Source organism: Miscanthus floridulus, chromosome 3 (genome assembly GCF_019320115.1).
Source record: "Miscanthus floridulus cultivar M001 chromosome 3, ASM1932011v1, whole genome shotgun sequence".
Taxonomy (NCBI): domain Eukaryota; kingdom Viridiplantae; phylum Streptophyta; class Magnoliopsida; order Poales; family Poaceae; genus Miscanthus; species Miscanthus floridulus.
Window position 1 is genome coordinate 53,806,138 of NC_089582.1, and position 72,089 is coordinate 53,878,226.

The 72,089-nt window shown below is 41.7% G+C and overlaps 3 protein-coding genes across 9 annotated transcripts; 1 reads left to right on the top strand and 2 right to left on the bottom strand.

Moving 5' to 3' along the window:
• Window positions 1-8,128: 8,128 nt before the first annotated feature.
• Window positions 8,129-31,072, bottom strand: LOC136541668 (uncharacterized). The gene is made up of 5 exons (XM_066533676.1): window positions 30,979-31,072; window positions 9,287-10,041; window positions 9,048-9,162; window positions 8,598-8,924; window positions 8,129-8,512 (listed from the first exon to the last, which is right to left on the bottom strand). Exons 2-3 carry the CDS (start codon window positions 9,998-10,000, stop codon window positions 9,076-9,078), a joined length of 801 nt encoding a protein of 266 aa, XP_066389773.1. The 5' UTR covers window positions 10,001-10,041; window positions 30,979-31,072; the 3' UTR covers window positions 8,129-8,512; window positions 8,598-8,924; window positions 9,048-9,075.
• LOC136541665 (uncharacterized) lies at window positions 11,144-19,655 on the top strand. Of its 6 annotated transcripts, none has more exons than XR_010780429.1 (22): window positions 11,144-11,569; window positions 12,235-12,287; window positions 12,388-12,587; window positions 12,946-12,988; window positions 13,152-13,223; window positions 13,320-13,366; window positions 14,032-14,098; window positions 14,300-14,377; window positions 14,486-14,669; window positions 15,057-15,731; window positions 15,842-15,997; window positions 16,093-16,504; window positions 16,601-16,693; window positions 16,801-16,941; window positions 17,054-17,089; window positions 17,178-17,297; window positions 17,376-17,467; window positions 17,621-17,671; window positions 18,171-18,493; window positions 18,569-18,752; window positions 18,855-18,958; window positions 19,054-19,192. XR_010780429.1 is itself a non-coding variant. In XM_066533669.1 (22 exons), the coding sequence occupies exons 3-22, from the start codon at window positions 12,566-12,568 to the stop codon at window positions 19,300-19,302; spliced, it is 3,165 nt and encodes a 1,054-aa protein (XP_066389766.1). In that variant the 5' UTR covers window positions 11,145-11,569; window positions 12,235-12,287; window positions 12,382-12,565; the 3' UTR covers window positions 19,303-19,655. The 6 variants fall into 6 exon arrangements, 5 of the variants coding, with proteins under 5 accessions (XP_066389766.1, XP_066389765.1, XP_066389767.1 ...); XM_066533669.1 differs by having other exon boundaries at window positions 11,145-11,569; window positions 12,382-12,587; window positions 18,839-18,958; window positions 19,054-19,655; XM_066533668.1 differs by having other exon boundaries at window positions 11,145-11,569; window positions 18,839-18,958; window positions 19,054-19,655.
• On the bottom strand, window positions 19,963-30,554 carry LOC136541667 (protein FAR1-RELATED SEQUENCE 4-like). 2 transcript variants are annotated; one of them, XM_066533675.1, is made up of 12 exons: window positions 29,936-30,554; window positions 27,470-27,727; window positions 26,135-26,229; window positions 25,495-26,006; window positions 25,039-25,421; window positions 24,436-24,899; window positions 24,082-24,349; window positions 23,650-23,987; window positions 23,489-23,560; window positions 21,058-21,135; window positions 20,885-20,959; window positions 19,963-20,805 (listed from the first exon to the last, which is right to left on the bottom strand). In XM_066533675.1, the coding sequence occupies exons 2-12, from the start codon at window positions 27,693-27,695 to the stop codon at window positions 20,380-20,382; spliced, it is 2,937 nt and encodes a 978-aa protein (XP_066389772.1). In that variant the 5' UTR covers window positions 27,696-27,727; window positions 29,936-30,554; the 3' UTR covers window positions 19,963-20,379. The 2 variants fall into 2 exon arrangements, with proteins under 2 accessions (XP_066389772.1, XP_066389771.1); XM_066533674.1 differs by lacking the exon at window positions 29,936-30,554 and adding an exon at window positions 29,001-29,391.
• Window positions 31,073-72,089: the final 41,017 nt, after the last annotated feature.

Here is a 72,089-nt window from a genome sequence, read left to right on the forward strand (position 1 = left end):
TGCATGGAGTTCCTAAGAAGATTGTGTCAGATAGAGGTACTCAATTTACATCACACTTTTGGAAGAAATTGCATGAATCTATGGACACTAAGTTGAACTTCAGCTCAGCTTATCATCCACAAACTGATGGACAAACAGAGGGAACCAATCAGATCTTGGAGGATATGTTGAGAGCTTGTGCTTTGCAATATGGTAGAAGTTGGGATAAGAGTTTGTGTTACGCTGAGTTCTCTTACAACAATAGTTACTAGAAGAGTCTCAAGATGGCACCATTAGAGGTACTATATGGTAGAAAGTGCGGAACTCCATTGTTTTGGAAACAGATAGGATAAAGTCAAGTGTTTGGACCTGAGATCCTCAATGATGCTGAAAGGCAAGTATAGACTATCATGGAAAACTTAAAAGTGGCACAGTTAAGACAGAAGAGTTATGCCGACACTCGGAGAAGGTAATTGGTTTTTGAAATAGGGGATTATGTTTACCTAAAGGTGTCACCTATGAGAAGTGTAAGAAGGTTTAACATGAAAGGAAAGTTAGCTCCAAGGTATATTAGACTTTTCAAGATTTTAGAGAGACATGGAGAAGTAGCTTATCAGTTGGAATTGCTAGAGAGTTTGTCAGCTGTACATGACGTGTTCCATGTGTCTCAAATAAAGAAGTGCTTGTGTGTACCCGAGGAGCAGATACTGTTAGAAGAGCTTACAGTTAAGGAAGATCTTACCTATGAGGAATTTCTGGTAAAGATTTTGGAGACAACAGAAAGAGTTACAAGGAGCCGAGTTATAAGGATGTGTAAGGTTCAATGGAATCGGTATACTGAAGATGAGGCTACTTAGGAAAGAGAAGAGGATTTAAGGAAAACAAACCCACAGCTTTTTGAGTAAGCACTGTCCAAAATCTCGAGGACGAGATTCATTTTAAGGGGGGTAGAATTGTAACACCCTAAAATTTGAATTTTTAGAAATAGAGCTAAAATGCTTTAATTATGAATTTTTGGTGCTCATGAAACATAGGAAAATCATATTTTTCATTAAACTAAAATACATCATAAGGTAGCAACATGAGTGCATACATGTTGTGGCATATTATTTTTGTATTGAATAGTTTGATTCAAAATTCAAAACAGAAATTCAAAGCCCATTTGAAAATGGTTTGAAAAGAAAGGAAAAAGGAAAAGAAAAAAAAGAAAATCCTTCCTTCCCCCCCCCTTCTGGCTTGAACGGCCTAGTCCTCCCCTCTCTTTCTCGGCCAGAAGGCCTGGCCTGCTCTTCCCGTGCCCATGGCCTGTTCCCATCCCGCTAGCCTAGCTAGAAGCTGGAGCCCACTCAGCCATCCCCCGCAGCCCAGCAGCCGACCCATCTTGGCTTGGACAGCCCGCCCTGCGCTTTCCCTCTCTCGCTGTGACTGTCAGGTCAACCCCGCACCCTCAGTCGCTACCACCCCGGGGCCGCACGTCAGGGCTTTCCTCTACCTTGTAGTTTTGCAAAAGAGCCCTTATAAGTATTTAGTTTGTAACCCATAGTCCATAGCGTCTTTCCAGATTTCGTTTTCTTCTTTTGAAAGCGTACTTTGTTTTGGTTAGATCTAAAGTATGTATTAAGCTTTTTATAGTTTTGCCACTAGATTTGTTTAGGCCATAATTTTTTTGTTTTAACTCCGATTTGGTTTGTTCAAGTTGCGTTAGATTCATAATTCCATAATCTACATGTTCATACTACTTTTAAGTAGGTTTTCAACTTTTAAAATTCGAGGTTAGATTTAATCTATTATTTTACTAAAGGAAAACTTGTTTAATTCATAACTTCTTTGTTTTAGCTCAGAATTTTGTGATCTTCGCGTCTGTGTGATCGTAGCGAGACGTAGATTCATTTTATAAACTTTTCATCTTGATTTTATGTTGATTGGTGTACTGTTCTAATCTATAGCTTTTGTTTGCTATGCATGATTGTATGGATGCATGTGTGGTGCTGTTTGATCTTGAGTAGACAATGAGTTTTGTGTTGATGATCTGGAGCAACTCTTTGAAGATCAAGACCAGCATCGATACTTTGAATTAAGGCAAGTATAATATGAGGTTCCTTGTTACCTATTCACTTTAATGCAATCTCAATTCATATGCATATGTTAATGAACCGCTTGGAGTCTACTTACCTTGATATTGATTATCCTATCCTTGATTTACCTATGGGTTTTGCATATGGGTAGTATGCTCAGTTTGCTACAACTAATATTGATTAAAGAATACAATTAAAGATACATGCAATATGGTGTTAAAAGATGTTTTTTAGCAACATGGAACCAAGGGGCTAGAGCATTGGGCCTTTTCTTTTGGTGCTCAAGTTTCTCTCCATAAGAACTCATCTTTAAGTGACAACCCAGGACTTACAGTATAACCAAGAGAACCACATGGCTCTGGTCTTAGTTTGGTACCTTGCTCTTTCTAGTTTGTAGCAGTTTACCGAAAGGGCAAGAGGGGCATACCAGAATGGGTATGGTCCTCATCCCCAGTGTGTGTACTATGCTGCGTGTATTAGTGCCACTTTTGGAGATGACTCCATAACACTTGAGAGAAGGAATCCTTAGCGGCTGCTCCTTATTAGAATGACTAGGGAAAAGCTTTGTCGTGTACCCTGCCTACTCACCTTGGAAGTGTTTTGGGAGTAATTAACCCGGGCATATGGGCAACATGACTCGTGGTGAAAGTGTACAACCTCTGTAGAGTGTAAAATTGATATATTAGCCGTGCTCATGGACACGAGCGACCTGGATCCTTACTGAATAGTTGGTTACTTGGGTGGTTTGGGTTATGATTAAAATTGCTGATATCTCTAATTATTCATATTTGGGAGCCTAAGCATAACTTAGCAACTTATGATTAATAATAAAATATGACCAACTAAAAGTGCTTACCACAGTTCAGTCGTGTCAAGCCTTTTGAGCCTGCATCCCCTCATGTTTTGCTTGCTAAGTGGTAGTAGCTTACGCTTGTTTATTTCAATACTTTGGCAAAATCCTGGATGGGTACCAGATGGAGGTTCTTCAGTGGAATTTTCCAAGTGGTGTTAGGCTTGTGATCAACCAGTTAATGATTCCTATGGTGTTGGAGGCTTCACCAGAAGAATAGAGTTATAGTATATACTGTAAAGTGAGACTAAGTCTTTTGTGACAAATATTTATGCGCTATGTAATAAAGGCATTGTCATTGATATTACTCCTTCATTTGTAACTATATATGTGAATTGAATTCCTGGGCACACATATGGTTTGTATCTGATTTTGTCCTAAAAACCAGGTGCTACAGAAATAGGGGATTATGTTTACCTAAAGGTGTCACCTATGAGAAGTGTGAGAAGGTTTAACATAAAAGAAAAATTAGCACCAAGGTATATTGAGCCTTTCAAGATTTTAGAGAGACGTGGTGAAATGGCTTATCAGTCAGAATTGCCTGAGAGTTTGTCAGGTGTACATGATGTGTTCCATGTGTCTCAACTAAAGAAGTGTTTGCATGTACCTGAGGAGCAGATACCATTAGAGGAGCTTACAGTTAAGGAAGATCTTACCTATGAGGAATTTTCGGTAAAGATTTTGGAGACAGCAGAAAGAGTTACAAGGAGCCGAGTTATAAAGATGTGTAAGGTTCAGTGGAATCAGTATACAGAAAATGAGGCTACTTGGGAAAGAGAAGGGGACTTGAGCAAAAACATACCCACAGTTATTTGAGTAAGCATCATCCGAATCTCGAGGACGAGATTCATCTTAAGGGGGTAGAATTGTAACACCCTCAAATTTGCATAATTTTGAAATAGGAGAAAATGATTAATTATGTATTTTTGTGAGCATTTAAATTTAGAAAAAATATTAAATTTTATCAAATTAAAATCAAATATAGGTCTACATACATGTTTATGCATTCATGTTGCTGCATATTATTTTGTGTTGCCTGGTTTGAAGTCAAATTTCAAATTGATTTGAATTTGCATTGTGAAATTGCTTTGGAAAAATTGGAAAAGGAAAATGAATTTCCCTTCCTCTCCTTCCCTGCTTTCAGCCCAGGTTGGCCTGCTTCTACGTGGCCTGCCTCTCCTTTCCTCCCTGCTGGCCCATCTCCCTCGGCCCGCCCTGCTTCTCCCGCACGGCCAAGCAAGCAGGCAACCTGGTTGCACAGTCGCCCACGCCCCTCCTTTCCTTCCTCTCGCTGAAGGTCCAGGCCTGCTCGTCAGGGGTGTCTTCTTTCCCCCTCGTCATGTTCGAGCTGGACATCACCAGTCAGGAGTCCACGCCACCCACGTTGCCCTTCGTGCCTTGTGCCACAAGCCGCCTTGCCTCTTAAATAGCCGCCTAGGGTGCCGTGTCTCCTTCCCCGAACCCTAGTTGGAGCCACTGCACCCAAGAGTACCTTCACCGAGCCGCAGCTATAGCCCTAAGCACCGCCATCAACCATCCTGAGTTGGCCATCGTCGTCACACCTTCTCCATCCTTGAAAAGCTTTTTGGTGAGTTTGCGATCATCTCCTCTCGCTCCCCGTATTTCCCTTGAGTCTAACCGTGGCCTAAATCGTCGGATTTGTGAATAACGGTGAGCTCATCCATGGCGCCGCTATAGACACCTCTCCGCCGGCCCTGTTTCGGCCAGCCAGTCTTCTCTCTCTTCCCTCTGGTATGATCTCAGCCGCCCGCATCTAATCCAACGGCCCATATCAAAGGATACCCCTTTGCCTTGTGGTTTTGCAAAAGAGCCCTTATAAGTATTTAGTTTGTAACCCATGGTCCATTGCGTATTTGACAGATTACGCCTTCTTCTTTTAAAAGCATACTTTGTTCGGTTGACTTCAAAAATATGTTTTCACCTATTTACAGCTTTGCCACTAACTTTATTTTAGCCATAAAATCTTTGTTTTAACTCCGATTTGATCCGTTCAAGTTGCGTTAGGTTCAGAATTGAGTAATCTACATGTTCATACCACTGTTAAGCATGTTTTCAACTTTTGAAATTCGAGGTTAGATTTAATCTATTATTTTAATAAAGGAAATCTTGTTTAATTCATAACTTCTTCGTTTTAGCTTTGAATTTTGTGATCCTCGCGTCTGTGTGATCGTAGCGAGACATAGATTCGTTTTACAAACTTTTCATCTTGATTTTATGTTGATTGGTGTACTGTTCTAATCTATAGCTTTTGTTTGCTATGCATGATTGTTTGGATGCCTATGTGGTGTTGTTTGATCTCGAGTAGACAGTGAGTTTTGTGTTGGTGATCTGGAGCAACTCTTTGAAGATCAAGACTAGCAACGATACTTTAAATTAAGGCAAGTATAATATGAGGCTCCTTGTTACCTATTCACTTTAATGCAATCTCAATTCATATGCATATGTTAATGAACCGCTTGGAGTCTACTTTCCTTGATATTGATTTTCCTGTCCTTGATTTACCTATGTGTTTTGCATGTGGGTAGTATGCTTATTTGCTCCAACTAATATTGATTAAAGAATATAATTAAAGATATATGCAACATGGTATTAAAAGATACTTTGTAGCAACATGGAACCAAGGGGGCTAGAGCATTGGGCCTTTTCTTATGGTGCACTAGTTTCTCTCCATAAGGACTCATCTTTAAGTGACAACTCAGGACTTACAGTACAACCATGAGGACCACATGGATCTGGTCTTAGTCCAGTACCTTGTTCTTTCTAGTTTGTAGCAGTTTTTCGAAAGGGCAAGAGGGGCATACCAGGCTGGGTATGGGCCTCATCCCCAGGGTGTGTACTATGTTGCGTGTATTAGTGCCACTTTTAGAGATGACTCCATAACACTTGGGAGATGGAATGCTTAGCGGCTGCTCCTTAACGACTCGGGAAAAGCTTCGTATTGTACCCTGCCAGTTCACCTTGGAAGTGTTTTGGGAGTAATTAACCCGGGCATATGGGCAACATGACTCATGGTGAAAGTGTACAACCTCTGCAGAGTGTAAAACTGATATATCAGCTATGCTCACGGACACGAGCAGCCTAGATCCTTACTGAATAGTTGGTTACTCGGATGGTTTGGGTTATGATTAAAATTGTTGATATCTCTAATTATTCATATTCGGGAGCCTAAGCATAACTTAGCAACTTATGATTAATAATAAAATATGACCAACTAAAAGTGCTTACCGCAGTTCAGCCGTGTCAAGCATTCTGAGCCTACATCCCCCTCATGTTATGCTTGGTAAGCGGTAGTAGCTTACGCTTGTTTTATTTCAATACTTTGGCAAAATCCCGGATGGGTACCAGATGGAGGTTTTTCAGTGGAGTCTTCCAAGAGGTGTTAGGCTTGTGATCAACCAGTTGACGATTCCTGTGGTGTTGGAGACTTCGCTAGAAGAATAGATTTTAGTATATACTGTAAAGTAAGACTATGTCTTTTGTAACAAATATCTATTCGCTATGTAATAAAGGCATTGTCTTTGATATTACCCCTTCATTTGTAACTATATGTGTGAATTGAAATCCTGGGCACACATATGGGATGTACCTAATTTTTTTTTTAAAACTGGGTGCTACAAATTGTTATAAAACTGTTTCTAGAAATCAATTTCCATGATCAGTTGCGTTAGGTCCATCATCACTAGAAATTATTTTCAGAAGCCGTTGACTAAGTCAACCTGACCTACAAATAATTTTCAGTTTTTAAAAAAAATAGTTTAGAAGTTGTAAAAAAAGATTTTTTTACAAATAATTTTTAGATTTAAAAAATCGTTTAGAAGTTGTAAAAATAAGAATATTTTTTACATGGTCAGAGGCCTAGAGGACTGACAACAGGGACTCAAATTCATAACCTCTGATATCACGTGTACCACCACTTACGAACACACCACACGGTCACTTATGACTATGCATATGGTGTTGTCCATTTTTACTAATAATCAAATAGGTATGAATCTTGTAATCAATATTTTGTCTCGTAAACAAATGTGAATTAAGCGATATTGTTAGAAAATAGGGATTTGCTAAAGTTCAAGTGCCTGAATTTTATATTTCTTTCAGGCAATGGTTATTGTATATATTTTATACTAAAATTACAATTTTAATTCGTTGCGTTTTCTATAGACGCAATCTGTTTTTTTTTTGTTCTGAGAATAAAAAACCTATTAGATAAAATCTAAAACTTGACAAAATCTTATATATATTGGCACAAAGACAACTTAACAATTTACAACTATTTTTATAGTCAGACAAGGATAAAAATTTGATATGTTATGACACAAGACAAATAACAAATCACAAAAGTGACAATTTACTTGTACTAATTGGTAGTACAAGAGTGTTGCCTGAAATTATCTAAATTCAGACACCTAAAATATAGGAGAAGTGTAGAAAATAATATTTATTTGCATACATCTAAAACATGCTCCAAAACATTCTTGAATTAAGCGGTGTATCTGAAATTTAGTTTGGTCCCAAAGTGTCAAAAACACTACACTGTTACTACCGCGCCCACCTAAATGCACATCATTGGCTTGCGGAGAGACAAGTCCAGATGTGCAAAGGTTTTTGGGAAGAAACCACACCAAATGCAAACAATTTCGAAAGGGAAACTCAAAATTACTGCAAATGGTTTCCCAGTCTAAAACTAGAAAAAACTGATTTCGCCATGTCTTAGAAACAAGAAATAGTTTCTTCTAGATGGGCCTCAATGTACAATGGGTATGATGCAACTTATTTGATGGGCCCAGGCTCACCGTGCTTGTCGTGGGCCGCTTATGCATGGTGTGGGCCGCTTTCCTGTACATATTCTTTTTTTGTACATTTTGGTGGAAAATGATCCATAAATAAATGTTGTAAATCCTGCTCCAGTGTACCTACACCGAAACACAGTTCTAGCACCAAACAGGCCCACCATTGAGCTCCTAAAAACATGAAGAGCATTGCGCGCAGCATCAGATTGCAGTCGAGAGCAGATCAGTCTTCTGATCTGAACAGAGTTTACAGCTAGTACGCCCGCTAGGGAGTGGAGATATAAGAGCACGGGTTCCTGTACGAGCTTAAGCTGCCTCCAAATCTAAAAAAACACAGTGGTATTACGAATTACCGTCCCTGCAAAAGCTAAGGCTGCAGAGTGCAGAAATTGACTAAATTCAGTTCATCTGTTCATGTTCTACTATCTCTAAAATCGACCTCCATTTCTCCCAGATATTCAAAGATATTACATCCCTGATCATAATTCATACATCAAAATCAGGCAACCGTAGGTCTCAGCTACTTAAACATTGTAGGAATAGATAGAAAAGAAGATTAAGACTATCTAAGACAGAAGGTCAGAAGCCAACAAGTGAGCCACACAGACACCAACTTTGTTATTAGGACAAAATAAAACCTCAATCAAAGCTGAAAAGACAGAAAGGGAGCGCGCGCGCTCGATGAGCACATTAGCTCCACTGTAACTGTACTGCCTCCATTCCACCGATCCCCAGCAAGCCGACTCATCTTCTTGGCTCCTAGGTTCAGCACGTCCCTGATGGCTGATGCTCTGTTTCTGAACCAGAGAACAAAAGTGAGTATGTATAATAGAGACAAACATAGTAAAAGTAAACTGAAGATGTCCTTGATTTGAAACCAACCTCCATAGTTCTCCAAGACTAGGAACAGTGGCCAGATTTCTGCTTCCCATTCAGTAGTGGCGTCAGTTACATTTTCTGTCCTAAGGCACTTGTTTGCGCAGCTCTTGTTGTGCCTCCACAGGTGAGAGGTGCCATTCGTAGAGCGACCACAATGGTGGCACACTGCATACACCAGGCCATGATCTTTGTTGTAAATCTTGGTGAAGTGCATCCAAACTTCTAATTTGCGGCCCGAAGCAGAACAAGTCCTCTTGCGCTTCCCATCAACCACGTTTTCCATGTAATCACTGGACGTGGTATTGGTAATGGTAGTGTTCACGCCCTCACCTAACGAGAAAAAAAAGCAGGGAATATTAGTTCGGTACTTGGTAGTTGTGGTTATTTCCTCAAAAAAAAGAAGAAAGTAAAGAAGTAATGTTCAAATGTGCGGCTAATGAAGTATTATATTACCGTTGAAGTACTCTTGATCGTTACCATCTCAATTCAACCACCTGTCCAACTCACTGAAAGCAGATGAGACCGCATCCTTGTCATAGTGGAATACCTTGCGAATCACCATGTCCCCCTACAAGTAAGCACGAATGAATGAAGCATGCATAATAAAAACGAAAGCATGGCAATGGTGCTACAAAATGTCATCTCTAAATATAGTTTGATTCTGATGTTAGCGAGTGAGTGATCCTTGTTACTTGGAGAAACAGAGCAGGGGGCTTGTTATCATCGACCTGTTGGTATTCGAGCATGATCCAGTCTGTCTTGTTGCTGTCCTGATGGTGGAACTCTAGGGTCCTCCTCAGCCCCATGTACTGCGGCACCTGCATTTGCAACAGATCCACCATCTGGATCACAGTGGTCTCCCTCCACCACTGTTGCATTTGAGGCTGTTCCATTCGGATCGCGGTGAACTCCTTATTTGTCTCCTTCCAGAAGCCCCCTTGTGTCTGCCGGTTCAATGAGCACGTGACATACCAGGGAGTGATGACGGTGAGATTGAGATCCCATGGGTCAAGCTGGGTGAGGTCTTCTTGATAGTGAAGCTTCTCGTTCATATTCTGTTGCTCATAGGGATTGTCGAGCACTGTGCTTAGGCGATGCAGCATTTCACGGTCCTCATCGGTGGAACGATTAGTGCAGCTGGAGCATGTGTGAATGTGCCTGGTGAGGTGAGAAGTGCCATGTTTCTTGGGATGAGCCTTGAACACTTTATCACAGCAGTGGCACACTGTGTACACCATATCAGGATCCTCTGTACGTATCTTGGTGAAGTGCTGCCAAACATTATCTGCTCTCTCATCAGGATCAGCAGTCGTCCTTGTTTGCATCTCGGAAACAGATCGTGATGCACAGTGCTGTAAACTCTGTATCTTCGTATGGACGAAACAGAGGTCGTCCAGTGACTCCATTGCTAGGCGACGGAGAAGCCACGTATCATTTGCAGCCTCACCTGAGAATGAGATAAAGTTAGAGTTGAAATGCTGTAGTGATTCTACAGAGTCGTGATAGTACTGATCAATTAGGTAAGAACTAGTCTACCAACCACTGCTAGAATCTTAGAATAGAGGCATAAGTATAAAGTTCATCCTTAACACCACGGACTAATTAATTATGTATGTTTGCCTATTTATTCATTTTAATGCAATTTACACGTATATATACTTTGTTACTTATACTGGTCGTAATTAACTTACCAAGTACTTTATATATTTTTTCTGTACATGTCCGTAGTTTCTGTCCATCCTGCATGTCACTTTATATGTTTCCAATATGAATTTAGGGGGTGTTTAAATCCAGATGCTAAAGTTTAGGGGTGTAACATCGAATGTCACATGGGGTGTCACATCGAGTGTTCGGATAGTAATAAAAAAATTATAGAAGTCATCAGTAATCCGCGAGACGAATTTATTAAGCCTAATTAATCCGTCATTAGCATATGTTTACTGTAGCACCACATTGTCAAATCATGGACTAATTAGGCTTAAAAAATTCGTCTCGCAAATTAGTCTCAATCTGTACATTTAGTTTTATAATTAGCCTACATTTAATACTCCATGTATGTGTCTAAACATTCGATGTAACAAGGATAAACTTTTTCCCGAGGAAAACAAACAGGGCCTTACTTGAAACCCAAGTGTAAATTTTGGTGGCTCTCTTGTTGTGGTCCATATCTTGTGATGTCATGTATCTAGATTTTGACTTTAACAATTTGATCTTATTCATTGCTATAATTTTACCTTTTATTCAAAAGTGAAACCCTCTTTCTATTTAAAATAAGTATTGTTTACCTTCTAAAAATACCTACTCTGTCCTAAATTATAAGATGGGTTTTGACATTACTAGATTCATAATTTTTAATATATATATATATATATATATATATAGTATTACTATATGGTACCTGGGTACCAAATAGCTATTCAGTACCCAGCACCACCACCGTACATGCTATCAGGCCCACCCTTTCGTTCAGCCTCCCAGGCCCGGCCCAGCCTTTTTTTTTTCCTTGCCGAGCTCCTGGCCAGCCGCCCACGTTATTTTGCAGTTGTTTCCAATCCGCATCTGAAGTTCTGAACCGAGCTCCTGGCCAGCCGCCCACGTTTTTGCAGTTGTTTCCAATCCGCATCTGAACTGAGCTCCTGGCCAGCCGCCCACGTTTTTGCAGTCACCGGCGCTGCCCCCGCCCCTCGCCTCACCGGTTCGGTGTTTCGGATTTCGGCGGCGGCAGCTCTCAGCGCCAGCTCCTCCTCCAGCACCTTCTCGCCATCGCCCTCGCCCGCGAGCGGATCAGGCGTCGCGGCGAGGCGGACCGCGGACGTGGCCCCGAAGGAGGTGTCTTGCCCTTCCGGCGACTATCGCTGCTGCTGGCAACAACCATCGCGTCAGTTGCACTCGCGCTTCCGCTCTACCCCGTCCTCGTCCTACCCGAGCCTACGCCTGCGCAGTCCTACGCCGCCGACCCGGACACCGTCGTCGAGGTGAGCGGCCTCGCCTTTGCACCTCCTCATCTGTGTTTTAATTTTTGTGTTCGTGCGGGATTTGGAAGTGTTGCGCGTTTCGGATTGGGGAACGGTGGACTTGGTGCTTAACTGATTTCCTCACCACCGTCGTGCTTAGTAAATTGGACGGGTGATATGACTGTTTAGCCCATTTGTGGATAGATAACCTATGGGTCAGTGATCAAGTTGACGCATGAGAGGACCAAGTTTTTGCTGCATTCACGATGTGCCCTATGGATTTTGCAGCAGCCAGCAGTCGGTCACCAGCTTCCCCAATGTCGACGACGCCAATAGCTATTGGGATGTTTGTCTCCTACTATTGACTCATCAATTTAATATGATCATTTGCATACCAGCTGGAGCCTTATTATATCCGTTCTTTTTCAGCAAGAGAGCAGCAGCTCCATTGCATTCAAATTCTAGCATTCATGTTATATAGAGTTTTTTCATCACTTAGCCACGGCCAGCTGTTGCTCTTTCAGCTTTCTGTATGGTAGAATGCTTTTGTGCACTTGACAGATGTGTTGACTTATTATGTATTATTTATGCTTGTTGATAAATTTGCTCAGTCTATTGAACTAAAAGATTTGATCTTGCAAATTTCATCTGGCTAATTACAATGTTTTTTTTTTTTGCAACAAAAGATTCGTGGCTTGAAATGTGATTTGTGGCTTCAATAGGTTTCTATACACGCAAGGTATCTTTGTTTCTTGGTTTCTAGTACATGTTAATAGCATGCCATTTAACTATGATATTTAATTTTTCTCCCAATATGATTTTTCTATATTAAGTTTCAGCTCCCTCTCCCGTCCACTCGGTCTCCTTCCCTCCCTCTGCCGGCACCGCCCGTCGCTCCCTCTCCGTACCACCGCTGCTGCGCCGCTGGCCATCTATCCTCCGTGCCTCCCGCCACGCCGCCCCACAGCGCTGTGCCACCGAACACACACGTTGATTGCCGAGCTTGCATCATTTTGGATGGAGCCGCCCGGTCCCTCAGGTTTCCTTTACCCTCCTTATTCATGCATCTCGCTTTGATGCCCCATTAAGGTAGTGTCAAATTTGCTTGACTATTTAGATTCCCTGATATGGTTACTGTTTGTTAAAGAATGATTAATGTGTTTCCATTTCATTTTTTAATTTCCCTTTTATTTTAGTTTTGGTAAGCATTATGCAGATATAATTCTTGAACATCCTGTTGTACTTCACTAATTCATTATGCGATGATCTAATTGGTTTCTTACAACCATACACATTGATTCAGCTTTGCATTGTGTTTTTTAGATCATACACGTATGTTTTTACTTATGGCGTGATTATAGTTTCATAAATCAATTCTATTTATTCTGCATTTGCAGAGGATGCCCATGCCGGAAAAGGCCCTGGTTCGTCAACTAAAAGGTTCTTTTTATCATTTCCCCATTATGTTTTACTTATCTTATTTTAGACATTCACATTGAGTCAGCATTTGCAACTACATTGTTATGTGGATTGAGTTTGTAATTTTAAGTTGTAGACTATATGAGTGCAGTATTCTAATTAGATTCTGACTCAATGTCTTCAGATTCCGGTTGGAGCTAGTTGATAAGATGCCTGACAACCCAAAAAGGCTTGTGTTTGAGAGCACTCAACAGCGGTCAGTACATGCTTTTTTTATTTTAGTGGCCTTTTTCATGTGTTGTATCTGCTTTTTTTTTGTACGATGATGCTAATGTGATCATTGCCCATTTAGGTATGAGGTCCCTTTGCGACAAGACGAGAGATTACCCTCCTCTCCTGGTACAACCTCTGCATCGCCTCCCTTTTCTGTTCAGGTTATATGTACCACGAGTAATGCTAAAAGTTTCTGTTCTAGGCTTCTTGCAGCCAGAGCGCTCTTCCCTTTTCTGTCAGTGAACAAGAATCCATAATAGCAATATAGACAGTTTAGTTGTACTTCAAAAATCATTTTCCAGCACAGTATCTGTTGGCTACTATGTTTCTGGTGCCTTTTGACTGAAAAAGAAAGGAACCATCTCTGACTGCAGAGTTATTCAGATTCAGTAGCCTGCATATATCCAAGCTAGCCTCCACCAAATAGAGGTGCAAAGGGGAATGGATGTACTATAATTTTAATCTGTTGCAATATGGAGTTAGTATTTTACAAATGACTAGATAATATTACATATATTCATTTACAGCTTATCTAATCTTGTTTATGAATTTTTTATTTATATTTATATGATATGATGTATGTACACATAATTAGAGAATAATTTAATATTCATGGATTTTAAATTTTGCTATCTTAAATTTCCATTATTCTTTTCATTCCACTTCAGCTTGTCCTTGTGTTAATTAACACTTTTCATCTTGTTCTGAAAGCTCACAAGATTTTTCTATTCTTTAAAATCATCTACCTTTGTTGTTTATTATTTTCCTTGTCTGGTCCTTTTGGTATTCAGATGCAAGGCATTCCCCTTCTAAGACCCCTGCGGTAGCACCTCATTCCCGTGACCACTCTCACAGAAGGTATTGTTTTCTTTACAATCTTGTGTACCAAATTTCCCACCAATCATAATCGTCTGAGGCATATCAGTGTACTCTTCCAATTTGTATATTCTGTACTAACATGCTACACAAAAATCTCCTTCTATCTCCTATTTAACTATACCCCTGGTTTTATTTTTTTCCCAAAAGTTCATGGATCATTTTTTTCCTATTTGTTTGTAGGACTCATGCTGCTCAGCGTACTGTGGATAGGGTCCCGTGTAACCTTAAGAGGGTGGTTTTTGAGAGCTCGCAGGAGAGGTTCATATGTATTTCAATTTATTATAATTCTATTTATTTCCGAGAATCACCGATTAATGTTAATTCTTAGTCTGTTGTTAAAGTTTATCTGTTCGTGGCCTTTTTTAGGTTCGAGCATCATATTCGACCAGAGCATGTGTTGCCTTCTGCAGCTGGTCACGACAGTGATGACGACGACTTCATGCCCATTCCCAACACCCGTTCATCCTCACACATCGACAAATCTAAGGATGTTGGTCCGAGGAAAACTAGGCAAACACGAGCAGGATTGTCGACCGGTGCATGTACAGAGGTGTATACCATTTATTTACTTCTGCACTTTCTTTTCATAAGAGTTATCATTCTAAAGCTCCTCTTCGTATGTATCACTAGTTTGTTTTTTCCTTCAATATACCACAAATCTACTATCATGTATTTGTTGCCAAATCTCTACTTTTCTATATCTGTTTTGCTTTCTACTACCCCTGCTAATTTTTTTTCAACTACACTACCCCCGCATTAGTTTATCATTCCTACATCCCTTTCCACATTTATTAGTTTTTTTTAGAAATCTGTCTTCTTCTTGACTACCCATGCATCAGTTTATCATTTCTATAGTGCTTCTCAGAATTCCGAGTGTCTCTTCTTTTTTATCCATTCTTGTCCTTACCATTTCTAAAATTCTTGTTATTTGTCCCAGGCAAGACAAAGGAAAAAGAGAGCTACCAGCAGTTCTTCCATTGTTAATGTTCGGTGTAATCCCAGAGATGTTATTTTCACCACTAACTTGTTGAACCCACAACAATATGCTGCTATTGAAGCTGATGGGTTTGGTCATTTGCTGAGAATGAAGATCGATGCTCTAGAGAACAAGAATCTGCTAACCTGGCTATTAGACCACACTGACCCTGATCGTATGCTAATTAGGATTGGTGCAGGCAAGGTCCTTCCGATCACGCCACAAATAATTAGCATGGTTCTTGGTTTGCCTATACGTAGTCAAACCTTCAAGCAATACTCATGGAAGGAAGGTATCATATTTCGCCAGCAGCTTATCTCTGATCTTAACCAAAGTCTCACTGAAGATTGTGACATACATATATCAAACCTGCAACAAGAGATCTTAAAGGGAAATGTGAACCCCCTCATGAAGAGATGCTTCTTCATGATACTTTGCAACAGGTTTCTACTTCCCAGCAGCAGTAACACCATTGGTTCAGTTGACATCAAGAGGACAATGGATCACCAATTGTTCGGAGTTGTTGACTGGTCCCAGGCTGTATTCAATGATCTCCAGATAGCTGTTCGCAGCTGGCACGATCGTGACAAAAATCAACTCACTCAAAACATATATGGCTGTGCCATTTTCCTGCTAGTAAATTTCTTTTCATCCATCCATCTTTTTATTTATTTTTTGCAGCTTTCCTACCACCTAACAATGTATGGCTGTGCCAATTTTTTTCACCCCTTCTTTTTTGTCAACAGGTATACTATCTCGACAACATTGACCACCCTGTCTCATTGGTGGACCGGACTTCGACTCCACGCCTCACCTTTTATGATAATGCTCTAATAGATCGCTTAACTGTTGCTGATACAACTATAACCACTCAGGGTGCACATGCTTTTGGTGTCCAACCTGTGAGTCAGCTATCTTATCTATTATATTCCTTTTCTTTTTTACAACCATATTATTAAGAAGCTTGTTTTCTTCACTTCAATGATATCTCTAACAGTTCAAGCCATGGAGTACCACCTGCTATGCTGCTGTAGATGTCCGTGGTGCTCCCTGTCATAACATAAATGTTCCTGCGGCAGTAATACCCAATTTAGATATCCCACGCCTCCTGGATTTGTTATTTGAGCCGCTAGATGATCTGACTGGCTCGCATAGAGACAGAGTACGGGGTTTCTTTTCTGAGTTTGATCACACACTCTCTCAGAACAAAAGGTCCATTGAGAATTCTATTGCAAACATTGTGAGAGCCCAGTTTCGGTTAGCTGATCAATGTCGTCCATTCATTCATGAACTCGTGGCATCACAAACCCGGGACACCAACATTCCAGGTGACACTTCTAAGACAATGCATACACGCAACGATCATGGTTCCCGTGAATCAGCCCATTGTACCCCGCCTTCAATGCCAGGCAAACTCTTGCTTTAGTTGATAGATTTGTTATCATACACTGTGTCTTATTGCTACGTATCAAATATAGTCACACAATTTTTCCATTTATGCCCAGGTCATGAGATTTATTCTCATGGTAGCTTTGTTTCTGCTGGTACTTTACTTCGGAGTCAGATTGATGAACAATCACCCGTTCGCAACACTCCAGGTATTGTCTACTTCCCCGATTGCATGCTTTTTTATCTCCATTCCTTGCTATTTCTATTTTTTTTGTTATGTCATTTTCGTTATGTTTCTTGTCTTCTACATTTGTAGGTCCTAGTTCATTTAACCCCACTTCACCTACAGGCCCATTTGGCTCCCCTGTTCATTGTGTAGTATCACCCCCTCACATTTCTGAGGACTTACCTCGTCCATCAACTGCACCGTTGCGCACCTCTTCAAAAGATGTTTCTGGTGCACCCCTCATAGTTTGTTTTTCCTCATATTTTCGACTATTGTTCCATTGTGCTAACTGCATCACTTTTTTACTATCCTTTATTATGATTTCTCTTGACTGATACTTCAGTTTTCTCACATGCTCCTAACTCTTTTCCCACCTCAGGTATGTCCACGGCCTCCTTTTCTTGTTTACAATTTAGTTCTTACAGCAAACTAAAATTATATATTTTATTTCCTTTTCGTCCACACAGGTTCCTTCATTGTCACAAATGATCCTACTGTTCATCCTAACAGTCCAGTTCACACTCCGATTATGGCTCCAGTTCGAAGCACCACCTCGGAAGACGGCAGCCCAACACCTTCTCCACACGGTTACCATGCTTTTCTTTTTGTTTCATAGTTTTTCCCTCAATTTTATGTCTGCTATTTTTCATCCTATGTACTTTCAGCCTATGGGTTCGATTATTCCCCACTTTTTCTGTCAACAATGGACCAATCAAGCCATCAACAATCATCGTCTATTGTGACCAGCCGTACAGATGTTAGTCCGTCTAACGTTATTCCAAAACTAATTCCACCCTTATTTTTAAATTAACAACTAAATTACATTTATACAGCATCTATCATTTCCTTAGTTTCAATATTCCTGAGGTGGCATCTGTTTCTAATTTCCTGATTTTTCTCTTTTTGGTAGACTGAGTTGGTACAAAATGATCCTCCTTTACATAGAGGCCGAATTATTCATGTAAGTGCACCTATCTGTTAATTCAATAACATTAGTTTTGTATACATGCTTGTGTTTTTGGCACCATCTTGTATGCTGCTAGATAACATTTTACTGCCACAAGTCTCTGGTTTTCTGATTCATCTGAAAAGGGATACCTTTTGTCTTGTATTTACTGCACAGTCATTTTCATTGACATGTCAATGTCGACAGCACCCTTCATTTGATTTTGAACTTGTAAAACAATTTTCTAATACTATTCTACTGTTTTTATTTGAACATTCAATTATTTGTCCACTATACCTTATTTCATTTTCCTATTTGTTATTCAGTTAATCATGGATGTCTCAATTCCAATTTCAATGTCAGCCCCTCTTTTGATTTTTAACATGCACACTATTATTTCATTGCTATTTTACTGACTTAGCTTCTTGTTCTCTCAATAAATCTAAAGTCTTTTATTTCAAGTTTTATATTATACTGATCAAGAATCTTATCTTATCTTTTTTTCTTCTTTTAGCCACAAGGCTTCTCTTATACTGAAACTATTCCTACTTCATCTGCCTCCCACCATTCCCGTTCTGAGCATAACTCTCCTTATGCTCCTGAACTTCCTGAAGCATGCAGTAACAAAACAATCGGAAAAGACACCACTTCTGCATTAAAGTGGCCGATTCTAGATGATCTGCCTATGTTCAAGTTTCCTGGAAAGAGACTAACCAAGAAGCCATCCAAATTTTATTCACCCTTCAAGCATGGCATTTTGTCTCGTCCTCCACCCAATTTACAGTTTTCTTTGCGTATGCATGCCTTCCTTTGTGCAGATGACTCTCCATTGAAAAGGTTCATTCTGATTTCATTTTCAAGCTTTTATTCTTTTCCTTCCATACTCCAGAATGCTTATTGAATTCCATTCAGGAAAACTTTGATGCACTTTGGGACAGAGTCATTGACTGGCCGAGATATTACACTTTCCTTTGGTATTGGGAAATTCATAGACCCTGTGTTCATGGATGCATTTGTCAAATGCATAGCTGAAGATGACTTTAATGTTCGTCCTGAATGCCATGGGTTCAGAATATTCCTACAACCTCTTGTCTCGGTACGTCTCCCTCATTTTTCAAACTAATCATTTCAAATTTTATTTTTTGATTACAACATTGATAACAATCCAATCATACTGTACAGGATATTCTTAAGTCAGACTCCTTCAGTATTCACAAAACTCAGCCTCAGTGCAGCCAGGACATTGTACTAGAAACTATCAAGCGATGCCTCCCCACGACTGACTTACAAAAGGCAAAGATGGTATGTGTATCACGAGTACATTCTTTTTTCTTTCTTGCTTTCATCCCAGTAGTATACTGCTAAAATCGTATTTCTTTCGTATACACATCTTGCAGATATTTCTTCCGGTTTCTCATCTTAGTCACTGGTCTGTATATTGTATCAATCTTGGCCAATCCCGTGTCGATGTCCTAGACTCAATGAACTATACTTCTAACAATGAGGTCACATGGGATACATATCATTCACCTATGGGCCAAATACTCATGGAACGCCTTTGTGCTGCACTATCTTTAGCTGCACCCCGCAAATTCCCCCAATTTGCAAACTGGAGACGTGTACCAATTCGGGTTCCACCTTTATAGCCCGCCTTGGTCCTGTGCCGGTGTGACCATGGCTTGGTCCTATGCCAATGCATGATATCAAGACATGGCATGCACGAGAATGAGCACGCGGACATGGTCTTGCGCCCCTGCATGGGCCTGTGGAAGCAGCGCGAGTGCGAACAAGATGTTACAGAGTGCTTATAAGAAGGCATGAACAAGACCAAATGGTTGCAAGTACGCATCCATATCACATTACTTCATTGCTACTTCCTGGTTAGTCATTCGTACACAGACAACACGATATGGAGGGTATTAGAAAGGAATCTTGTAAGGATGAAATTGCAGACAAAATGCAAAATGGAATGGGCATCGGCAAGGGAAAGGATGGGAAGGTAATAGCTTGCATGAATCCATTTTGTTTTGTTTTGATTGTGAGTTTTGTGATGAGTATACTAACAAAGTTTCAAATCATAAAGAAAAAAGATGTATTCAACTGGCGGAACTGGCATGGAATACAAATTTATGAGGACCTATGCCTGGTAGACGGCGAGTTACCACCACTCTTGGCACGGAATGGATCAACCAAGGGTCAGATAACCAAGGTGAGTGGTGATCCTCAAGGCTTTAGTTAGTTAAAGGGAATATTATATAGAGGTCGTGAGAGGTAACAGTAGGTGCTGATTAAAATCATGCAGGATGAGGTAGAGGAGGAAGGGGAAGAGGCAACAAGTAAGAATCGGAAGAATAGATAAAATAGACAAAACAATTTGACCAATAAGTGCATTGATGTACTGAAAGGTAAATGTTGTGGCCGCCGACGCCATCCGCCAATCGCCCGGTCAATATCATCGTCATCGCCTCGTGGGGGTGCCAAATCCAGTTGCGAAGTGCCAGAAATAGGCATGGTAAAAAAGAATATTTGCATTCAAGGACCACAGATGGTTGCGGACCACACAATTTTTAAGGGTGAAATACTCATGCATGTAATTAATTATAAGTGTTAGATAAATACTCATGCATGTAATTGATTATAAGATGGAGATGGAAAGGCGTGTTGTTTACTTGAACAATACACAATTGTATGCATGTAATTACTGTTCATATTGTGACTAACTTTCAAACTAGGTCAGCCTCATCAACATTTTCATCATCAACATATTCATCATCATCATCTGAATTTCTATGTTTTTCTATGTAAGAACGGTCTTCCAACTGCCTCCTCCTTTCCATCGGCCTTTCCTCCTGCATGTTTCTATCATTTCCATGATCAGACTTGTTTTTCTTGTTATTTGCTCCTGCAGGTCTGCCCCTCTTTTTATTCTTTTTCGCTTCAAGGCGGTCTTTATTCTTTTCCAACGTTGGGCATGTCACTGAGTTATGTGTTGAATAGAGGTGACAAACGCTGCATCTTCTGTTTCCCTTCTTCTCTCCTTGTGCTCCAAGAGTGACTTTATTCTTTTCTGATGATGTCTTGCAACGTCCCTTTGTCTTTGCTTGAGGTGGTCGATCCATTGAAATCCCCGTCTCCTGTGTTACACCGACCTGTCCATGTTTTTATCATAAAAATTTGCTCAACCATAATATAATATTAGTTCTTTAGTGACTGCCCAGATTATCTCACATTGTGTGCTCCTATAGTGTTCTGGACACTGGACTCCCTATTCTCTCTCCCATCCCATCTTCCTTTTCCAACTCCCTGCAGTTCAATAATCATTTACTCATTGTCAGTTAAAATTTGACACATACAATTATTATATGCACTCCAATTCCAAGTTTCATCCAATTTGAATTTACCTCTGCTGATACTCTATCAACATGATCATGACATATGTCAATTACTGTGCCAAGTGCATTATTTGTTTGCCTGCTCCCCTGTAATCAATAGAATAGCATACTGAAAACCATGGAAATAACAGCATACTCACAATACAAAAAAACTGAAACACACTAATATCCGGAACAAACTAAAAAAAGACATTTTAAATAACTGACAATCTCTAGATGACATTTTGAATAACTTTACTCTCTTCCAAAGGATGCAAAGTACTAGTTCGGTCTTGGTGTCTGCGGTTCACCAAGCCAGTGAAAATCCTAGAGACTGACAGCATCCATATATCTATGGCACCATTTAATCAGCTTATTTACTTTGCAGTCTTTTACGGAACAAACAAGACCCTATCCAAGCAGGTCCTTCAAAAAAATCAAATGGAGACAGAGGTGATGGCCTCTGCAGTATGCAATAAGCCTATTGTACGGAGACGCAAGGTATAGGACACATCATGGTTCTATTAACTGAACTGAGATTCAGCAAAAAAGAACTGAAATGGTTCACACTCGTACAAACGAAAGCACAACCAACACACGCAGCAACGACAGAAGAGTTAGCTGTACAAACCTTGAAATGGAATAACCAAGCACTAACTGCATCTGTATCTGTCACCTCTAAAAAAAAGACTGCATATTATTATTGGGAGTGACTACCCATCACTCGGTTGATAGTTGATACAGTTATCATCCACTTTTTGAGCCAATCATAATTAAACACGTCATCGGTATGATATATGTATATAAAACGACACAGAAACAATGATTGAAAAATATGATAAAATCAACCAGATTTTCTATGCAGAGCAATAAAAAACTGATTGACAAGTAACAAAATAATCAAACCAGATTCTCCCTCTCTGCCCAAACGCAACTACTCACAGGAAAAGTCACGTGCCCTCTGTTCACATCCAACCACTCCGATTCCTTTTGGCAAGCTAACTGAAACTTATCATCTTGGAGGCCAAGAAAAAAAAATAAAAGGAAGGAAGATAGAGCCAAAGATAAGAAAAGAAGTGCTAAAAGCAATACTGTAAAGACAGATACTGCTGCTAAACACCAAAAGTTTAGAACCAGCACACACGTATACCACTGACAAAAAATCATTGAACTGATTACTGAAAAAATCATGCAAGCAATAAAATAAATATTGATAGAATTAAAAAATTTAATAATTTATGGCCATCGAGCACCAATTTCTGAACCAGAGAATTGCAGTGTAATTGAAAGCTTGGGTATATGCAGGCTACTGAATCTGAATAACTTTGCAGTCAGAGATGGTTCCTTTCTTTTTCAGTCAAAAGGCACCAGAAACATAGTAGCCAACAGATACTGTGCTGGAAAATGATTTTTGAAGTACAACTGAACTGTCCATATTGCTATTATGGATTCTTGTTCACTGACAGAAAAGGGAAGAGCGCTCTGGCTGCAAGAAGCCTAGAACAGAAACTTTTATCATTACTTGTGGTACATATAACCTGAACTGAAGTTATCTGCTGGAGACAATGACGGAGCATAGTAACACAAGGAAACACTTGAAGTGGGTCAGCAAAAAAGAAATGAAACGGTTCACACTTGTACAAACGAAAGCACAACCAACACGCAGCAACAACAGAGGAGTTCGTGTGTGAAGAAATGGACCATGTTTGAGTTCTGGGCAAGTCAGCATTGGCATTTCTTCAGACACGGTGCTAAACGAAAAAAAAAACACCCCAACTGAAAACTGATTGAGCAGCAGCTATCTACAGTTCTAAAAAACCAAACAAGCTGTTGACGGATGGGTCACTGCTGAAAAACGGTTGTTCAGTCTCTCCTAGCAGCAAGCACGAGCAAAGATCAGAAAACAAAAAATAGCTTGATGAAGCTTTAAAAAAGAAACGAACGAGCGGGAGATTTCAAGTCAAATTTGCCAACTAGTTGCTGCAACTACTGGACGGTGACCTTTTCCATGTAAGAAAATTCAATCCCCAATTTCAATTGTGAAATGTTGCTGGTGTGTCACGGCCAGTGAAGCCTGCAACTTTCAACTGCGAAGAAGGATTTGACAGCAATGAAAATTACTGCAGACTGAAATCCAGAGCAAAATAGTGGAGAGAAAAATTCAGAGGAAGCACAACTGAAGATTGAAAATATTCAGACTGAAAATTGAAACAATAAAATACTGAAATATGAAACACTGAACCTTCCAAGTTCAAGATAAGACAACAAACAATTAACAAGAATAAATAGAATAGCATATTGAATAACTGAAATAATAGGATATTACTCACAACAAAATAAATTTTCAAAACTGATCGGACTCTGAAACTTGAAACCATATTTCACATGTAATGGTACTGAAAACATATTATCTAGCCAAACAATGCCACCTTGTTGGATGGCCCAAATAAAAATCAATTACCTGTGTACCCTCTTCGTGCCCCCGCACATCATGCTGACCCCCCCTCTCCCTATCATCTTGCCTAAATGTTTCCTGTGTTTCACCAACATTACCACAATTTTCGTAAAAAACTTTATAACTTGGAACCATTACCATACACTCTCAATTCACCATTCAAATACCTGTCCAGTTGTATTCCTTCCTGTCGCATTTGAATTTGGCCCAATATCATGCGGGACGTCTTTTATTTCGTTGAACAGGCTATCCATTACTTCAATTGCTCTTTGGAACGCAGCATTCGACATGGTACCTGCTTGCACAACTTTTGTGCTCTTGGTCAGTAGCAACTTTGTTCTATAGCTTGTTGTGTTGCCATCGGCTCCTGTCAAAAGCTTGTCTTCCCTGCTAAATGCCAATTCATTTCTTGCAAACTTGGTGTATCGCTTAAAAATGTACTTCACAGGTATTTTATCAACTTGAATGTGAATGAAGGTCCGCAGCAAATGCACGCAAAATAGGCCTACATGGTACGATTTCAACATCCTTATGACTTAGCAGAGTACACCAGTACGAGATTAAGAGATCAAAAACTAATGTTCAAATATTTATGATACCTGTGTGTTCCCATTCTCTACACTCGCAACTGAAATCACCCTTCTCTTTGTCTGCCCTTACTTTGAATTTGTGTTGCCCCCATGTTATCTTCGCAGTCTTGTTTGTGTGACATACTAGGTAGCAATTCCTTCCTGCTTCAGTGTTGTCCTCAATTTTATATGCAGTGCAGTCTACTACTTTCTTCTCAAAGTCTTTAAACACATTTCTAGTGTAAATTCTTCCCATTTGTATCTCAAATTCCCATTTGCTCTTCGTAAGCGTCTTGCTCTGCATCAGAAAACAACACACCTACATTATAGATTTCACTAAAACCAATAATGCATTCTTATATTATGGGTTCAAAATTTGTTTACCGTTCCCTGGTAAGTCTCTGCAGATTCCTTCATCTTCCTTGTATGCACAAAATTCAGCACTTGCTTTGCAAACCGGTGCAATGCTGTTTTCTTTCCCACAAAACATTTTTTCATTATAAAATTAGTGCTTTCGCTGCGCTGTGTAGAAGCCATTCTTCCACAATATTCACCTTTGAAATACGCGGGGATATACCTGCTGCGTTGATCATAAAGGCTCTGAAGTGCACTATTTTTTTCTAGATTAAATTCTGTTATTAGTTCCTTCCATGCCTCCTCGAACTCTCCTTGTGTTAGTGGATGGTTTAGCACAGAATTAAATTTTTCCTTGAAGTCTTCTTTCTCATACATGCTATACAATTCATTCAGGTTGGCTGATAGCTTGTTGACTACATGCCACCTGCATATTTTGTGAGTTATCCCTAGAAACTCCTTCTTGATTGCTGCTTCCATTGCTGAATCTTGGTCTGCAAGTTTTGTTTCACATGCTTTCATTTAAATCATGAAAATTGATAGTATATCACGAAACCACATTACACTTGGTTATTCCAAGCAACTAAATTTATCATATAAATAAACTTATGCAAAATATAAAAAATTGGATACCTGTCAGAATGCATCTTGTTCGGTTTTTTCCCATGCATTTTTTAAATGCTCTGAAAACCCACTCGAATGTTTCCGTTGTTTCATCTCCGAGTAGTGCACATCCAAAAACAGTGTTATGGAGGTGATGGTCAGAGCCAACAAACATAGCCAGTGGTTTATCATAAACATTTGTTTTATAGGTTGTATCAAATGACATTGCATCTCCAAAATCTACATATTCCCCTTGCATGCTGGCATGACTCCAAAATATGCTGTGTATACATCCATTCAAGTCAACCTTTGCCTCCCAGCGGAATTGGGGGTTTTCTAACTCACAGTCTTTGAAGAATTCCAGCAGCTTGTTGACGTCATTTGCATGCTCCGCCCTCATATTAGCCGTCTTTCTGCAGGTTAGTCGTACATAAGCTCATCACATATCGATAAGAATTGAAAAATATATTATGTTTTGCCACTCACCGGTTTTCCAAATCTCGATCTGTCATCGCTATATTCTCCTCACCTCCATGCATATCTCTTAATATGTTTCTAATGCTATGGTTAGGGACATCATTTGATTGTAAGTCATCAACATATTCTAGAAGCAAAGGATTCTTGTACTTGTGCGCCCTCATCTGTTTTGTTTCTGTAGGTTTTGGGAGCAACACGTGGTTATGGTTCAGTCTGACATCTGTAATCTCTGCAAATTCTTCACTATTTTCTTTGTCACATCTAAACTTTAGCTTGATGAATGCCAGGCATGATGTCTTCTTTGTTGTCTTGCCCCTGACGCGTTTTGCCTCGTTCCCCTTGTAGTATTTACCTATTCCATAATTATTGCACCTTAAGTACCTAGTATAATCTGTTTTGTTAGCCTTCTTTGGCTGGAAACCTGCCCTCTCAGCATATGTACAGTAGAATTTATGTGCTTCATCCTCTGTTTTGAAGCACATACCCACTTTAGGAATCAAAGCTTGGTCCAAGTTTTCTTTCTGTTCAAAAAAATAATTCTCATAACCATTTCAGAATTATATGCTTACCATTTACACTACTGAAACAAATAGACTGTTTTTAAGATCTACTCAACTCAAATTACCGGCAAGGCCAATATTACACTTACATGGCTGTATTTATGCTCTTCGTCTGGTGTCACAATCACTGATGGGTCAACAGTTTCAGGCGGTGAGAACAAAGTTATGCTACGTCCTTCTTGACCTGAATGAGAATAAAGCTTAAAATGTATGAAGCTGTACAAACCTTGAAATGGAATAACCAAGCACTAACTGCATCTGTATCTGTCACCTCTAAAAAAAAGACTGCATATTATTATTGGGAGTGACTACCCATCACTCGGTTGATAGTTGATACAGTTATCATCCACTTTTTTAGCCAATCATAATTAAACACGTCATCGGTAGGATATATGTATATAAAACGGCACAGAAACAATGTTTGAAAAATATGATAAAATCAACCAGATTTTCTATGCAGAGCAATAAAAAACTGATTGACAAGTAACAAAATAATCAAACCAGAATCTCCCTCTCTGCCCAAACGCAACTACTCACAGGAAAAGTCACGTGCCCTCTGTACACATCCAACCACTCCGATTCCTTTTGGCAAGCTAACTGAAACTTATCATCTTGGAGGCCAAGAAAAAAAAAGAATAAAAGGAAGGAAGATAGAGCCAAAGATAAGAAAAGAAGTGCTATTTGCTGATCAGAAATGGACATTCTAAAAGCAATACTGTAAAGACAGATACTGCTGCTAAACACCAAAAGTTTAGAACCAGCACACCTTTTACCACTGACACAAAATCATTGAACCGATTACTGAAAAAAATCATGCAAGCAATAAAATAAATATTGATAGAATTAAAAAATTTAATAATTTATGGCCATCGAGCACCAATTTCTGAACCAGAGAATTGCAGTGTAATTGAAAGCTTGGGTACATGCATGCTACTGAATCTGAATAACTTTGCAGTCAGAGATGGTTCCTTTCTTTTTCAGTCAAAAGGCACCAGAAACATAGTAGCCAACAGATACTGTGCTGGAAAATGATTTTTGAATTACAACTGAACTGTCCATATTGCTATTATGGATTCTTGTTCACTGACAGAAAAGGGAAGAGCGCTCTGGCTGCAAGAAGCCTAGAACAGAAACTTTTAGCATTACTCGTGGTACATATAACCTGAACTGAAGTTATCTGCTGTAGACAATGACGGAGCATAGTAACACAAGGAAACACTTGAAGTGGGTCCCAGATTAGTCTACTTTGGAAAAAAAATGTAACATTCAACTGCGAAGAAGGATTGGACAGCAATGAAAATTACTGCAGACTGAAATACAGAGCAAAATAGTGGAGAGAAAAATTCAGAGGGAGCACAACTGAAGACTGAAAATATTCAGACTGAAAATTGAAACAATAAAATACTGAAATCTGAAACACTAACCCTCGGTTTGGCAGCATGCTTGCGGTGTGCGGTTTCCTTCGGTGCTTCTTTCACTTGAACCATTCCCTTGGATTCCTTGGTAGACAAAGTTGCAGCCTGGAGTGTCAACCTGTTGCATCCCTATATTGCATCTTGTCACCTCTTCAACAGCGACACCCTCTTCGTTCATCTCTGCAACACATCTATTCTTTCCTACTTCATCAAATTGCAGCCTTCTCGTTGCCATCCTTATTCACTGATCAACAAATGTCTAGGGCCCTTCAAGACAATTGTACATATTTTTCATCATTACTCAATGTCAAACATTTTGGAAACAAAAACTCTCGAAGCCTACACCTCTCCTTTCCTTGTCTCAATCTCTTATATTTTTCTTTCCTTATGCAATTCATTATTTTTTTTGCCTATTGATGCATGCAGATTCATAAATTTCCTTCATAACAATCGGATTGTTTCTATAAATCTAATTTTCCATCTCTCTTTCCCATGTTGCTTTCTTTGCTCCTACCTCCGGCTTCAATTGGGTTGATTGGGATCAGTTGTCATTTCAGACATGGCACGTGTATGCACAGAGCAGAAACTAATCTCCACAAATTAGTCAACAATCAGTCCCATTGAATGAACTGGTTCAACAATCTATAAGAGTGCATCTATAAATTGGGGATGCAATCAACAGGAAAAGAATCGATAAGAGCCTGTCCCATTCACTGAACATGTAATTCATTTTTCATACCACAATCTAATCCCCAAAACAAATTTATGATCATGTAGGTTATTATGGACCAGAAATTGTACAGGATGCACTCCTATTGAATGAGCCGGTTCATTCAATCCTATTGAATTGATGGACGCTTTTTGCGACAGTGACATTCAGAAAAACCAAACTGGACTTGCAATCTCTTTCAAAGCTTGCCCATACATGTTGAACAGAGAAGATCCAAGGACTAAGGTTTCCAGCAGTGATTTACCCTACCCCAAAAGTAAATATAAAGTGTCAATAACAATCAACTGTGATTACCCTCCCCTGACTTTACTACCCTGCAAGTGCCCCTCACCTAAGATTATCAGTATGACTCCATGGTGGCATTTAGTATCGGAAAGGTGCTTTCTTTCCCTTAAGCAACTTAATGGTATGATAGCGACTGACAAAAAATATCAGGACAAAAGTTTGACCTCATAGCTGATCCATGGAAACTGGTGAATCAATCCGTATATATAGAGTGACAAATTTAGTCACTGGAAATCAATCAAAAGCACATCAAGTTGCAAGATTTGAATGAATGAGAAGCGAAATCCTCAGGTCAACTGCTACAGCCAAGATTCTACAGTGCAATATTAGGCCCCAAAGCAAAGGTAGCACAGATTATTCATGCATCGAATGAATCTCGCACTAATCAAGAACGTATATGCTACTACATAGTGATAACATACAGGATCGTGTAAGGCAAAAAGGAAACCAGGATGGAGAGATGAAGCAAATGAACGCAGCAGCAGGGCAGCTACAGGATAAACAGAGAGAAGGTCATGGTCTGACCTCGCTGTCCGATGGTGAGGGCACCGGGCGCTGGCCAACGGGGGGTGCCGGCCGCCGGGCGCGTGCAGGGCCGGAGGGGACGGCAGCGGTGGCGGCGTCGGGCTTCCGCGGCGGCGCGGGAGGCCAGCTGGGTCGCGGGTATGGCGCGCGTGAGGCCGGCGTGGGCGCGCGAGGCCGGGAGGGGGCACGGCGAGCGCACGGCGAGGGCTCCCGCTCGTTCGTCAGGCCAGGGCGGCCGCAACCGCACGGCGTAGCAACCGCACGGTGGTGTTTAACCGGGATATTGACTTCCTGCTCGGAGTAGCAACCGCACGGTGGTGTTTTTTCGGAAGAAGGCGCGCACGCCCGAATCCTTTTTTTTATTGGAACAAGACGCTGGGTACCGAATAACTCAATAGTACCCGGGTACTAAATAGGGTTGGCCTATATATATATATATATATATATATATATATATATATATAAAATATAATATATCTATATGCATCGCAAAAGTTAGAAAAATTAAAAGAAAAAAGTCTACTTAACCCCCACCTTTTATACTTGGTCTATTTCACCCCAACTATGAAACCGTCTGTTTTACCCCTTTAACTTTCTAAAATCGTCTATTTTAGAAAGTTGGGGTAAAACAGACGGTTTCATAGTTGGGAGGTGAAGTAGACTATGTATGAAAGGTGATGAGTTAAGTAGACTTTTTCCAAAATTAAAACGTCTTATAATTTAGGACGGAGGGAGTAGTTTTTAATTATTAGAAAATCACCATTGCAGTATACGGTAGGGGCAGAAACACCAAATTCCCTTGTTCTAAGAATGGTATAAGTGAATAATTTATATGTAAGGTTGGGATAGGGACATGGGGCAAGCTGCAAATCATAACCGCTGTTTGGTTTGTGAGAAAGGGAAATAGAGAGGGAAAAGGATAGGCAAATGCAGACCTCATTTCCGAGTGATCGTATCCCATAGAGGTGGGCTACGATCTGGATAAGAGCTCCTTGGCTGGTGACGGCGACGGCCGAGCCACTTTCTCCTGCTCGGCTCTCCTCGAAGGGACGGGGACTCCGGGTAGCCACAGCATGCCTGGTCGCGCGGCTGCCGGAGCCATGGCGCCTCGTCGCGCAGGCCGCCGAAGACGAGATTTGCATCGCAGCCGCTGCAGAGCAGGTTGATGAGGGGAATAAGAGGATGCGATGCCCACGCCGCCTGCAGTGCGGCGCAGAGCTCATCCCGCCGCCGTGCCAACGCTGCGGGTCTCCGCTCCGCGGAGTCGCTGCGCCCGGTCGTCCGCTCGCTTGCTCTGGTTCGCCGCAGCGTGCCTCCTGGGTGCTCCTCTGGCGCCACTAGCAGTCCGTGGGGGTGGGGGATGAGCCTGGTGAATGGATAAGGTGGGTTTCTTTTTTTTATTCACTCATGGGGCCCACTTAACCTTTACCCAAACCCGATTGTAACCAAACAACGGACTGGGCCTCCGATCTTTTTCCCAATCGACAGCCCACCTCTCCCTATCCTACTATATTTCCATTTCCCTTACCCACCATCTATCCAAACGCCATCTAAGAGGTTACTAGATTATGTATAAAAATGGTTGGTAGGTGGTTTAGATGCAATTTCTAGGTTAACTTTGGATATGTTTCATATAATAAAAGATGTTGGTAATTCGTATACAAATTGAAGAGGTTACTTTAGATATATTTTTTCATAGTTTCAGAGGTGGGTAATTTTTTATAAAAAGAATAATAAACAAAATAGATTTAATGGATATTGTACATCATCATTGATGATAAGAGTATATATAAATGATGGCCAGACCTTTTTTTCTAATATCTTTCTAGAATTTTATTTTACTAATGCGGTTAACGTACGTAGATGCTTCGTTGGAGCTTAAGGTTCTCAAACAACTTATTAAAAAAATAAAAAGAAGAATCATTGCAGAGAGCTAGTAGTGAGGTATATATTAATAATAGGTAGTGACGACACGTACTGCGAGAGCATGCTTCTTTGTAAGCTTCCAGGTATTTCTCCGTAGTGCGGTAACGAGAGGAGTCCCGTCGTGGAGGTGCAGGTACTCGAGGAGATGACCCAGTCCGTCTTGGTGCCGTCGTTGAGGTAGAACTCGAGGGTCCTCCTAACCCCCTGGTAGGACGGCGGCGTCGCGGATGAGGACTCTCGACAACGGATGGCGATGAGGTCATCTTCTTTCTCTTTCCATAGGCCAGAATGTACACAGGTTCTTTTTCATCATGTACTAGGGTGGGAGATGGCATGGGTCCACTACGTCAGAATTACACTTTACTGTCGGTTCAAACTATCCCATCACTGTCGGATTTTGAACCGGCACAACCATATCGGCAGTGATGAGGGTAAGGTATCACTGTCGGTTCCTACAAACCGACAGTATTCTTCAACTTCACTGCCGTTTCTCTACACAACCGACAGAGTTCAGTTTCACCAACACTGTCGGTTCATAAGACCACCTGGTAGAGTTCATTTTCACCAACACTATCGGTTTATGTTTGAACCGACAATGCTATCATACGAATCACTGTCGGTTTGTGATAGAACCGGTAGTGATGGCTAAGCCAACGCTATCGGTTTGTGACTCCAGCCGACAGTACCATCACTGTCGGTTTGTTGCTAACCGACAGTGATGTTTACGACAATACTGTCAGTTTCTGCTAACCGACAGTGATGTCACGTTCGGATTTTATTGTTTTATAATTTATTTTAATTTATATTTTTTCGTGGAATCGGATTTCGCTTTATATACTCTACCTAGACGACAGGTCCATCAATATTAAACATTACAAATGTTACGGTTACAGTTCAAATGTTCTTATCAAGATCTCGATCCCTCAAAATAAATAAAAAAGAAATGTTCTCGGACTTCACAGATTGTGCAATGCTTCTCGGACTTCTTACAATAATTTGGTGAGCCGCTCTGGGCCATACTGGTCCTTGAACTTCATGGATTGTGCAATGAAAAATACTCTATCTTTTTCCAATACCTCGGCTAAGATGAATTTTACCTGCTCCGATTGCAGCGCGACGATCTCCATGTCTAACATCTTTTTGTGGTTATATTTCTTGCGCTGTCGTTCAAAAAAGATGATATCTAAAGAGGAATCAGTAAATCATTTTGTTGAATGATTAACAGACATAAATGAAATAGGGATTATACACACCAACTTATCGGCTTCTTCCGATTTTTCGCCGATGTAGCGAAGCATTGTCCACATTACATAAAACCTGCATTCATTATTTCTTGTCGGCTATTTTAGGTACTTCCCCTTCATTTCGACAACCTTGAATGGGACCTACGTCCCACTGATATGTCTTCTTCGGACACTGAGCAACATTAAAAGGAGAAATATTAAAAAGCGGTATGTGTGATTAGAAAATAATATGTTATTAGGATCGCTTACTAATTCAGCACTGCCACTAGTGCATCCAGATGATGAAATGATTTTTTCTTTGAGTCCCACACCTCGATCAGATTTTTGGCAAGATTAACACAAATGAAGACGAAATGGTGGCTGCAATCACAGAATCCTAATTATCGAATAATCTTAACGAAAAAAGAAGCATAAAATTAAAAGCCGAGAACACATACTCGTAGTTGTAGGCTAGAAGTATGTGGGTTTTGTTCTTCATCTTGAATTCGATGAAAACAGCTATCAATCTCTATTTCAGGTCTTCCACGTCACATCCATGTAGGCCTAGACATGTCTTCTCATTGACTCGCAAGGGGTCAAAAAGCCTATGTTATCCCATTTGCTTTTTAGAATACAAAATTTTGCTATACACCTACATAAAATTATGGGAAGTGCTCAAAAGTTAATAATTTGTGTCCCGAGAGAGTAGTTAATTATAATATTGTGCGTGTAGGGTACTTACATAGTCCATAGCGTTAACATTTGTGTATCGAGAGAGCGTTTCTGGTATAGCTGGAACAAGCACTCTCACTCGACATCGAATTTCTCTTCATCGGGATAATTAAAAACATGTGGTGAATAGATAATAACCTCAAAACCAAAGTCCTCCGTCTCTCTTGTTTGAGCCATATAATATTCATGCAACTAGCGCATATATGTTGTCAAATTTTTATACTCGTGATCGGAAACCAAAAGATTTCCCCTTTCATACTTCATTGCCGATGTTGCCGTCCCTTGTACATCATAATAGATGGTCGCGGCCTCTTCCATGGTTAATTCGGGGTTGTCTTCGACGAACTTTTGTATCTTTCTTAAATCTTTATTATGTATTTCATCGGCTCTTATTGTAGCGTACTGATTCTATGTTTGCCTTTTCAATGCGGACTTCAACAAAAACAGAGGCAGTGAGGCACAAAGATTGAAGAAACTAATACAATCTTCCTTCGAGATGTGTGCTGTAAATTTTCCTTCCATCCAAGTTTGTAACGCTGCCACTGAACGACCTTTTTCTTTTTTGTTGGTCCACTTTGGGAGCATTAGCGATCGAATCTAAGGACCTTTTCTACGACTGCGAGGATGCCTTTGATCTTGTTTTCGACTGAGGTGGAGGAGGAGGAGGATGACGACGAGAATTCTGTTTTCCTGGGGCTGATGAAGATGGAGGAGGAGGAGGAGGAGTCTTCTCTTTTCTCGGGGCTGATGAAGATGGAGTCGGACAAGGAGAAATAGAAGGAGACCTCTATCTTCTTAGGGTGATGGCAAGGGATGAGGAGGGGAGTGATCTCTGTTGGGAGATGGTGAGTGATCATCGTGGGTGGTGCGAAGACTCACAATCGTCCTCATCATCAAAGGACAATTGGTGGTCAAGCTTAATGAAGCGCTTGCGCCAGACCACTTTAGCGCCCTTGTTATGACAAAGTTTTGGCCTGTCTTCCGCTATGGGGTACTCAATGTGTATCTTGTTATACTTTTTATCAAGTATTCTGTCAATGGTGACACGAGCGTACCCCTGTGGAATTAGGCAGCCATTAATGGTCCCATCTCCCACAGGCCAGGCCTAGCCGAGCGCCACCTTGTCCTTTGTCCATTCCTGATGGATGTATAACTTGACATTGATAGGTTCAGTGATGCCATCCACCGGATGAGGCACATTCGCATCTTCTTCGTCGAGCGGGGTCGATCCGTAGTTGCTGCGACCCCTAAATTGTGTGCTAAAGGCAGTAGGAGTAGGGTTTTGTGGTACTCCTGACCCCTTAGACAGCAAAATTTGCTAGACTCATGCTTCAATAGTTGCCTCAATCCGTGCGTCTATTCTTTCTTCCATCTCTTTTAGTCGCCTCAAATACTCTACCTCCTGATCCGCTCTACCCCTCGAGCGGCTTCGATAAGTGTTAGATTCTTGGGGGAATGCTAGTTTCCAAGGAACAACACCAGTTCCTCTGGTGTGACCAGGCTGCTCCTTGATTCTGAGTGCTTGGGTGAGCACGTCTTTCTCCCTATTAGAAGTGCGAGTCCCTTGTCTCACCTCCTCAATTACCTAGGAGATCCTTTGGATGAGTTCGCTCATGGGTTGATTTGTGGAGCTAAAGAGCTCTCGTCCTCTACGTGGTGTACATTCCTCCCCATACAGTATATTACCGATCTTGGCTTCCAATTGGCGGCCTCAACCTGAACGCCTTCCTCAGCAAGGCGATCCATCTTTTCAAGTTCTGCTTCAAATTCTAGCATCTTTTTGGCATAGCCACGAGAGCCAAGATGATGAGGATTCATCATTTCTGCGAGTTCTCCTTATTCTTCCTGCTCAGTTCTAAGTACTCCTCGGATAACTTGTATTCCTTGAAATCCTACCAGAAGTCCTTCTGCTTGCTAAACTGTCCACCATCAAAATCTTGCTCTTTATTTTGGAGGACAAAATTCTTGTACAATGTCCCCTTGAAATTCTTGAAGCATGTCCGCATGATTTCTTTTGCTTTTTTCTTGACTAACTCCTTGTCATACTCTATTAGGAAAGTGAAATACTCTGGGATCTTGATATCCCATATGTAATCCTTCTCACTTTCGGGAATCCTCCATGGGTCATCATCTTTCCCAATCCACTTCATGTACCTAATCGTGATGAAGTCCCTAACAAGTAACCCGAGGATAGTCTTGTATTTGGTCAAAGCTATAGGCGGTGAGAGTGGATCCCTGAATTCATCGAACTCAGTAATGTGCCAGTGTGCATTCTTACCAACAGGAATCTTTGACACGCCTCGCTTGGATCTGGCCTTCCTGCTACCCGAACCCTCTGGCTCCTCGGTCGGCGGACGCTCCTACTAGCGACACCAAGTAAGCTATGACCCTCTCAATTGATTAGCGTGTGTGGCTACATAGTCACATGATACCAAAGTTACCTAGCCATCTTAGTCATTTTGACCCAGATCGAGCAGGCCGGACGGGGTCCATGGCTGCTCGTTCTCACCATCCTGATTGACACCATCATCATTTGTTGGATCATGCGGCTCTCCCATCCCAGCGATATCAGTCGCTTCTTGTTGCCGATCTGTTCTTCGGCGACGGGGTAATAGGCGATGATGAGTCATGGCTATGACACAATCTTGGTTAGTTTTGGCTGCGGACTACTAATAGCATATGTTCATATATATATATATATATATATAATATGTTTAATGCAAAGTCTAATAATAAGTCTACATACAACAAAGTCAAATAATAGCATATGTTCACCTAGAACAAATTCATTGTTTGATTGACCACATACAACAAAGTCTACCGACTGTTCTACGAAACTAAGCCAACATCAACTTCCAAATAAGAAAAGCAATGACCATAGCCATAAATAAAAACATGACATATTTCCAAGACCAAGGAGCAATTCTCCTAATCTTCACATCTCCGGTGGGTGGCTTCTCTTCAATCTCCAGTGCCAGCGGATGGCCATGGTTTGTATTCATTAGACCATAGTAGGCCAGTTGCCCATGGTTTGCAAGGTAGGCTGAATGACTATAGTAGGCCCTCAAAGCTTTAGCTTCTGTGTTGTACTTTTTGTGCAAATTACCAGGGTAGCGATTGACTTGAGCATAGCAATCTTCCCAGATTCGATAAATCCTAGGCATATGACCAACATGCAGTACATACCATGCCATGGTTGCCTATATATTTAAGTAAATTAGGCATGTGGTAAGTGGTAATGGTAACTCACTAAACAAGAGTTATTATTCAAGTCATATGGCCAAACTAAATCTATTTAATGTTCTTTATCCTTGACATGATAAAAAATTACCTCAATAATAGGATTGTTTATTATTCGGAGATCAATGTGGTTTAGTAATCATACTTGCTAGCATGCAGCATCATATGTCATTGGTTAATAGTTGTGGTAGAAAGCAATACTAATAGTGAGTCCTTATTTATGTTATTATTATTAGCCAAATTAAGTTATTATCTAGCCAGTCTATATAAGCACATGTTCTACTTTCAAGCAAGAGTTGAGCAATTAGTTCTATTTCTTCTCCTTTCAACTTTTAGTTCTTACTACGATGCTAGAGTTAAGACAAGTCGTACTGACTCGGTGGCGATTCGCGAACCAATGTGCCCAGCTGGGTGCCCCGAAAACACACGCCCCGCTTGTACCCTAGGCACAAGCAGGACCAACCCATCACTCTCCTGTCCGGGGTGTCCAGGTCCCCGTCCAAACTTGGACTCCAAGCCCCCACTCCTGAGTCTTGGACTCAGTGTGGTGTAAGGACCTCCACCATCTCCGCCTCCAATCAGTCGGTCCAGAAAGAGCCGGATCCGCGACAAGTCTTCCCTGCGCCCATACCCAAGTATGCGCTCGGGACAATAGATCTGTGGCTTGCCTAGCGTCCATTGCAACGACTGGTCCTTAATTGACACAGACAGGGAAAAAGTGTAACTGAGCTATGCCCCATTGGCCATAGTACACAACCCCTTACACCCACTAGTACCCAAACCATATCCCAACCCAGTCACCATTTCCCTTTCCACCATTTTATCATGAGTGATCATATTTTATCACCTATTTGCGAGTAACGGCAGGTTACTCACGCTACCGATATCCTAAGCATAGCAGCTACTCGACCTGTACTAGTAGGACTCATAGGTAGATATATTTATGCATATAGTTTCCATAAAATGCCTATAACTTAAATGCACATCACATATATATATATATATATATATATTTAGTGATCATTAAGATAGGGGTTATGCACTGGGGCTTGCCTTGGGTAGGTGACAGGTCAGTAAAGTTAGCACGAATAGGCTCTGGGGCTCCCTCCTACATGAGGATCTCCTCCTCATACTCCTCAATCACCTCGTCGTACTCCTGCTCGTCGACGGGCACGAAATCTACCAGGTCATGATCTACATGCATGAAATAATGATGCAATGCTTAGTAATATAGCAACAACAACTCTTAAAATAATGGTACATCTGTTTAATCACTAAGCTAGTGCTACTGACCACAGTATTAAGCTATCTACCATTGTCGATAACAAATTTGACGTATGGCATACAATATGATAACAACTACATGTATTCTTACTCCTAACGCTGATCTACGCTATATACGATAAAGCAAGGGTAATAGCTATTCTATTTCGCAGCCCATTCTAAGGCTACAAAATTTACAGCAAGTACATAATAACCTAGCGAGCCTACTATAAAATTTTTATAGCTATATCCATCGCCAATCTACCACAAAAATTCCTACACTTATTAATCCACATAATACTAAGCTCTTAGTTTGAATTTATGACCCTACAATCATCATAGCTAACTGTAATCTAATTGTACTAACAAGTAGATGGTAATTTTGTGAATCTAACAAAATTGGTTTCACTATTTTTGAACAACTACATAATTTACTACAATTTATCAAAGTTTAGCTCATAACTAAATTAAATAAGCATTTCTACTTTACTGGAAATTGAAGAAACCGATTTCTAACTTGCGGCCCAACTCATGTAGCTCGGCCCACAATGGTGCGACGCGCGCGCTAGTGCAGCGTGGCCCAGCCGAACGATGGCCCGCGGAGGGAAAGACCCGCGCACGCTAGGCAATAAGCAGAAACACCCTTAGACTACTATGTATTTCCACGAGCGCTAAACGCACTGTTCCGCTAGTCTACCATTTTATAGCTACACCCTCAGAAAACCCTACCTTCACAATAGCTACATCCCCAACACCCATGCGCGTGCTCCGACATAGCGGCGCTGGCACCGGTGACATATGCCGACCACAGCAGACCTTCCCCTCCCCAACAACTGAGCCGACCCTTAGGAGCGAGCATGAAGTACCGAGCGAAGGAAGCGCGAGCTAGGATGTAGCAGCGTGGTGTGACCATGGTGGCAGAGGTCCTACAGTCACGGCGGTGCCGTTCCGGTGAATGTCAGCAAGGCCAGGGCAAAATTGGTAGCTAGTGAGCTCCAGTGACTCACCACAGAACCCTTCGAGATGGTGATTCATTCGGAGATGGCCCGAGCTGACCTGGCCACGTGCACATGGGGTGGTATGGTGGCGCACGGTGATGGCACGGCCGCGTCAGGGAAAGCTAGGTTGCGGTAACATTTTGGCCAAGGTGCGTAGGGTACTTAGGAGGGGGAGACGAGGCTGGTGGTGCAAGGAATCGTCATGGGGTGCTTTGGATAGGTGGCTTGCCGACGGCGCGTGCCCGTCCGGTCTTAAGGACCTAGCGGAGCGGTGATTCCAAATTGAGGCACTATGGGGTGGTACAAGCAGCGAGGTGGGGTCGGTTGTGTGGCTAGCTACCCAGCGGAGCCGAGGACGCGACTAATTGGATTATGGTGCTGCCATCACGACGAATCAAAGGAAACGGCCCCGCCGGCCATGGCGATAGCGGAGACATGGGAGTTAGGCATGACCTAGCTCGACACTGTCGTGGCCATCAACGCAAGGTACAAGCGCACATGGGTGATGGGGAGCAGCGAGGCATGCACAAGATGTCACCACACTGCACCGCACGCGCAACGACGGTGACTTGGCACTAATCGCCGCAGAGGATGGTAGGTCCAAGAAGGTAGCGACGAATCATGGCAGCGGACATGGGCGTGCTGGTGAAATTAGGCTATCGTCCCACGCGCGTGTAGCTATGCTGTGTCAATAGCAATAGTGATGCGCATGTGGTGCTCGTGAGCATGCCTGGCGAACGGCAACACCAGAACGACACAAGTGAACGCGACGGCGGGCAGAGCAGCAGGGCCCATCGGTGCAGTGCACGTGCGTGCGCGAGCACGTGCCAGGGTGCAGCAACAGGGACCCTAGCCAGCAGCGTGGCCAAGCGTGTGGGCGATGCATGCGGGCGCAATGGCGGTGCAACGCAGCGCGGCGCTGCGAGACCACATGGCAGGGCACGAGCGAGAGCTTTGCGCGGTGTGCCAAGGTAGCAACGTGGCGTGGTCAGTAGGGTTGTGCCGGTGGCGAGGATGGCTGGTGCAGCAGTCCATGCGTGGTGCACTCACAGGGCAGCCGACGCGGCAACAATGAGCACTAGCTCGACAACACCGAGGGCTGAGCAAGGTGACCGCGGCTAGTGCTGGCACCGTTCATAGATATTGACTTGCATGCTTATTAAAAGGGTACCCAATGCTCCAAAACTCAAACTCGATGCTCCAAACGCCAAACCAGTTGTTCTACACTCAAAAGGGTACCTAGGGCTAGCCAACCATGCCAAAACATCTCACCACTTCTTAACCCTATCGCTCTAAAAAAATTGCCAAACATGGCTTCGTCGACCCATTTTCAAACTTACGTGAAATGACTTAAACTTCGAATGGTTTTGCGTCGAATCCCAATTTCCAAGCTTCTTGATATATTAGCTAGTGAACCCCATTTCTGACCACAAGTATTTCACCGTCACCTATGATGTTTATACTACCAACTTTATTAAATTTCACATACGCGTCCTATAGCATTTCCGTTCAATAAAAATTCATTAAGAACCTTAAGTAACACCATGCGGCATGAAATGTAATCTCGTTTCCTATTTCAAATGAACGCTTCAAGTTTCAAAAATTGCTTTATACCCTATAATACCAACATGTATACACAAATATGATGCTTATGCAGTGTGTTAGCGAAAAGCTATACAATATAACACTGAGGGTGTTACAATAGTTAGCAACAGGGGTGCTCATGTGAATTTCTCAAGTAAGCAAGGATACTTTACTTTGGACAGGCATGGACACCCTAGCCTGTAACAAACAAAACATTGAAGTAGGTTGCTAGGAATGCAAATAAAAGCATGTTACTCATCCTCCAAGCAATCCAGGTTACATTTCAAATGAAAATTTTGTAGGGCTACAAAGTCTATTTTACTAAATCACATAATGCACATAAAATACTCACTTTGTAATCATTGATCATGAGAGAAAGTAAAACAACTTATTATGTGCATTGATTTGCTAGTATTGCCTGTCGCTACTGGAACAGTTGAGAGATGCTTTTCAGGAATGAAGATTGTCAAAATAACTTTGTCTAATCGCATGGGTGATCAGCACTTGAGTCATAGACTTATTTGCTATCTAGAGAAAGAAGAAATGAAGAAAGTGACCAATGAGGTCGTGGTTCGACGTTTCATGACAATGGAAGGAAAAGGGCGTAAATATGATCTCTGATAGGTAATGCAATGCATCTACTATTAATGGAAAATTCTACAGTTTATTTGCTAAATAACTAACCTATCTGTTTTCTTTCCTTTTAGGCTAGTGGGATCTTCATCATGGTCTCCTGGATCACATATTTTGCTAAATAGGGCATGTTTTGTTCATGATTATGGGATTCTATCAATGATGACTACACTAAAGTGATCAATGCTGTCTTCTTTTTGTTAAATGGTGAGTGTGATGTTTGGACCACAATCTCATCTCTATTGCTAGAAGTCGAATTTGATATTAAAATATGGTAGTTGCACATTAGTTATGCTATTTTTTATTGAACATCATATCGGTTAGTGTAGTTATGAATTAAGTGGTGCACCCCCAATCATTTTGCTCTAGCTTTGGCCCTGACCAGCAGTACACGAATAGCCAAGAAACAAAATCACATACTGTCACTTAATGTAGACATAAGTCAACTTTTTTCTTTTTAGACCTGAATTGGTAAAAATGTGTTACACAAATGTTCTCCCAAAATAAGTATTACTGGATTCAAGTAAGCAGCCACACCTCTACTGATTCACAGCAACACCTCTACTGATTCAAGTAAGCAGCAACACCGTGGGATATTTCATCAAACACATAGCGGGCAGTGAGCCACACACTCACCGTGGGGGTGGAAAAGCAGCTATCCGCGCGCTCCTAAAGGCCTTGGTGGTGGGAGTGCAGGCGTGGAGGAGGAGGGGCACGGCCGGCGTCGTGGACGAGGAACGAGGGCATGGATGGCGTGGTGCTCTGGCTTGGGGCGGTGCTCCGACGTGGGGCGGTGTGGGGCGATGCTCCGGCGCGGGGTGGTGCTCCGACGGCGCGAGGGCTGGGGTTGGTGCGGGGTTGAAATGAATTTGGATAATTTCAATCCGCGCCTCTTTTATACCAGTAGCTCATCACAGCCGGTTCTGATTGTAAACCGACAGTGATGGGGTACATCACTGCTGGGTCATGCTCCAAACCGGTAGTGATATGGTGTAGCAGTTAGGTGTTAAGTATGATAACTTTTTGTTTTCTTTTGAACTCCTCCTACTGGCTCAACGGTTAAGACCCCTCAACTTAGCCTTCGAGACCCGTGTTCGAGTCCTAGGTGGCCCAAATTTTTTTATTCTATTTTATAAATTATTAATTTACCTCAGGAAATGGCTCATCACTGTCGGTTCTGATTATAAACCGATAGTGATGGGAGTATATCATTGTCGGGTCACTCTCCAAACCGATAGTCAAGTGGTGTAGCAGTTAGGTGTTAAGTAGGATAACTTTTAGTTTTCTTTCAAACTCCTCCTACTGGCGCAACGGTTAAGACCCCTCAACTTAGCCCCCGAGACCCGTGTTCGAGTCCCAGGCAGCGCAAACTTTTTTATTCTATTTTATAATTTATTAAGCGGCCTAAAGATCAAAAGAAAAAATAAATAACACTTGGCACATATCCTATACTAGCGCAGTGATTAAGTCTCTAAACTCTACAGCCTGAGACCCGAGCTCAAACCCGAGGGCTGGCACAATATTTTTTTTAATTTTTTATATATCACTGCTGATTTTCAAAATAAACCGACAGTGATAACCAGCATCACTGTCGGTTTATTCTCATCAATGCCGGTTTTTTGAAACCGACAGTGATGTTTATGTATATTAAAAAATTTCTTTTATATACTGAATAAATATAAGCATATGTATTCCTATGTCGAAATGGCTTAAAATTTGTTTGGCAAGCTTGTACACCCAAATTAAGACCCCACACAGGTTCTTAGGTTTTTCTGATCAGTTTTTTTATTTATTATATTTTTTTGTGTGCTGAATGAGATAAAAGAGGATGAATTTTATCTTGGACCCAACAGATTTTTTTATCCACCTCCACAAAATTCTTATCCCTAGAGAACATTAGAGCCTGTGTAAAAGTTTGGCACCATTCCAGATCTTTTTTGTGGGTAGACTCAGTTCAACCTATAATTAATCGGTGTCGTCGCGTGAAAATTCAATTAAACCTCATAAAGTAGCAAATCATCTTCAATAAATCCCAAACTAGGTGTTTCCTTCACACATGGCACGTACAAGCCTAATAAAAAGTTTGAAACCAATATGACATTGGAATGCGTATGAACCATAAAAACATTTGATAACCTATGTGTATAGTCATGGTTCGATGAAAGGGCACATGTACCTCTATTAAGCATGTATACTCCCCCTATGTCGAAATGGCTTGAATTTGTTTTTGGAAGCATGTACACCCAAATTAAGACCCCACGTAGGATCTTAGGTTTTTCTGATTAGTTTTTTTATTTATTATATTTTTCTCTGTGTCGAATGAGACAAAAGAGGGTGAATTTCATCTTGGACCCAATAGATTTTTTCATCCACCTCCACAAAATTCTTATCCCTAGGGCACATTAGAGCCTGTGTAAAAGTTTGGCACCATTTCAGATCTTTTCGTGGGTAGACTCAGTTCAACCTATAATTAAACGGTGTCGTCGTGCGGAAACTCAATTAAACCTTAGAAAGTAGCAAACCATCTCTGAAAATACCAAACTTGGTGTTTCCTTCACACGTGGCACGTGCAAGCCTAAGAAAAAGTTTGAGATGAATACGACACCGGAATGCCTATGAACCACAAAAACCTTGATAACCTATGTGTATAGTTATGGTTCGATGAAAAGGCACATGTACCTCTATGAAGCATGTATACTCCGCCTATATCGAAATGGCTTGAAATTTTTTTGGCAAGCATGTACACCCAAATTAAGACCCCACACAGGATCTGAGGTTTTTCTGATTAGTTATTTTATTTATTATATTTTTCTCTGTGCCGAATGAGACAAAAGAGGATGAATTTCATCTTGGACCTAATAGATTTCATCATCCACCACCACAAAATTCTTATCCCTAGGGCACATTAGAGCCTGTGTAAAAGTTGGCACCATTCTAGATTTTTTTGTGGGTATACTCAGTTCAACCTATAATTAAACGGTGTCGTCGCGCAGAAATTCAATTAAACCTCATAAAGTAGCAAACCATCTCTGGAAAATCCCAAACTAGGTGTTTCCTTCACACATGGCACGTGGAAGCCTAAGAAAAAGTTTGAGATGAATACGACACCGGAATGTATATTTCTAGTTACCCAACAAATATTACACGAATTACATGCATCACAATAATTAAACACACAAAGCCGTACAAATTAAAATTAGAACTCAATTAAACTATGACCTTGAAAACAACCTAATAAACATTAATTACTATCGGAATCACTGCCGGGTTCGATCAGGCCACACACACTAACATGTCTCTGTAGCCATATATGGTAATTGATGTCACGGATTATGTATCTGCTTGTACCGATGAAGTCCAATACCCGTATGAGTATACTCTCTTATGCCTCATAATATTGAAAGAATGGTCGGCCATAGATGTAACCTACTGAATGACCACTGCCCCTGTTAGTAATCCTTATGCAGTACTAGCATCCTTCTATAGTGAGCTGGCTGAGGTTATCATTGCAGAAGTCCCAATCGTACCTGAGTTGCTCCGTAGCTTAGTCTAGAATGGCCCACAAGCCACATGCAGCATACGTAAGGTCCTGGAGCACAATCTGCATGCGGAGAAAAAGAAAAAAATAGAGAATGTTATTACAATAATAAACAACAAATAACCACGACTCAGGTATAAGTGACCATTTTACCACATCCGCACGGTTGTAGCTCGCAAACCATTCACTTGCTTGCGGGACAGAGATATCACCAGCATTCAAAGCAAGTGCCTTGAAGTGCGAAAAATCAGGCACATCATAGCAAACACATCGAAGTTCCTCTAAACAGATGCGCACGGCATTGAATTGGGCGCTTATCACATCTAGGCTCTGTCTTCCCGTCTCGTGGATATCGTTCTAATGATTTGCGCCCCTCAAAGGGATGGAAAAACTGAGTTTACACGTCCATAGCCGACCACTTGCATTAGATGCCGTGTTCTCGATGATGTCCGAGATAAAGAACCAGCTAAGTGTTGTTCACAGCCAATCTATTGGGGATATAGTCTGCGACATATATGTATGCAACAATGATATTAAACTAATTACACTTATTTGTTAACATAAAAAAACAAAAGATATTGGAAAATATTTCATACAATAGCTAGAACAGGGAACCGTGGAATGACCACATTAGGAGCGAATGGCTCATCGCTAGGGTGGAAACCTGGTTCTTGTGGTGGGGGAGGTCCATTGTTCATACCACCTGATCGATAAAATACCAAAAAAATATAAACATAAAATATATGCACAAAAAATTCTTCCAAGTAAAATGTAGCAACATAATTAAATATAGATCGAATACAAGGAATAAGAATATATATAAATGTAGAATGCAAAGAAACATGAATATAAATATAGATCAAATGAATATAGATAGAATATTGGAGAAGACAACATATCAATACCATTGAAAAATGCAGGAGCCATGACCAAAACACGTAGAGAGAGTGGATTTCTTGAGAAGTGAGAGTGAAACATGAGAAATGAGACTGTGAGAGTTCGTGGGTGGGTGGGATCGATGTATGTGGCCGACGGTTTGTTTTATATAGGTGGGCATGGACATCACTGCTGATTTTTAAGTAGAACCGATAGTGAAAGTTAATATCACTGCCGGTTTTTAAATAGAACCGACAGTGAAAATTAATATCACTGCCGGTTTGTAAGTAGAACCGATAGTGAAGGTGTATATATGTAAAGGATATATTTATTTAGATAGTACAGCGGGAAAGTTTTAACAACAACGATATATTTATTTAGATAGTAATGAAATACATCAAAAAATAACAAAAATATTAGAAATAAATTACATATACGATAACAAAGACCTTATACTAAAATTCCATATACGATAACAAAGACCTATTTGCGTACAGGTCAATGTTACAATCAATGTGTATCAACACATTATAATGTAACCACCTCAGTAGCATTATTCTAGCACCAACTAGGGGCAAACAGCAGCACCGAGGTGGTCTACGAGCTATACCGGTTGGAGATGACAAGGTGGCATTGATGAATCCGCCTTGTCTGTACATGGCCTTTTTCCAGATGCGCACTGCAGCGGATGGCTCTGTGAACCTCATGGCATCTCCAATCTTCGGCGTTGCTCTATCTTCAGTAGCATTCTTCTAGTACCTCTTATGTGCACCATTTTGGTGGACTACGATGCATAACGATATCTGTGGTTTGTTGTGAGAGGAAAAATTGTATCATAGCTGATAAGGCCTGGCTGAAACCAACATGCATGGAGAGGCTAGCTTCTGGCCGAGGGCTATTTTATAGGGGCTAGCAGTCGTGGTACATTTTTATTTCTGAACTAAAGTTATCAGGGTAGGTGGGAGCAGTGTTCTAACTATTGTGGTCAGTGGGAGCACTGTTGGCATGTGAGAAGCATCTATACATCACTATCGGTTTTAGTTTAAAAACCGACAGTGAATGGAGCCTTCTATGTCGGTTCAAGCAACCAACTGTGAAGAACCAAAACCGGCAGTGAACGGCCCTACCACCATTGCAACCACTTAGGTGTTAAGTAGTATAATGTTTCCCTTCCTTTCGAATTCCTTCGACTCCCTCAATGATTAAGACTCCACAACTTCACCCCCGAGACCCATGTTCGAGTCCCAGGTGGCCCAAATTTTTTGTTTCAATTTTATAAATTATTAAATGATTTTGGGAAATTGCTCATCACTGCTGGTTGTAATTCTAAACCAACAGTGATAAGGAAATATCACTGCCGGGTGAATCCTCAAACCGGCAGTGATGTGGGTTTAGCAGTAAGGGGTTAAGTAGGATAACTTTTCCATTTCTTTTGGATACCTCCGACTGGCTCAATGGTTAAGACCCCACAGCTTAGCCCTCGAGACCCGTGTTCGACACCTAGGTGGCCCAAATTTTTTGTTTCAATTTTATAAATTATTAAATGACTTTTGGAAATTGTTCATCACTGCTGGTTCTAATAATAAACCGACAGTGATGAGGAAGCATCACTGCTGGGCCATTCCTCAAACCGGTAGTGATGGGGATGTACCAGTTAGGGGTTAAGTAGTATAACTTTTCCCTTCCTTTTGAATTCCTCCGACTGCCTCAATGGTTAAGACTCCCCAACTTAGCTCCCGAGACTCGTGTTCGAGTCCCAGGCATCCCAAATTTTTTGTTTCAATTTTATAAACTATTAAATGAATTTTCTCTGTGCACCTTCTTTCTCCGTGGCCTTCTTAGCGTTCCTCTTCATCTCGGCCTAATCTGGAGACTGGAACAGTACACGCATCAAGTAAATGGATCACTCAACAGTCAACACACAAGCCACAGGCATTCCCATTCACATCTCCAGGAGCACATACATCAATTATCAATGAAGGTTGGAGGAGGAATGGAGCTACTATACCTTTGCTCAATGCCGACTGTGGGCTGGGCTCCTTTGAGTATTGCGAGCAGGGACTACAAACTGGTTGGGGACCAATGGCGCCGAGGAGCCATGGATCCCTCACTACTAGTAGTAGCTCAGAGGAGAATGGCCGCCCCAATGTCCTTCTATCGGAAGTCTAGACATATATATTTATATTTATATATATTTATATATATTTATATTTATATTTAGTTGGTGTTTAAATTCAGAGAGTAAAGTTTAGAAATGTTACGTCCGGTGTCTAATCGAGTATTTGAATAGTAATAAGGTCAGTCTCAATGGTAGTTTTAAATAACTTTCATTCTCATTAATTGCTATGATACGTTGGCATATTTACTGAGTTGGCAGAGTATTAACGAGTAGGAGAGAGGAGATGAGAGTTTCATCAGGATCAAGCATCCTTCACGGTTATGTGCATAATGATTACATAGTTAACAATAATCTAACTATCTTTAGGTGCATCAACAATGAGGGCCTCATTGTGATCAAGTCGTACGTAAACAGGTTCGTCACCCTCTTGAAGGATAGGTAGGGGTACGTTCACCCTAAATGGAGGGATTTCCTGATAGCCCCTGTAGTCTTCTTCGTCCATCACTCCATCGACACCGACAATCTTCCTTTTCCCTTCTAGGACTACTTTTAGCCTTCCTTTTGTCTTGTTGTCCCTTGCATAGAAGACTTGCATAACATCTCTTGCAAGGACGAAGGGGTCGTCTCTGTATGCGGTCTTAGTGAGATCAACGGTAGTGAACTCTTCGCTGTTAGTGTTGATTTTCTCGAGCCAGACCCACTGGCAGCGAAAAAGAGCTGCCTTCAACGGACCATAGGCTAGCTCCAATATCTTCTCTATGAAACCATAGTATGTCGCCTGCACATTACCGTTTTCATCGTGAGCATCAAAACGAACACCACAATTTTAGTATGTGCTCTTTCCATCTTGCTTTTTTGTGTAAAATGTGAATCCATTGATCTCATACCCTTGGTACTTAAGATATGTACTCAAAGTTCCCTTGGCTAAGGCATCTAGTTGATTACCCAACTTTATTCCAAGCAAGTGACGTCGTAACCAGTTGACAAATTCCTCCTTATATTTTTTATCCAGCCAAACCTGTGACCTACTCAGATACAAAGTTTACAGCGATAGCATGTGCTTGTCAATGTATGGCATCACACCCTCAGCTTGCTGGAGAACAGCGAACTGTGCCTGTCTAAAAGAAACAGGGTCGTCTACTGTAACAGATTTCTCCGCAATCGTTCCTTTGCCACGTAGTCTTCACTCGTGATGAGATTCTGAAACTCTGACCCTTTTGATGTCCAGATAATATGTGCAGAATTCAATTGCCTCCTCCGTTGACCATCCTTCAACCATGCCCCCTTCTAGCCTGAATATGTTCCTAACATACCTCCTGGAAACTGCCATCAATCTTTCGAAAGGGAACATCTGATGTAGGTACATTGGGCCAAGGGCTCTAATTTGGTCAACAAAATGAATGAGCAGATGCAATGAGATATCAAAGTAAGTCGGTAGGAAATGCATCTCAAGCCTAATGAGAGTTTTGGCTATGTCCCACTGCAGCTGCTCTAGCGTGGACACATCAATGACCTTTTTTGAGATTGCGTTGAAGAACGAGTAAAGCTTTATGATTGGGGCATGAACCTTTGGGGGGAGGATACCACGCAGGGCAATAGGGAGCAGTTGAGTCATAATGACATGATAGTCATGGGCCTTCATAGGGCCATAGTTAAACTTGAGTTCTCTCATGTTCACTAGCCTCTTCGGGTTTACACAGTAGGCCGTCGGGACTTTGAGTTCATTGAAAAAAGAAACAAGTGCATGCTTTTCTTCCTTCTTCAATGTCCATGATGCAACCGGAAGTTCGAACTGATCATTCTCTAGCTCCACGGGATGCAGCTCCTTCCTGATTCCCAAGTGTTGCATGTCCAGGCGTGTGGCTAGTGAATCCTTCAATGTCCCCCTGGTGTCCATCAAGGTGTTAAGAGTGTTAGCGCACACATTTTTAGTGATCTGCATGGGATCAAGACAGTGGCGTACACTCAGAAATGGCCAGTAAGATAGTTTCTAAAAAACTGATTTTTTCTTCCAAACGCTCCCATCAGGCGCTGCTACTGCATTGTCCCCATTCCCAAGGACAACCTCTAGTTTGTTGAGTTCTTGAAGTATCACAGGCCCGTCTCGATATTTTGGAGCTAAGCGTTTCTTAATAGTACCATTGAAATCTTTTATGTTCCTGTGGTAAAGGTGACCTTAGGTAGGAACCTACGGTGTTCCATATAAACTATCTTTGAGTTATTTGGCAGATTTACTACATCGATGTTGTCCAAGCACTCGACACATCTAGTATAGCCTTTTGTCTTCTCTCCGGACAACGAACTTTGACCTGGTAGGTCGGTGATTGTAGCGATAAGTACTCCCTTGATCGTGACATGTTCCTTTTTGTACTCGCCCTAAACATCCGGCACACCCTTTTCAAACATCTCCACTAGTTCATCGATCACTGGTTCCAGAAACACATCGATGTCATTCCTAGGTTGTCTTGGCCCTTGGATCAGTAGTGGCATCTGGATGTATGACCGCTTCATACAGACCTAAGGTGGAAGGTTGTATATACAGAGCGTCACTGGCCAGGTGTTATGATTGCTTCTAACCTGGTCGAAAGGATTCATCCTATATGTGCTTAAAGCAAACCAAAGGTGCCTTACCTCTCCACCAATGTCCTTATAGAACATAATATTGATAGTCCTCCAGTCATGTCCATCGACGGGGTGCCTCATCATTGTATCTTTCTTATGCTCTTCGCCATGCCAGCGCAACAGCTTGGCTAACTTTGCACATGCAAATAGCCTATGCACCCGGGGAGCTATAGGGAAATATCAAACGACCTTTATGGGACCTCTTCTGGTCTTGGTACCCTCATTTGATGGCCCTTCCTTGTACCATGGAGCTTCACACTTAGGGCACTTGTCCAAGTCTTTGTATTTTTCTCCACGGTACAATATACAATCATTGGAACACGCGTGGATTTTTTCAACCTCGAGGCCGATGGGGCAGATCATTTGCTTGGCCAAGTATGTCTTTTCTGGCAACTCGTTTTTTTCTAGGAGCATTTTCCTTATTATACCTAACAACCGATTGAAACCTTTATCGCTCAATCCGTTTGTCGATTTGAACTCTAACAGCATGATGTCGGCTTCTAGTTTGCTCATTTGACAATTCCTATACAATGGTGTTTTGCCATCTTGTCTCATTTTCTCTAGCTTTCTCAGCTGTCTTTCACTAAGACATCCGGTCTCTACATTACGTAGCAGCTGAGAAATGTCATCGTTATCCTCGGTGTCGTCAGCTAGCGTGTTCCTAAACACATTATTAACTGTGGCCATAGGTTCTGTATTGACACAGCATCATGGATGGCTATGTCAGGCATGTCCACATTATCATCGTTTTCCTACAGAACATTCACACCAATCTCACCATGCATAGTCCATATTGTATAGTTTGGCATGAACCGCTGGTAATCAAGTGCGATCGTATAGACTCAATTTGACAAAAGTTTCTATGATTCTTGCAATCTTTGCATGGGCAGAAGACAGGGTTCTCATTCCCAACATGGGCTTTGGCATCGGTTATAAACTGGCTGACGCCATGCATATACTGCTTGTCCATTCGGGACAGATGCATCCACTCTCGATCCATCTCTACACAAAAAATACTGAGATAGTAATTACAAAGAATTAATAAGAAATTGAGATTCATGAACAACAATTATAGCTCGAAAGTACCATTTTTGGAAAACATTATTGTACACTAATTATTGAAAAATTAAAATTGGTAGCCCCGGCCCTGTAAATTGAAAATCATAGTAAAAAAATAATTATTGCGCAATAATGAAGAACATATATTCTACTCTACCTCTAAGAACTAATTATAGCATCACATACTAACAATGATGATCTTGACCACCATGGAATAATTAGCTAGGAATTTAAATGTGTTTATAGACACCAACCGTTTGATGATGAATTCACCATAATTTAAGCCTTGCACAAATGTCCAATTGGAAAAGTGCTCTCTAGAATGGAGAAAGAACTAGAATGAGAATCAAGCAATGTAGCCTTTAAAATGAAGCTAATTAAGCAACAAAATCAAAGGAGTGGATGTTTGTTACTAACCTTAAAGCAAAAAGATCAAACCATTCTTCAAAATCCAAGCACTAGCTTCATGGTGAAAAGCAGCCGCAATAATGGAGGGAAGGGTCCAAACGCGCGCCTCTGTTCTCAGGATGGAAGAGAGGAGGAAGGAGAGGACGGCTACAACCTTTTGTGTTGTAGGCTTATCACCGTCGGTTCTTGGCTAGAACCGATAGTGATAGAGCCCAATCACTGTCGGCTTTTGGCTTAAACCGGTAGTGATGAGTGGCCGCCAAAACACTGCCGGTTCAAGCCACAAACCGACAGTGATGTGGTCCTTCACTGCCGGTTTTAGCCCAGCCCAATCATTTTTTTATTTTCAAGTTCATAACCGACAGTAAAGGTACATCACTGTCGGTTCTCACAAATCCGACAGTGATGATGCCGGCAGTGATGTGCAAATCTGGCGTAGTGGTCACGTTGGGCGAGCTTGGCGCTGTCTACCAGCATGTCATACATGCCGATTCATCACCCATTTTGTGGGACGATTCCCATCATCGATGTCTGCGTGGTACCAAGAAGCGGGCTGATGTGTGTCTTTCTTGAATACCCTACGGTAGAATCCCTTCTACGAGAGGAATTAAGCGGCAAGAGAAGGTCAGAAATGAAATGGTCAGCTCAATTAGCCATTCAAATTAAAAGCTACTCCAACTCCTACCGTGCAGCGACGTCGATACATACCTTGATAGACAAGGCTGGTAGTCCACGGTAGAGCAGGTACTCGTGCATGAGTTGCCAGTCCCGTCTTGGTGCCGTTCTTCAGGTAGAACTGCAAGGTCGTCCTCCATCCGATGTGGGAGTGGGACGACCACTCGTCTCGTGAATGTCGTCACGGGGAAGTAGGACGACGATGGCAGATCCCATGGGTCACGCCGGTCGAGCTCTGCGTTTTCTTGCAACTGGCCAAGAATTCCCTCCGACTCATCTCCCAGCATCCAGTGGTGGGGTGCGCCCAGCGCTCACAATTTATTTCCAGGCAGGAGCCTGGCGTCGGGCCTCCCACTAACACGGTTGCGCACAAAAGAATCTGCGCCTCACGAGGTTCACACATACAATACACATTGTTTAGAGTAAAATGCACAATTGGTGCACTAACTTCTCAGGTGGGTGTTCATAGATACATTATCTTTCTAATTGCTCATTTAAGTTCAGGAACTTGGCAAGTGGGTGCAGTTAGATACATCATCATCTCTTTAATTGCTCATCTAAGTTCAAAAACTTGGCAGCTGGGTGAACAGTAGATCATAAGGGCTACACGCAGACCAAGGTCATCTTGCAATTTATTACTCCTTCCACAATTTCTCTCCGTATTTGTCATTGTTTTCTTTCCTAACTCCCCCAATCCCAAGCCAAGCCAACTACCATGTTAAGCCGTAATTGCAACTACTAAACATGTACTCCCTTCGTACTAAAAAATAATGTCGTTTTGGACAGCGATACGGTCTCTAAAGTATAACTTTGGATTCTTATTTTTATAAAAAATATTTATCGAAAAGTGATATATGTATATTTTTATGAAAGTATTTTTCAAGACAAATCTATTCATATGATTTTCATGTTTCCAAACCCAACAACTTAAAAGTTACTCATGATTTATATTCCCAATGTTTGACCCAAATCTTATCCAAAACGATTTCATTTTTTTTAGTACGGAGGGAGTATATCTGTTATCATCAATCCCTCCTACTACATGTAACACCCGGTTTTAAAAACAAAACCAGATACACACCATATGTGAGCCCAGGAAGTCAAATCTCACATATAGCTACAAATAAGGGTAATATCAAAAGACAATGCTTAAATACATAGCGTATTAGTATAAAGATTATAACCTCAGAGTATAGACCGCGGAAAGACAACTCCGATCTTCAGGCGAAGACTCCAATCCACAGGGACAACTGACTGGTTGATCACAAGCCTAATTCCTCCAAACTCTAGCAATCTGGTACCCATCCGGGATTTTTCCAATTATGTGTAAAATAAAGCAAGCGTAAGTACATGTCGTACTCAACAAATATAACATGGGGTTCATGAGGCTCGAAAGGCTGACACTGGTTTAACTGCGATTAGCTTTTAATGAGTCATGATTTTAGCATAGGAGTAGCAACAAGTTTATCTCAAGCCCATAAACACATGATCAGGTAAACATGAATAATGAATAGCATAAACAATTAACCATTAGTGAGCATCTTCATCATCCATATAATTAGTGTCCATCATCTATTCCGTAAGGGTTCCAAGGCCGCTCGTGACCGTGAGCACGGCTGATATACCAGTTTTACACTCTGCAGAGGTTGTACACTTTCACTGTGAGTCGTGATTTACCCTTTCGCCCGAGGCGGCCAACCTCTTGACCCACTACCAAGGAAGGTCGGCAGGGTTCACTATGAAGCCTTTCAAAGGTTCGTCTAACAAGTTAGGGCCGCTAGGTTTCTGTGGCCTACGAATGTAGGGCTCCCCTTCCGACAGGCACAATGACGCGCAGCCTATACACTGACGGACAGAGGCCGCACTATATCCGACCCGGAACACACCCCTCTTGCGCCATAAAGGTAACCACTAACAAGCTAGAAAAGATCCTCATACTGAGCTAAAGCCAGAGCCATGTAGCCCTCACAGCTGTACTGTAAGTCCCGGATGATCACTTACAGATAAGTCCTTAGGGAGAGGAATCTAGAGCACCATAAAAACAGCCCAATGCTCTAGCCCCCTTGTTCCATGTTGCTAAAAAGCATATTTTAATATTTATTGCATATACCATTAGTCAAGTTACAAGATCATGGTTGTAGTTGAGCACTAGCAAAGCTACCCAATGCAATACCCAATAGGAATCAAGGTACAAATACAAAAGACTAGGATATCCTTAGTGGTAGTCAAGGTAGACACATGCAGCATGAATTAAGTGATTAAAGGTGTATAGGACAACAAGGATGATCCCATGCTATACTTGCCTTAAACACCGATCCTTCGGTAAACTTTAATCTTCAACGTTCTTCTTCTTGATCACCACGTATATCTCACCGACTGGACGTAATCATAAAGCACCACACAAACATCCGTACAATCATACACGAAGCAACAAAGATCTAAATTAGAACAGTACACCAAACATAAAATCAAGATGAAAAGTTTGTAAAACGAATCTACGTCTCGCTACGAACACACAGATGCGAAAAACACGCTAATCGAAACTACGGTAATAAAGAAGCGACCGCAGGGTTTTATAAAAGAAAAGAGAAGACTATAAGCTTGATTTATGTCAATTAGGAAAAACTATGTGAGTAGCATTAATTTAGATTAGACAAATTATATTTTAATATAAAAACCAAATTGAGGTTAATCATATTTTATCATATAAACTTTATCTTTGCAAAAGAAAAGAAACACGTGGGAACATCTAAATGAGTGTATATGACCATGTTTAGCCTAAACAAAAACATATTTAATCTGACGTTAATCAAGTTAACAGTTACTTACAAAAGATCGATACTATCCTATTTTGCTTTTATTTTAAAAAAAACGTGTTTGCATAAACATTAACCAATTTAATATTTTAAATTATAAAATTCACAAGTATAGCACATGAAGACGTCAGTACTAGTACGTAGATTAAGCCAACAAAAATCTAACGTAATTTGGATGGACTGACATGAGGCCACGTCCAATTAAGATCAGTGCTTGTGAGTAGAAAAAGTACGTCCAGTACTTGGATAAATATAGCAAGAAAAAGTGTTGAGCTTGTACGGAGCTGGAATAGGCGGACTAAAAATTGCTAACAAATAATATGATCACGATCTTCTCTAGGAATAGATTATAAGGATGCAGACGGCGATTGAGTATATGATTTGTAGATAGCTAGTATACTCACATGTAAACGGTGGGCAGTTGTGCTCCGCTCATATGCAGATTTGCACGTAAGCATGCATCTGCATGTGTGCTTGCTATGGCGAGAATAGAGGCATGAGCATGGCTTGCTCGAGGATGGCAGCAGCTGGCAAGGACGACGCTGGTGCCCAGAGGTAGATTGGCCGGCGTGCAGCATAGCAAGCAACGGCGACATGCAGGAGCTGATTCTCGGAGGCAGATGTACGTGCGGCAGATGAAACAGTGGTGACCGTTCTGCCTGGAGGCCGGTCGGACTCCACGCCGGCAACGAACTCGATCGGGTGCCAAGAAGATGAGAACGACAGCTTGACGGTGCTTCTTGTCGACATGGTTTTCTCATGCTTGGGTTTGGGCGTTGCTGCAGCAAGGTTCAGGGTCAGCAACGAGAGAACACGGAGGCAAACATGAATACAGGGCTGAACAACAATATAGGATCACTTTGAGCAGGACTAGTCTCACCTCGCCAGCAACGAACGGCAGCGGCTCGGTCAGGGGCAGGGCTCGGAGAAACATAGAAGATAGATGGAACAAGAGTGCTGCGTGGGGTACTTACCGATGGCCGAGAAGCAGCGAGGATGATCGGGCTGGGCAGCGCGGCGGCAACGGCGACGGCGACGACGAGAGAAGGATGAGAAAAATCTGATTTACTACACGAGGGATTTCCCAAACTAGGGGCTCCCCATACGGTAGTTTTGGTGTGCTTTGTCCAAGGGGTTGGTAGATATATATAGGGAGAAAAACTCCCCACATCCCCGTCAATTAGCAATATGGTACTAATTGACGTTGCACCATCCACCTGCACTAATGGGCCTAAATAAACATTAAAGCCCATTAGTAAATAAATGCATGGGCCTTTGAGATTTACTAGGATTATTGCACATGGGCTTTGAGCGTTGGGAAAAATGAGAGATTTATTATTTTCGGAATTAATTAATTTCATGGATAAAATAATTCTAGAAAAGTCCAGAATTAATATTTAAGCCACGAAAAATACTCCGAGACCTCCAAAAATTTGGAGAAAATTCCCGGAGACACTTTGGAACCTGATGAACCCAAATAAAATATTTGGAGCACATAAAAAGATTGTTGGGAACTTGGAACATAAAGATTAAGGTGAAGAAGATAGGAATTAAATTCCAGAAAGAAGCTGGAAAATTCCTAGAGATAGATATTCGTCTCCTAAACGTATAAAAACACACATTTTGCACATAGAAACACGAGATGCGACCGGCATGAATGCAACAAACACATTTCTACCTTATGATAAATTTTAAATTAATGAAAATTTTATTTTCCTATGTTTTCATGCGCTCAAAAATTGAAAAATAAATCATTTTAAACCTATTTTCAAAAGAGGCAAATTTTAGAGTGTTACACTACACTACAGGAGCTCCTCCGTTGGACTCATTACTAATTATGATATAGAGCTGGGTCACTAGGTTTCTGACTATAGTGAAAATGTGCCAACAAGAGTAATGAACTCCACTATCAAGTTCCTGGCGTCAAGATGATGAAGAAAAGTATTTAGAGCAACAAAATTGAAGTTTAAACAAAGAGAAGATGGTTTTGGGCTTAATATGCTAAACTTGGACTGGTCAGGGTTCCCAAACCGGCTAGGCCGGTTTTTCCTATGCCCTTTCCAGCAAGCTCTTCTGGCCATAAGAAAACCGGCTGGTTTTCCTGTTCCGAGAACAGGTTGAGTCCAACTCGGTTTAGACCTATTTTTGGTCATGGAAAACTTGAAGATTGCGTCTTGAAGATGTTTCTTATACTAGGATAAGACGAGGGATCCAACTTCCGGTCGTCAAAAAAACACTTCTACTATTCATTTTACCCTAACTCTCCCAACCCCTGCTGTTCGTCGCATCTCTCGACGAGATTTGGCAACGTTCTAGGTGACCCTGCCGATCCTTGAGCAACCTCGCTGTGCTCCCTCCCCAATGGTCTTCCAACGAGGTGTTCAGGAGTCAAGTCTACAAGGCGAAGAACGGGCATCAAATCGACCTGACCAGCTTGCTGGTGTGTGCATGTCTCGCTGATTTTATCATATTCTTGTTGCGTGCTAGGTTGTGTGTGACCTTGCCTAGCCTTGCTCAGCAAGATCAGGCATTTAGTAGCGCCTGCAAAACTCACCTTGCCCAACAATCTCGCCTGGTGGGGCAAGGATTTGACTCCCATGATTTGACTCCCATGAGCTGGCAAGCAATGCAAGCTTTGCTGTTCAATGCATTCACCTCTCCTCCGAGCTGCGTTGCTCCGTGCTTCAATCCCAGGACTAGCAACCTCCATTTTAGTGCTCAAATCAAGGTTGCCACTACACAAATTGAGCTCTTCCAAACCATATCAAGCCTCTCTTGCCTGAATCAAGCGCCTCACTACAGCATCGAGCTTTAACTTTCCCCCATCAGATCACATTTGTCCCGCCCTAATCAAGCATGTCACTACATCAATCGAGTTTCTTGAAACCCGAATCTAGCTTCATATCCTTGCAGGAATCTAGATCGTCACAAGTTGCATCGAGCTTCTCTCTGATGGAAGGCCATGCAACTTGGGAGGTGGTGGAAATAGAAGTAAGAAAGAAAATAAGCAATCAAGCAAATCGAACAAGGAATAGATTATGTCCTTGCTTGGCTGGGCAAGGCAAGGCAAGCTTAGTGAGGCTAGGTGAGTTGGGCAATGGAACCAAGCACAACTTATGTTGCTCTCGAGCGGACAGGCTCGAAAAGGACGACATGCTATGTAAAAGGCCTAATTAGAATTACAGATGTGTCATAATTCTCACCATAGATGCAAGAGCTGTCTATGATGGCAATCATTATATATGTATCTTCACAGAATTGAGTAGCCGATCATAGTTCTTAAAGATGAGACATGGGTACCCATACACGAGTATTAAGTTTGCGTCTCTGACGAGCGTGATTAGAGAGATGTTTTGGAAGGCCGCATCTCTAATCGCCGTCGACCAGATACACACATCTCAAGTGTCACACGGTATTTTCTTAGTACAAAAGTATGTATGACTAGATGTAGCATAGAATGGCACTAGAATTTCCTTTAGACGTAGAATGGCACTAGTATTGATGCCACCTTAAAACTCTGTCATGCTTGTAGAAAACAATGTAGGTTCATCCTGTATCAAGAACTTATTTATATTATGTAGGCACCAACCATAATAATTAATGTACGACTTGACTCTTGAGGGGAACCATTATATATTTGATGGTGGCACCATCTGTTTCATCATATGACCTCAATTTGCCACCAGCAAAAGAAAGAGAGGCACAAAATGGAGGAAATAAGAGCAGTGAGATGCGCCAGTGAAGAAAATAATAATTATTCTCATATTGGAATGGAAGGCAGAAAGAAATATGCTATCGCGACAACCAGTCATCATGCTATTAGGTGGTGAGGGGAGGATTACGAGTGCACAAGGAAATAAGAAACTGGCCAGGACGCACCTTGAATGGGTAGAACAAAGTAGACATCTGGTGGCCTACCAATATCCTTGTTTCTTACTCCCTGTCAGGGTCAGTTAACTTCACAGCATCTGTCTACAAAACCAGAATACACACAAATGTTGTGGTCTGTTGCCTATACACAGGGATTTGGAACTAATGAAATGGAATCTGGTTTTAGTATGCCATTGTTGCAGCGGAAAGTGGTATCATGCATATTTGCTCTCAAAGCACTGCAAGTATTTTGCTACGAGAAATATATTTTAGAAGTAGGTAGCATGTATGAACATAACTAAATGCAGTGTACTAGTGTAGTATTGCACTCGCGTCATCTTGTCACCAAATAAACTTCAGGTAGCATTACCTCTAGCTTCCTTTATATTAGTCGGCCATGCATGGAGAAACACACAATGGCGGAAACAGAGAAAAGTTTGCATAGTAGGAGAATAGACAAAGAAAACTCGTCTTATATATATGTAGGTATGGGAGTCACTAGGAAATAGTGTACCATGCAGGATTTTGTTTGATGATTTTCCACTGCTATACATCTTGCTAGACAGTTCTGCATTGTTAGCAAGCGTAGCGTGATGGATCATAGTGGGTGAGAAGAGTAGACTAGAAGAGGATTGCACACACTATGTCAAAAGTCCTAATTACAGAAGTCTTGTAGCTCTCACCATAGATACAAGACCTGTCTATGGTTGAAATCATTATAGATGTGTCTTCACAAAATCAGGTTGCCGATGACAGTCCTCAAACATGCAGGTACCAGACATGAGTATTTAGCCCATGCCTCTAATGAGTATGATTAGAGACATGTTTTGGAAGGTCGTATCTCTAATCGCCCTCAACCAAATACATGCATCTCTAATGTGACACAAGCATTTGGAAAGATGTTATGTGAGCCCCTTGATCTTATCAGAGAGACGACTAGAGTGATGAGAAACATATCTAATGAGTTGACTTTAGAGACGTGTCCACATGAGCGGTAATATCAAAGACCTGTTTGGTTAATATACGTCTCTAATTGAACATTATTGACATATTTATTAATTTTAGTGTCTGTGATATACAAGTCTTCTTTATGTTGTCTGGGCACAATGATAGTCGTCATTGTTTGACTGCCAAGGACAACTCTAGTACAAAAATTTTAGCCAACTTCCAGCTGTTGAGAAGTGGTGATGGTTTTATTACACAGTCCTATATAGTCATTATGGACATACATTATGGACATATTTATCATAGTAAATCGTCTAGTAGCCTTGGAACCTTTTTGGTTTCTACTTAACTTCTTCTGAAGACAGAGGGCGAGGAGAGTACCATCTAGAACTGCGATGATGTGTTCTTACAAATTGTATGCACAAAATTCAGAAGTGACCACCGATTTTGATTTCTGAAACTATTATGAAAAATTTCATTTACTCTGTTCCTATAAAAAGTTCATTTATTAATTTAGTATAGTATGGACCTTTGGACGAGATATCAAGATGGGTTGCACCAAAAACAGTGGCAAAACACCAAATCGCGTGGCAACGCAGCACCTAGAGTTCTAGTATACATCTCTTATAAGGTTTCAAACAAGAAAAGAAATTCATTTGTGTAACATAATGACAACTGATAAGTCTTCTTAGTACAAAAATATGTACAACCTGATGTAGCATAGAATCGCACTATTATTGATGCCACCTTAATTAGTACTCTGCCGTGCTTGTAGAAAACATTGTAGATTGTCCTGTATCACAAACTTACATTACACACCAACCATGATAATTAGTGTACGATGCGACTCTTGAGGGGAAACATTATATATTTGATGGTGGCACCATCTGCTTCCTCATATGACCTCAATTTGCAACCAGCAGAAGAAAGAGCAGGACAAATGAAGAAAAAGAGTGGTGAGATGCGCCAGTGAAGAAAAATAATAATTATTCTCATATTGGAATGGAAGGTGGAAGGAAATATGCTATTGCTACCACAAGTTGTCGTGCTATTAGGTGGCGAGGGGAGGATTACGATTCCACAAGGAAATAGGCTACGATGTTGCTTGAATGGAGGAGAGCAAAGTAGTCGCCTGGCCTACCAATACCCTTGTTTCTCACTCGCTGTCAGGGTCAGTTAACTTGATAGCGTCTGTCTAGAACAACAGAATAATACACACTATTGTTGTGGTATGTTGCCTATATCTAGGGATCAAAGAATTAGACTATTTTCACAGACTATTTTCTTTGTTTCTCTAGTTCTCTTGAGCTCACACATGTGTGTACATAGCCGCAAGGATCGTTACTCGGCATTACTGTCTTGGACGTTTAACAATTTTGAAGAACTAACAAGTACTCTAATAACTTGTGCCATTTTTGCTCCATGTTTTTTAATCCTCCACCTGTCATATATACTTGCACGTCCCATTTTAAGTGTCTCACAGTTTTCTACAAGATCAATTGTATCTATGATGAACAGCAGGACTTGAAATGAAAGAAATGGAATCTGGTTTCGGTTTGCCATTGTTGCAGGCTTGCAGCGGAATCTGGTATCATGCATATTTGTTCTCAAAGCACGCACGGCAAGTATTTTCTGGGAGAAATATATTTTACAAGTAGTTAGCATGTATCAACATAATTAAATGCATTGTACTAGTGTAGTATTGCACTCACGTCATCTTGTCACCTACTAAACTTCGGATAAATGCACTGTACAATCTTTTTTAGTCATTTCTCCATCCGAAATCCTTCCCTTTCACTACACACACTTCTGACTAGAGCATATGGATTTCATTGGTATTAACTCTATAAAATCTTGTGAATCAAATATCTCACTAGCAAAACAACTTCAAACAAAAAAGTTATGAACTACAAAGTTATGGATATCATCGAGTACTACAACTTTGGTATGAAGTTCGTCTTCGTCGGACATCATATGAGAAAGTTATGAAGTTTTCCGTGCAATCTATCACTGTCGGCTCATGTCCCGAACCGACAGTGATATTATCATTGCCGGTTCAAGCCAAGAACCAGCTGTGATGATACTAATATCACTGTCGGGTGGCCTATCATTGGCGGTTAAGCCCCGAACCGACGGTAAAGGGTTATCACTGCCGGTTTTAGAGCAACCGGCAATGATGGACCGACAGTGAATGTCAGTTCTACAGTAGTGTGGCATATATACATGGCCTTTTGTAAACTGAACTAATTCAAGTAATAGATACAATCTTGCCTAATTCGTGTCTTGGGCTCGTAGAGGCCATTTCCTGCTACTCCCTGCGGTCTATAGAGTTCAGGTTAGTGCGTAGATTATCCCTTCAACACTACCACCATCACACAAAGTGCTAAATGATTGGTCCAGGCCATATTCTGCAAACATTTACAGGTTTTCATGGTACGTTATACAAATAGGTTCTGCTGCAACATCCACTTGACCTTGAACAAGATGTATTTATTTAAGCTCCAGATATTCTTGGATATAGATTAATGGTTGCCACGCGGCAAAGCATGCGATTTGCCCCGGCCGTACTAGAGTTCAAGTTCGGTGCCCCATTACAGCACACAAGGGTTCCATGGTTCATTATTATTTAACACGCTTAGCTTACTCATGTCCTTAATGTCAATGTGGGTTATCACAAGATGTTAAAGCTACCCATGACTAGGACGCAACAATGGAATAATGAAATCCATTCATTCATTCAACTAACGCATTTACATATATAAGTGATTATATATATGACAGGATGTGTAATGGATAATGAACTCATAATTGAATATCCACCAAACTATGTACAACGAGATGTGTAATGGATGATATATATAGGGCGGGGAGTGTTCTCTTCTGCTTATTAAAGCAGCTGTGGCTGCTATAGTTCTGTGTACATTAACCAAACAATTCACATCCTGCTGCCGTAGCTGCATGCCTGCATCTGCAGGGAACGGGCTCTAATATCGGCATGAGCAGCAAACTTGTTCCTTTCGTAGTTGTGTCGTTCATGCGTCCAAAAATTATAGCCGACATTAGGGAATAGGAGACACCTGGGAGTATTGAAGTACAACTGAAGTGCCCATCTGTGTCGCTGTCAAGTGCCATCCGGTAGACGCCCTTCTTGACGGCGAGGTAGCAGAGTCCATTCAGCTAGTCCTAATAAGTCTTGTGCTCGGACTCGTCGTCGCTGGAGGAAGAGGAGTCGCTGCAGATGGAGTCCTTCTCGAAGTCGCTGAGGGAGGCCAAGAAGGCATGCTCTCAAGCTTCGCCGGTCTTGCGGAACTCTGCTTCTTGAGCGCCTTCTTGTCGAACATCCTCCCCCTGGACTTGTGCTGACACCAAGCACCATAGAATCAGAGGACTTGATCTGTCTTGTGTTGCATAAACTGTTTTATCTACCTTCAGCTCTAGTTATCTTCTTTTTCTACCAAGATTACGCGAAAAGTCCACAAGGAAATCCACACATGTATGTCTGTTGCCGCAGGGCATTCATTGTTACTCGCCGTAACTGTCTTCTACTCTTCAACCCATAGTTGAGTCTGGCTTACAGGAGCATGGGTTACTCAAAAACTGACAGACTCGTCAGTTTGTGGTATACCACTTGTGCTCCGTAGTTTGCTACATAAGCTTTTGCAAGATCAACTGTATACTTGGGAGTGGACGAAGGGAAATGAGATCTGGTTTTATTTCAGTCTGGAAAATTATTTTGCTGGGAAAAACTATATTATCAAAGTTTGGGTAGCATGTATTAACTTAAGTAATGCAGTACAATAGTATTATTGCTGTCAACTACCAAACTATAAATAACATTCCAGTTAGCATCCTTTAGTTGGCCATGATGGAGCAAGACATAATGGCAGAGACAGAGAAAAGTTATCGTTAGGAGGAGAAAAAATCCGTCTGCTTGCCTAGCTTTGGAAATTTGATTTTCCACAATTCGTTGTCTAGTCATTTGATATCTTTTACAAGGCACAGTGATCATAGAAAAGATTCGATATTGTCTGCAGCAATGTGTAGGAATCAGAACATGCATGTTGCACAAGGATAAAAATGACGAAAAATAGCATCGAAGATCCATCATAGCATTTGATATGTAGCGTTGTAATTTCCAAGTTTAGGAGGGAAGAAACCATACATATATGCTTTCCAGTACCTCTTTCTGATCTTAAAAATCAGATGTTTGTTTTTTTTTAAAACAAACCGACACTGATTGCATCTGTTTCTATTAATATTGTAGGAAAAAATACAAGCAGGTAACCCTAGGAGCCTACCTACAGAAAAAAAAAGAAAAACAACATCGACAACACACTGTTAGAAATTTAGGCATTTTCATGGTTAATTTAATCCAGAAATATAACATCAGCAGGTTCGTGACGGCATATATGTGCATGTGTATATCTCTAATGAACGCTACAGCATGCAGACATGACATACAGATCGATACAGTAAGAACGCAAAGTGCAGTAATTACAGAGATAAGAATGTACCCAGCGGAGGGTCCCATGCCGAGGGTATCGGAGGCTCCATTCGCACTAGTCGACATAGTGTGTTGCTCGAAGTCGTGGACCGCAGTCGATGTAGTAAGATGTTCGCAGTGCAGTCCCACGAACGGTCACCAGGAAAAAGACGTCTTGCTGTTCCGCAAGCAATCACCGTGAAGAAGACGGGTTCTGAGAGCGGTCGCGGATCGCTCCCCAAAAACCTAATCGCCGCTCACCCCATGCAAGGTTCTCAGGCGGACGAGGGTTCCGGAGGCACCTGCTCTCCCGCTACTCTGTGCGCGCAGAGGTACGGGATAGGGAAGCCAGCGGGCTGCTGAGATGTGGTTTCTCTTGGGAGCGGTTACGGAAGGAAGAAGGACTGACACGGAAACGGCGCAATCACCTTGGCGGCAGCACGCCTATGTCCTTTTCTCAGCTTCTCAATTAAGATGAAAAATTTTCAACCATATAAGCTGAGTCAATGTTCAGTCAAAATCCGGTATGGTATTAAACCATACAACGCTTAATGTTACGTACCATAAAGTTTTATTTGATTTATTAAATATTATATGGGCCAAGCCCATAATATATCCAACAATCCCCACCAAACTCTAGGGTTTGTAACAAAGTAGTCTTATATACCAGTGTTTTGATGGAGACTGTTAAGTTAAACATCCATCTAGAGCGTTTCACTCAGTCACAACTGAACAATGGACTAAGTCTTGAATTGATAGTTTTGTGTGAGGTGAATGTCACTAAAGTCCTTAGCTGATACTTGACTGCAAAAGGCATCCCTTCTATTTGAAGCATATAAGTCATACTCTAGTGCCTTTCATGAGTATTTAGAGATCACCCAAATCTCATAGACTGTGACCAGCAGTCTGACTCATATAGGTGTGCTCCACAAAAGATGTTCTGTAGGATAACATCTTTGCTTTAGCAAGCCACTTGGAATACATTAAGGTAAAAACTAACATGCCTTATAGAAAGGAAAGATATGCATTAGAAATGAGTCTTACTAAGGATCTTTCTTCATAATTTACTACTAGCTTGTTTCACTATCCTACTTCACGGGATCTCCGATCACATAGAACAGGTTACCACTATAGTAAATTTCAAGTGGGTCTCAAACCCATCTCTCTCGATGCACTTTCTATCACATTGCGTAATAGACCCTTAGTGAATTGATCTGCCAGATTATTAGACGTGTGAACATAGTCCAATACTATTACTCCAGAGTTTCTCAATTTTCTGACAGATTTTAGTCGTCTCTTAACATGCCTTGTGGACTTCATGTTATCCTTAGAACTGTTAACATTCGTAATCATAGTCTGGTTATCACAATTCATAGAAATAGCCGGTATGGGTTTTCAACAACTGGTAAATCCATAAGGAGATCATGAAGCCACTCGGCCTCAGAGCCAGCGGTGTCTAATGCTGTGAGTTCTGCTTCCATTGTAGACTTTGTTAAGATAGTCTACTTGCAAGACTTCCAGGAAACAGCACCACCTCCAAGTGAAAACACATATCCACTTGTGGTATAAAGCTCATCAGCATCAGATATCCAGTTGGCATCACAATAGCCTTCCAACACCTTCAGGTGTTCAGTATAATGAATACCATAGCTCATAGTGCCCTTTAGATAGCGCATCACTCTCTCAAGAGCACGCCAGTGATCATCTCCTAGGTTTGACACAAACTGGCTCAGCTTGCACATAGCAAATAAGATGTCAAGCCTTGTTGCACTAGCAAGATACATGAGCGAACCAATGATCTGGAAATATCTCAACTGATCCCTTGCTATTCTCTGATTTTCCTCAATAGCACACTTAGGTCATAAGGTGTAGGAGCAAATGCACAGTCACTAAACCCAAAGTGACTCAGCACCTTTTCCACATAGTGGGATTGTAATAGAGTTACCCCACCATCACCTTCTCTCAGAAGCTTGATATTAAAAATAACATCAGCCTCTCCCAAATCTTTCATCTCAAAATTATTAGATAAAAATTCCTTCACCTCCTCAATCACTTTGAGGCTGGATCCAAAGATCAGTATGTCATCAACATATAAGCACATAATAACTCCTTCACCCCCACCATACCGATAGTACACACATTTGTCAGCTTCATTCTCAACAAAGCCAGCAGATGTTAGAGTTCTGTCGAACTTCCCATGCCACTGCTTAGGAGCTTATTTTAGGCCATATAATGACTTTAATAATTTACACACCTTGCCTTCTTGACCATTTGCTACAAACCCATCTGGCTGATCCATATAGATCTCCTCCTCTAACTCTCCATTTAGGAAAGCTATCTTAACGTCCATTTGATGAATGATGAGACTATAAGAGGCTACCAAGGAAAGCAAAACTCGAATTGTAGTCAATCGAGCAACTGGTGAATAAGTATCAAAGAAATCATCACCTTTCTTTTCAGTATAACCCTTGGCCACAAGCCTTGCCTTGTACCTCTCGATAGTATCATCAGGCCTAAGCTTTTTCTTGAACACCCATTTTCACCCTATAGGCTTGCACCCATAGGGACGATCAACTATTTCCCAAGTTCCATTAGACATAATAGAATCCATCTCACTCCGTACTGCTTCCTTCCATAAGTCAGCATCAGGAGAGGAATATGTCTCTTCAATGGCCGTTGGTGTGTCATCCACAAGGTACATAATATAGTCATCACCAAAAGACTTTGTAGTCCTCTGTCTCTTACTTTTTCTAGTGACTCTAGTGTCATCCTCCTCAGGATTTTGCATATAGGGTTCCTCAGTTTGTTCTATCGGAGTAAAAATTTCATGCTCATGGGGAATTATAAATTCATGACCAGTCGTGCTAGGTGCATTTTTTATGGAAAACTCATTCTCAAAAAATGTAGCGTCTCTAGATTCCATGATTGTATCAACAACCATCTCAGGAACACTAGAATTTATAATTAAAAATCTATAACCCACGCTGTGAATAGCATAACCAAGAAAAACACAATCAACAGTCTTTGGTCTATGTTTTCGCTTTTTGTTTATTGGCACATTCACCTTTGCCAAACAACCCCAAGTTCGCAGGTAGGAGAGATTTAATCTCTTCTTCTCCCATTCCTCGAATGGTGTAATTTCTTTGTTCTTTATGGGCACTCTATTCAGGACATGACATGTTGTCAATATAGCCTCACCCCACCATTCCTTAGATAGTCCCGTAGTCTCTAACATGGCATTAACCAAATCAGTTAGAGTGCGGTTCTTTCTCTCTGCAATCCCATTGGACTATGGTGAGTATGGTGGCTTCCTCTCATGAATAATTCCATGCACCGCACAAAACTCAGAAAATTCATTTGAGAAATATTCTCCCCCGCGATCGGACCGCAAACGCTTGATTTTCTTCTCAAGTTGATTTTCTACCTCAACTTTATAGACTTTAAAATAATGCAACGCTTCATCTTTAGTTTTCAATAAATACACGTATCAAAATCTAGTACAATCATCTATAAATGTCATGAAGTATCGTCTACCGCCTTTAGTCAATTCGCCATTCATTTCGCATAAATCAGAATGAACGAGTTCTAATGGTGCCAAGTTCCTCGCCTCAGCAGCCTTGTGAGGCTTGCGCGGTTTGCTTCGATTGCACACACACCTAACACTTAGAATCTTTGACTAAGTTAAATTTCGGGATTAAATTCAGATTTGCAAGCCACGTGAGATAGCCAAAATTAATGTGACAAAGTCATGAATGCCATATATTCGACTCATCTGAAATATTAACATTGTTCACTACTTTATTACACACATCATCAAGTAAAGATAAGCGGAACAAGCCTCCGCAATCATAACCTTTTCCAACAAATGTTCCATGTCTCGACACAACACACTTATTGGACTCAAGAACAATTTTTAAACCATCGCGACATATTTGAGAACTGCTAACAAGATTCTTCTTGATGGAGGGGACATGCTGCATGTTCTTTAATAGCACCATCTTTCCCGAAGTAAACTTCAGAACGACCATACCAGCACCAAGAACATGCGCATGCGAACCGTTTCCCATCAGCAAGGCTCCAGTCCTGCTGGCCTAATAGGAAGTAAACAAAGAAACATCAGCACACACATGAATATTAGCACCGCTGTCCATCCACCACTTAGGTGAAAGACAAACTAAAAGAACAAAAGGTAAAGAATTACCATACCCAGATGTTCCTCCTCTAGTCTCGCTAATCACCACGTTTGCCGATTTCTATTCTTGCTTATATTTGTGGTCTAGGCACGCACTTGCCCAATGCTCATCACTCCCGCAAACAAAGCAACCTCCACCTTTCTTGTTATTTTTCTTCTTAAACTGAGCAGTCTGCTTAGGCTTTGCATTGTTGTTCTCTTACATGTTCTTCTTCTTTTTATTACGAGATGCAATTGAGTTTTTCTTTTGCACCATATTGGCAGCGGAAGATTCAACTCCTTTTCCATGGTTGTCCTTTGCTCTCTCCCTCTCCTCAACATCAAAAGATCCATTAAGTTCAGTGACGCTAAACTCTTGTCTCTTATGTTTTAGAGAAGTAGCAAAATCCCTCTAAGAAGGTGGCAGCTTAGCGATTATACCGCCGGCCACAAACTTGTCGGGCAACAAACATGGGAAATGTTCTAGTTCCTTTGCTAGCACCTGTATCTCATGAGCCTGTTCGACTACAGAATGGTTTTCAACCATTTTTTAGTCATACAGCTGCTCCATAAGGTACAACTCACTACCAGCATCAGAAACTCCAAACTTTGCCTCAAGAACATCCCATAACTCTTTGCTTGATGTGCAAGATATGTAGTTTTTCTCATACTTAGGATGAAGTGCACTAATTATGGCGCCTCGAAACAGGTTATCGACAGCCAAGAACTTTTGCTCCTACTCAGGAGTAAACTGTCCAGGCTTCCTCTGTGCGGCGTGATAGTAGTTCCTCATAGTCAACCACAATACCATCTTGGCACGCCATATCATGAAATTCTTGCCATCAAAATTATTTGGCTTCAAAGCAGTAGCAAAACCACTAATAGAAAATTGCCTAACATTAGGTTTTTGGATTGTTAGAAATTTAGGCATTTTTATGGTTAATTTAATCTAGAAATATAACATCAGCAGGTTCATGATGGCATATATGTGCATGTGTATATCTCTAATGAACGCTACTGCATGCAGACATGACATACAGATCGATACAGTAAGAACGCAAAGTGCGGTAATTACAAAGATAAGAATGTACCCAGTGGAGGGTCCCATGCCGAGGGCATTGGAGGCTCCATTCGCACTAGTCGACATAGTGTGTTGCTCGAAGTCGTGGACCGTAGTCGATGTAGGAAGATGTTCGCAGTGCAGTCCCACGAATGGTCACCAGGAAGAAGACGCCTTGCTATTCCACAAGCAATCACCGGGAAGAAGACGGGTTCTGAGAGCGATCACCACCAGGAAGAAGACGTATGTGGACGAGCAGTCGTGGATCGCTCCCCAAAAACCTAATCGCCGCTCACCCTATCCAAGGTTCTCAGGCGAACGAGGGTTCTGGAGGCACCTGCTCTTCCGCTACTCCATGCTTGCATAGGTACGGGACGGGGAAGGCAGAGGGCTGCTGAGATGTGGTTTCTCTCAGAAGCGGTTGTGGAAGGAAGAAGGACTGACAGAGGACGTTCTGTTTAATGCCTACGATGGGGAGAAAGAGAGCCAGTGGAGGAATCCAGGAGACGGAGACACGAAGAGACGAGGAAACAGAAACGACGCAATCACCTTGCCTCCACCATAAAGGAGAGAAAACTCCTATAATTATGTGGATTAAGTGGCAAAAGACTAGCCACGCAACGCCCTCGCCCTCGGCCCGGCCGATGGTGGCGGCAGCGGCAGCGCGCGCGCGTGTGGCACGCCTATGTCCTTTTCTCAGCTTCTCAATTAAGATGAAAATTTTCCAACCATATAAGCTAAGTCAGCATTCAGTCAAAATCCATATGGTATTAAACCATACAGCGCTTAATGTTACTTACCATAGAGTTTTATTTGATTTATTAAATATTATACGGGCCAAGCCCATAATATATCCAACACACACTACTACACAAATGATTTTACAAGATAGTGCCCAAACATTAACCGAGGTGGTCACAAAATTTGACCGCCTCCAAAAATATCGGATGATTAACAGAGGTCGTCGTTTTCATTTACGGAGGCGGTCAAATTTGCCCGCCTCGTAAAATTGATTAATGGAGCCGGTCAAAAAATAACCGCCTCCTAAAATTGATTTACAGAGGCGGGCCTCTTTAGACAACCGCCTCAATAAGGTTGAGGCCCATTAGGCCCAGACGAGGCCCGATAGCCATTTTGAGTATAAATACAGACACTTAGGGTTTCTCATTTTCACTTCTCTCTCCATAGAGACCGAGCGGTGCCCATCCTCTAAGATTGAGCAAACAAGCGGCACCCCTCCTCTCGTGATCTCCCTCTCTCTCCACTCTGGCCTCCCTGTTCCTCTCCACTTTGGCCTCCCTCTCCCTCTCCAATCCAGCCTCCCTCTCCCTCTCTCGGTGGCGCGCGGCGCGTGGGGCTCGGGGCGGCAAATCCGGTTGGGGCCCAGCGCGCTCATCGCCGGTAGGGCTCCTCGCATCCTAGTGGTGCTCAGGCAAATCTACGATGTGGAGGTGTGGCAAGGGCAGATCTATGAGGTAGCGCCTCGGACGGATCTGTGAGGAAGAGGTCCAGCGGTGGCGGCGCATGAGATTCGAGCGGTCCCCGTTGGTAGGCCCTAGAAGCGCTCACGAGCCAGCCCCCTCCACCTCCGGTGACAGCAGGCTAGATCCGACGTCCATGAGAGAGATCCAACGTCTGTGGGCAAGATCTAGTGTCGGCGGGCCACTGGACACGTCTAGGTGTAGATCTGGTGGCGGCGGGCCACTCGGCTAGTCTAGGTGCCGATCCTACGGTGGCAGATCTAGGACGGCGGTGATGGCGGATCCAGGATGGCATGGCATTGCTGGGCTCGATGTTAGGCCCTGGATGGGCTCGGCGTTGGGCTCCATTGCTTTTTTTTTATCTTTTTAATTCGATTTACCGAGGCAGGCATGGTTAATGCCCCATTAACTGAGGCCTTTGCATGGAGGTGGACTGAATTCCCGCCTCCATTAAAAGTACTATAGTAGTGACAACCGTGCTCAGCCACCGGTCGAGCAAACAACAACACGCACCACACATCATAGGTCACCACTACTAGCCGCTGCAAAACACCCCCTGCCAACCATCAACACCACGAGCCTCAAACACCAAAGAGCCCACATAGGGTCAACCACTAACTCGACACTAGTCGAAGCCACCTTCAATCCATTGTTAGGTAAGATATTTCTTTTAAAGATGTAGCTAAAATATCCATGATAAGATTTGCATGTTGTGCTAATACCTGTAGGGGGGTTAACCTTAGCTACAAAGACTATCGGCGTGCAGCATGCTTGGTTCCCTCACCAATCACTGTACTACCTTGCCTAAACTTGGTTGGCAAGATCAGGCATCTAGTAGCGCCTGCAAAACTCACCTTGCCCAGCAATCTCGCTTGGCAGGCCAGGCAAGGATTTGGCTCTCCTCAGCTGGCAAGCTTTGTTGTCCAATGCTTTCACCTCTCATCTTAGATGCATTGCTCCATGCTTCAATCCAAAGACTAGCAACCTCCATGTTAGTGCCCAAATCAAGCTTGCCACTACATAAATCGAGCTCTTCCACGCCATATCGAACCTCTCTTGCTTGAATTAGCCTCCTCTCACTGCAAGCATCAAGCTTTAACTCTTCCCACTAGATCAAGTTTGTCCCGCCCAAGCATGCAACAACGTGAATCTAGCCACCATCACACAAATCGAGTTTGTTGAAGCTTGAGTCTAGCTTCATGCCACCAGATCCCTATAGGAATCTAGCCCTTCAAAGTTCCACCAAGCTTCTCTCCGATGGACGGCCATGCAACTTGGGAGGAGGTGGAAAGATAAGTAAGAAAATAAAAGAAGCAATCAAGTTAACCAAAAAGCAAGAGATTATGTCCTTGCTTGGCTAGGAACAG

Coding starts and splice junctions, on each gene's coding strand:
- LOC136541668 (XM_066533676.1), bottom strand. CDS start 10,000: ATGGAGTCACTGGACGACCTCTGTTTCGTCCATACGAAGATACAGAGT. Junction 9,163..9,286: donor CCCCTGCTCTGTTTCTCCAA/GTAACAAGGATC, acceptor GCTTACTTGTAG/GGGGACATGGTGATTCGCAA.
- LOC136541665 (XM_066533669.1), top strand. CDS start 12,566: ATGGAGCCGCCCGGTCCCTCAG. Junction 17,298..17,375: donor CCCAACACCTTCTCCACACG/GTTACCATGCTT, acceptor ATGTACTTTCAG/CCTATGGGTTCGATTATTCC. Junction 18,959..19,053: donor ACTTACAAAAGGCAAAGATG/GTATGTGTATCA, acceptor CACATCTTGCAG/ATATTTCTTCCGGTTTCTCA.
- LOC136541667 (XM_066533675.1), bottom strand. CDS start 27,695: ATGGCAACGAGAAGGCTGCAATTTGATGAAGTAGGAAAGAATAGATGT. Junction 24,350..24,435: donor CAGAGACTTACCAGGGAACG/GTAAACAAATTT, acceptor TTTCTGATGCAG/AGCAAGACGCTTACGAAGAG. Junction 23,561..23,649: donor GAAGGAATACAACTGGACAG/GTATTTGAATGG, acceptor GGTGAAACACAG/GAAACATTTAGGCAAGATGA.